Here is a 72,089-nt window from a genome sequence, read left to right as displayed (position 1 = left end):
TTGTTACATGAATCTGGCTTCCACATTGATTTTGCTTATAAGGAGGTTGCAAAAGGTGATCACATGACCCTGGGACATCATAAATGAGTCACTTGCCAAACATCTGAATTTTGATCATGGGACCACGGGGATGCTGTAATGGTTGTAAATGTGAAAAACAGTCATAAGTCACTTTTTTTTTTAGTGCTATTGTAATTTTGAATGGTCACTAAATGAGCTGTTGCAAATCAAGGGACTTCCTGTATTTAAATAACCTAGAATCTCTATTGTGAATGGGGTGCTAATTTTTTTCTATGTATGTATATATGGATGTATACATCAATACATTTGCTCCTTATAAAGAATACATCATATCTATTTATAAGATTCAAAAATATTGTCCTTTCTAAAGACAAAACAAACAAAAATGTTTATAAACAAGCATTGCTAAAATACTTTTAAATATTTATAATAAAATCTTTTAATGTAAGTGTTAAAGATTTTGGCATGTAAAATGATTATTAGAAAGATTCAAATCATATATTTCTATTTTTGAAACAGATGTCTTTTTTCTTTTTTAAAGTCACTTTCTTACTTTATATTCTTCTATTTCTTCTTCATCAGCTTCTCCCTCATCAGGATATCTACGTTTAAAATTTGGAGCAGATGTACCATAAGCAGCCCTAGAAATATGAATATTGAATGTATGTTAGTTTAAAACAAATTTCATAAGATGCTGAGAAAAGTTAATTTAAGATGTGCTGATCCTTGTTGTACTGCTTCTATCATCCTACTTTTTATAAAAGTATTGTAGGAAAACTGCCAACAGACTGGAGTTCGATCTTGAAAGGACTCAAAGATCTTTACATTCTTCTGAGGTTGGTAAAACGAAGACACAGATTGTTGGAGGCAATATGTAAGTAATGCTTCTACATTATAAACTGCCTGGAGAGTGCTGTAAAGCACTATGGGGGTGTTATATAAGCCTTAATGCTATTGCTATGAAAAGAATTCTTTTGGGATTCAGTAGCCTTTTAGCAAATAAAAAAGGATTGAAGAAAGGCAGTCCTTTCAAAGAACTCTCAGTCCTGAAAAAGGTTCTCCCTTATTTCACTAAGATTTCAAGATAATTGATTGTCATTCAGGAATTGAAATCATAACTCTGAAAAGAAATGACATTTTAAACTCTTTATATCATGTCTATATCTTTGGCTGGACAGTGGTTCAGTGGCTAAGACGCTGAGTTTGTTGAAAAGTTGGCAGTTCAGCGGTTCAAATCCCTTGCGCTGCTCCCATTACTTGTTCCAGCTTCTGCCAACCTAGCAGTTCGAAAGCACATATAAAATGCAAGTAGAAAAATAGGGACCACCTTTGGTGGGAAGGTAATAGCGTTCCGTGCGCCTTTGCCGTTTAGTCATACCGGCCACATGACCACGGAGATGTCTTTGGACAGCGCTGGCTCTTTGGCTTTGAAACGGAGATGAGCACCGCCCCCTAGAACCAGGAATGACTAGCACATATCTGTGAGGAGAACCTTTACCTTAATCTTTTCTTCTGTGTTGTTATCAGAAGTGGGTTTCAGCAGGTTCTGACCAGTTTTGGAGAACCGGTAGCGGAAATTTTGAGTAGTTTGGAGAACTGGTAGTAAAAATTCTGACTGGCCCTGCCCCCATCTATTCTCTGCCTCCCAAGTCTCAGCTGATCGGGAGGAAATGGGGATTTTGCAGTATCCTTTCCCTGCCATACCCACCAATCCACGCCCACCAAGCCACACCCATAGAACTGGTAGTAAAAAATTTTGAAACCCACGACTGGTTGTTATATATTAATGATATTAACTATTGTAATTCTCTTCTGAGTAACTTTTCATTGCATGTCTGATGATACCAACATAAAGCCTTATCACAGATATACTAAACATTTAGCTTAGATATACATAAAATAGGTTTATATTTTATTGAGGACCCAGATTGTTGGGAGCAATATGCTGACACTGTAAACCGGTTAGAGAGGGCTGTGAAGTGGTATATAAGTCTAAGTGCTATTGCTATATAAAATTATAAGATTCAGATCGCTATGCATTTACAAGAGACCCAAATTTACCAAATAAAGTAAATATTCAAATTCTAGGATAGAATCTGTTTTCAAACATTTGGTTGGAAATTGAAAACTCAATTTGGGTTAAAATAACAACAAGCAAAATTAACTAAAGTTTCTTAGCAGGAACTTCCAATTCTCTCTGCATGTTTATCATGTTTGCATGATAATAATAATAAAAAAAATCGCTTGATGCAAACCTGCATGTTTCTCTCGTTTCGGCAATTTCCCTTTGCTCATCCTTGCTGTTTAGCACTGCACCAATACTATCAGCATTTTCAGCTCCCAGCTAGAATATGGAGAAGAAAAGAAGGGTTCAGAAGATGATTACAGGAGCAATATTCTACTAACCATTAGCATTATATTATACTATTAGGGTTACTATATCCACGCAGCCCCAGTAGGTCTTTACATCAGGGGTCCCCAACCTTGGCAACTTTAAGCCTGGAGGACTTCAACTCCCAGAATTCCCCAGCCAGCAAAGCTTGTCTGGGGAATTCTGGGAGTTGAAGTCCTCCAGGCTTAAAGTTGCCAAGGTTGGAGACCTCTGCTTTACATCACAACTCTGCACCAATAGACCCCATTCCCCGCCCTTCTTTTAAACCTGAGCCACGGAACCCGCACGAGCGGCCTCTCTTCCCAAGGACGATCTCTCGGTCACCGGGCGTCAGGTACCTGCTGAGCCAGAAGTTGCCGGCGTAGTTTCTGCCGCTCCCTGATCTCCTGCAAGCGGCTGTTCATCCTCCTCCGCCAAAGCCGTCCGCTGAGAAGTCGCCGCCTCGCCGACGCTCATTTCACGCGACGCTTGCAGAATCGCCGACCGGAAACAAGAGGCGGAGATTTAGAAAACGTCATAACCCAGCGATGACGCCATTTCTGCGCTTTCTGGCAGAAGACTGAAGTTCTGCTTCCGCGTGTTTGGGGAAAGTAGCAATGCTTCCCAGGAAGTATGTACATATTGCAAATGGTTCTTGCAAATTAAGCTATTATGAACGATATTTTATTTATTAAAAGAGCATGCGTTCTTCGTTTTTCCAAGGCGAGGGTGGACTACATTGTAGCCTAGGCTAATACTGTATTCTCTGCGGCTGTATTCTATCAGCCTCTTAATCATTGTTTTCAAAAAAACTTGACTCTAAATATCTAGTAGTGTTAAATATACTGCTCAAAAAACTAAAGGGAACACAAGCAGAAGACATCCGAGATCTGAATGAATGAAATGGCCTTATTAAATACTTTGTTCTTTACATACAGTAGTTTATACACTGCTCAAACAACTAAAGGGAACACAAAACTACTGTATATAACGAACAAAGTACTTAATAAGGCTATTTCATTCATTCAGATCTCGGATGTCTTCTGCTTGTGTTCCCTTTAGTTTTTTGAGCAGTGTATTTATTTAAACACGAAAGGGAGGGGGGCGGATTGCACATTCTTAGCATACCGTACCGATGTTTTGTGCACGCCTGTTTTAAGTTTATTTCTGACGGTTGAGGCATTTGCATTGTTCCGTCATTCAGCTTGCAGTGAATAAATTTTTCATTTACATGTTGCAAAAATTAGGGGAAAAAAAAGAAGAGTAAACATATTGCGAAAAATAAAATATAGTGATACATCTCCGCATAAACTGTATGATTTATAACAATTTCAGCAAGCTTGTGCAAGAAAAAAAATACAATTTTGGAGGTCCTAAAAATGAATATTACCTTAAGCTTCTCTGTAGGTAATAGTTAGAATAAAGGAGATATTTGTTAGAAAGATTTAATAGCTTTAAAAGGAGAGCACAAGAAGGTACTTTAGAAGTAGAATTTGCAGGGTCCAAAGGAGGACACTGACAATCAAAAAGAAGGGCACACTTATTGGGCTATTAATATTTGCTACATTCATTGGTGAGGAAAGGATTACAAGTGAGTACCCAGGCACATAATGGAGCAACCACAACAAGAGGAATGGGCTAGTGCCAACTGATTGCCTAGCATGCTGGCTGCCAACTGGTTAAGAAGCAAAAGCCCCCAGCATTTAACCAATTACGGTGCTTTCAATATCTGATGGCAGCTCAAGACAGGAGGATACTAATCAACTAATTAAAATCACAGAGCTGAGTTTATTAACTTGCGGTTAGCACATATTAGGGAAGCACTGCATGTTGGAGAAAAGCTATTCAGTAATCTTGTTATATGCTTGAAAAACCAGGCAATATTTGATTTTATGGCTATGTCTGCCAGAGAGGACATAGAGACAAAAAAGGATATGTCCTCCTTTTGTTTGATAATCCTACTTAGGAGTCTTCAAAAATTAACTTCCATGAATTTGATGTGGGAGTTGACAATTTATATGTAAATAGTCTACACCAGGGGTGTCAAACTCGCGGCCCACAGGCTGGATGCATCATGTGCTGGCCTCGTCCCCACCCAGTTTAGTGAAGGGGAAAAAAGTCCTTGACGACATGAGTTTGACACCCAGGTCTACATCAAAGATACATCCTGCAAAATTTCAGAACTGGTATATAGTTTCCACTATTCTCAATAGTAGTATAAAGAGACAACCATTTGTTTTGTTTTTTGTAAGCAGAAAGTTTTGGTATCATAAATTTACAATTTTAGATTGTTTGTTCTGTTCTATCAACCTTATGATCTGCAACAGCTTGGTGCTGAAGTATATATAAATTTAAAGTGTGAATCTAAAAAGATATACAAGTGTTATCTGAGAATAGAGTATATTTGAGAAGTTAATACGTAGAATATTTGAGAAGTTAGTATGTACAAAACTATTACTGTATTTTTTGGTGTATATGACACACTCCCCCCCCCCCAAAAAAGTGGGTGGAGATGTCTGTGCGTCTTATACAGCGAATATTGCGAGGGGAGGAGGGTTGGTGCAGCACCGATCAGTTATTTATTTTATTTTTATTTTATTTCGAATTTATATACCGCACCTTCTCCCGAGGGACTCGGGGCGGTGTACAGCCAGATAAAAACATACAATACAAACATTAAAAACAATTAAAAGGATATATATTAATTTGGCCCCAATTTAAGATAACAAACCAATTAAAAAATTAAAAATATGTTAAAAAATATGTTAAGCCTGCCCGGCTTGCTGAAAAACGTACCATCAGTACGCTGATGATACTCAGCTGTACATTTCCACCCCAGACCATCCCAACGATGCCTTGGAAGTGATGTCCCAGTGCCTGGAGGCCGTGCGGGTCTGGATGGGGAGAAACAGGCTTCGACTCAACCCTTACAAGACCGAGTGGCTGTGGCTGCCGGCGTCCCGGTATAGCCAGCTGACACCATCGCTGGTTATTGGGGGCGAATCATTGGCCCCCACGGAGAGGGCCCGCAACTTGGGTGTCCTCCTGGACGCACGGCTGTCTTTAGAAGGGCATATGACGGCCGTGGCCAGGGGGGCTTTTTATCAGGTTCGCCTGATACGCCAGTTGCGCCCCTTTCTGGACCGGGACTCCCTACGCACGGTCACTCAAGCACTCGTCACCTCTCGTCTGGACTATTGTAACACTCTCTACATGGGGCTCCCCTTGGGGTACACCCGGAGGCTCCAACTGGTGCAGAATGCGGCCGCGCGGGGGATTATGGGAGCGACGGGGCGTTCCCATGTGACTCCTCTCCTGCGCGAGCTGCATTGGCTTCCAGTGGACTTCCGGGTGCGCTTCAAGGTGTTGGTGATCACCTTTAAAGCGCTCCATGGCTTAGGGCCGGGGTACTTACGGGACCGCCTTCTGCCACCAATAGCCTCCCACCGGCCGGTTCGCTCCCACAGAGAGGGTGCCGTCGGCCAGACAATGCCGGCTGGCGACCCCCAGGAGGAGAGCCTTCTCTGTGGTGGCACCTACCCTTTGGAACAATCTACCCCCAGAGATAAGAGTGATCTCCAACCTCCGGACTTTTCGTCGGGCCCTAAAAACTTACTTTTTTCAGTTAGCCGGTCTGTCTTGATTTTAGGGTTGGTTTTAAAATTTTGATACGGATTTTAAATTGACAAGTTTTAAATTACAGGCCAAATTTATTTAATTATTTTAAATCTATTTTTAATTGTAATGTTATGTATAAATGTTTTTATTTTGGCTGTCCACCGCCCTGAGTCCGAAAGGAGAAGGGTGGTATAAAAGTTTGAATAATAAATAAATAAATAAATAAATAAATAAATAAATAAATAAATAAATAAATAGAAAGTTTTAAGGACACAGCGGAAGGCACCGAGGTCTTGGATTCTCCTTATCTCTGGGGGCAGCTGATTCCAGAGGGTAGGTGCCCCCACAGAGAAGGCCCTCCCCCTGGGGGTCACCAGCCTACATTGTTTGGCTGATGGCACCCCGAGGAGGCCCTCTCTGTGGGAGCGCACAGGTCAGTGGGAGGTCATCGGTAGCAGCAGGCGGTCTCGAAGATAACTAGGTCCTATGCCATGGAGCGCTTTAAAGGTGGTAACCAACACCTTGAAGCGCACCTGGAAGACCACTGGGAGCCAGTGCAGCTCATGCAGGAGTGGTGTTATGTGGGAGCGCCAGGCGGCTCCCGTAATTACCCGCGCGGCCGCATTCTGGACCAGTTGGAGCCTCCGGGTGCTCCTCAAGGGGAGCCTCATGTAGAGAGCGTTGCAGTAGTCCAGGTGCGAGGTGACGAGGGCATGGGTGACTGTGCACAGGGAATCCCGATCAAGAAAGGGCCGCAACTGGTGAATCAGGCGAACCTGACAGAAGGTCCCCCTGGCTACAGCCGTCAGATGTTCCTCCAAGGACAGCTGCGTATCCAGGAGGACTCCCAGATTGCGTGCGGAAGCCAAAGAGTCGCCCCCGATAGTCAGTGATGGAGTCAACTGACTATATCGGGATGCCGGGAACAACAGCCACTCAGTCTTGGAAGGGTTGAGCTTGAGCACGTTCCTCCACATCTAGATCCGCAGAGGCTCCAGGCAATGGGACATCACTTCAAGGGCATCGTTGGGGTGGCCTTGGGTTCTAGAATGGGTCATGGCGGTGGTGGTGAACAGGTCACGGCGAACAGACTATGGCGGCAAACGGACTGCAGCAGCAAATGGGCCACAGCAAACAGGCCAGATGAATACCGGGAGGCAGAGGCAGATTTTTTTTTCTTGTTTTCCTCCCAAAAAGCTAGGTCCGAAAAATATGGTATATATATCACATTACAGAGCACTCTAATACTGGGTGCACATTAAATCTAGTTTACAAAGCTGAGACCCAAGGACTGGTCATCATCTGATGTGTTTTAGTATTGCTCCACAAAACCTGGGGTCACTGTATGTACAGCAGTGCTAGTATCTGAAGGTGATAAGGTGGTACAAAATTGTCCTGTGTGCCCTGGGTATTTATGTAGGAAAGGTAAAAAAGAGACTACTGCAAATGTTTTTATAGTACAGATACTGATGAAGGCCATGTTTCTATGTATTCAGAGTCTTGGGGACATTGTTGCTCCAAATGAAGCCTTCCTACAAGTGCCTTCAAGGACAGCTAAGGAAAGGGGCCTGACACAGTGCCACAGTAAAGGCCCTTTTCAATTTAGGTTCTTTCAGTTTAGTCAAGTATGGGAAGTAGGGTACCTGTTGGATTCATTGGCAAGAAAGTCTGGGGTCTTGGCTGCATCTGACTGGTGCTCTATGTCTATTATGTGCTGTTTAATAAGCATTTTGATCAGACCCCATGCTGAGTAGAAGACCTTGAGAGAACCCCAAGAATGAGATTTTAGTTGCCACTGCCTGTTTCCATGTAGACTGAAAATCTTCACTCCTAATTAATGGGGCAAAAATAAAATAGCTTGAATGTACAATTGAAGCCACCCTAGCATTCAATTTAATAGAGCCTGTCTCCGGTCTCAGGGTAGCACTTGAAAGAAACAATTAGTGACTTAAACAGCTGCTGTTAAAAATTTGGACTGTGCACATGCTCTAGTTATGCAAAATTGGGAAGGCCCCCCCACTGACTACAATAGATAACTAGTGTTAATGGCCCAGCTTCAAATAATTTGAGAGCTGTGAGTATGTAGTGGCCACTTATTCTGTCAAGGCATTTAAGGATGACAGATGAGCCCCTCAGCATTTTCAGCAATGTAGTCCATGAGTTTTCCTAATGATGCAAAAATAATGGACTACTCCCTGATAGTTGAAACATAAAACCTGCTCGATGTTGTGGCTATCTATTCGCCTGGAATGGCTGTAGGGGTTTTTGACAAATGCCATAGTTGTGTTAGTGCCTTGGGTGCTGTTTTAAGGCTAATAGGTATTCTTGAAAGTATTACTGCAATGTCTGCATAGAGTAGAACAGCAATACATCTTCAAGAAGATTTAGGGGAGTAAAAGTCCATGTACTGGAAATGACTCACTATGGAATTCATCACTTTGTATAATCAAAGGATTATACAATCCCCTGTTCTGAAGTACAAACAGTTATTTTAAAACACTAGTGTGACCTGAATTCCATTAGAAACATAATTCAAAATATAATATATACCAGCATTATACTGTTCTAGAAGTCTATGTTCAACTATTTCTATATACTTAAAATATCTGCCATAGTTTTATAGTAGTGTTTTATATGAGTGTCTACAGAATAACTGTATTTTAACTTATTTGGTAAGCATTCACATTAATGTGGAATTTCGCACCCTAACTCTAACCAACAAAAGCTAGCAATTTTTATTTTTACTTAAGTGAAATGGATCATTGCTTTCATTATTCTTAATCTCTTAACTTTAATTTTCAAACTGATTACAAAAATAAGGGCATTTGCAGGTAACTTATGGTATTTCACTTTTTTGTACAAATATGTACCTTTAGGGATTAACATTTCAGTTCAACTAATATTTAACTATAATGTTTTTGAAAGTACTAATTTTAGAGTTACTGCAGAATCAGTTCTTAAAAATTGCGTAACATTATTTATAATGCAAGAATGCCTTTTAATCAGGAATTCTAATGAAGACTAGCAGAATATGTTTTCAGCAAATATAAAATTATTTTTGCAAGTATAGAACAGCTTTTCTAAAATGAAAATGATTTGTTTACATAAAAGATGTAAAGATATAGCAAAAACAATAGCATTTTAAGTAAAATAAAATATGAAAAAATGAAGCTTTTTCAGAAATGAATATGTACAGTGATATTAGCAATAGCTAGACACATAAGTATTTGATTACTTATCTACAAGAAAATGCTTGATATTCCTGCTATGTGAAAAACTACTCTGGTTTTAAGTACTTTAGTTCAAGTTGTCCTTTCTTTTTTAATTCAAATGCATTTGACTTATGAAATAGAGCAAAGTTATCTCAAGACTGTTTTCAAAAAGTTGCCACATGCCACAGTCATGAAATAACACTTTTCTATTCCTTCAGGTTTTGCTGATTTTACTGGTCAACTCCTACTGTAATTAAGTTTGAACTAACTCAGAGATGGAGAAGCTGTGGCTCCAGGGATGCATGCAAATCCCAATCATTTTTTTTTATTTTTTTTTGTAGACATGTTAAAAATTTTCAGCATGGTTTTCTGCTTTTTCAGAATAGTGTAAACCCTATTGTAAGCTTAACACATATTACAAAATCAAAAACCTCTCTCCGACTAAAATATTCCTGACAGTCCTGATCAAACCCATCTGAGTGATTTTGTACTGGCCATTCTGTATCATCTTCCCCCTCACTGTGTTACTCTTTCTTCACAAAATAGGAGCTTTTAAGCTACTAAAAAATCTATTCTGTCGTTCTCCTTCTCCTTCCCCTACTCTTCCAAAATGTCTTCAAGAACCAGTATAAGGAGGCAGAAGAAAATGCTGAGGAAAAATGTAATCCTTTACTTCTGCTGTCAGTGACATAGATTCATGCTCCTGTTTGTGAGACCATTAAGATCAAAATCCCAAACACTGTAATGGAACTTTTCTATTTTCATATTTTTATACATACCGTTTTATGGTTTAATCCTTCCTCCATAACAGAAGTATTACTTTTTAACAATAAAAGTTTGAAACATCATATGGAGAATGTTCATCTCAAACTGCATCGCTTGTGCTCTTTGCTGTAATTTATAAGGTGGAAACACAATAGCAGTAATTTGAATCACTTCCTCTTAGATAGTCAAATTTTCCAATATATACTTTTTTATAAACCAATGGATGAGAGATTTTATATGGAAGTCTTCTTTGTTAGGACTATTGTTCATAACAATAGAAAATGTGAACTCAAGGCATTTCTCCTAACAAATCTGCACTGAATTATTTTTGGCACAGATAAACACTAACCCCCCCCAGCCATAAATAGACATGAAAATATTCTAATTTTCTTTTCTTAAAACTAACCAGATTTAATTTTACTTCCAAGAATAGAGCATATAAAGTTCAAAATTCTTTGAAAACAAACATACATACCATAGGCTTGTTGTTAATTTCTTGTATATTAGGAGAAAGTTTCATCATGTTTCCTGGAGCATATTTTCTGATAAATATCTAGGGTTGCAGTATAAGATTCCATTCCTAAATTATCTTAGTACGATTTAAACCAGTATAACATGTTTAGGATTGCACAATTATAATTGTAACTTTGAAGTTACTATATACCCTCTGGTTGGGGATTGTAAACACAAGATCTGGTCTCTTTCAGTAACTTTCATAGCAGCCTGACCTATACATATAGTGTTGCTGGGAAGAAAGAAAAAGCAATTCTCGATGGAGAATGGTAGAAAGAGATTCAGAAGGGTTCCAAAATTAACATTTATTTTCATCCTTTACACTAAATAATTGAGTGTTAAAGAGTGAAAATTTTATTTTGGGAAGAAAAACATTTTCCTTTTCTCTTGAAAATAGTGGGAAATGAGCTGAATTCAGTGGAAGTACTGAAACAAAATCTGTGAATGTGTCTTGTTGCTTGTCAAAAATATTTTTTAAAAAAACCATGCCCCTCTCTCACTTAAAGGTCTAAACTTAAAAACACTGGTGGGTAGAATTTATTTCAGAGTAAACATGCATTAAAGAAAAGTTCAGACACAGAGAAACTACTAAAACATTCTGTACCCAAAGCAAAAAGACTTTATGAGTTGTTTCCTATTAGATGTGATAGATTCTCTTTTGTATACTCTAAGCATTTCAGGACTTTCTATAATATCAGAGGATTTAGATCAGGGCTGTCAAACTTCTGGCCCATGGGCTGGATGCATCATGCACTGGCCACACCCATACTCAGTTTAGTGAAGGAAAAAGTCTCGATATGTCACGTGATGCTGCCGTGATGACGTGAGTTTGACACCTCTGATTTAGATGGTGGTAGATTAATTATATATCTCTCCCATGATTATTGCTAAATTGCTAAATATATAGCATACAGAACTCCTTACTGATTTGTGAACAATGATTTATGAACTGGTGAATTGAAGACAGTTCTGTTAAGAGTGGAGTGAAGAGTCAGTGAAAGGACAGGTTCTTTGTGATACCTCTACAGATATGAAGAGGACATGAAATCAAACAGAAGTGTTCCGGACAGTTGCTCCTCGTATTTCTTTCTTTTTCTTTTTTTTAAGTGATGAAATGGGACTTTTTGAAGATTTAACATTGAGGAAACCAGAAGAATATAAATTTTACAAGTAGAGGAGAACTCTTAAATTTCATTTATTAATACAAAATGAAAAAAAATATTTTAACATTGGACATATTGAAGGATGTTTGTGAACAATGAACTCAAAAGATAATTTTAAGGATGTCTGCTATTATAGACAGACTGAGTTTATTATGGAAGTTATTATGGAAGAAGAACAATTCTGCTCTATTGGACAGGACTGAGACTGAGTTGAAAGCAGATTTTAAAATTACAGGCTATAAGAATGAAATGGAAAAAAGATGCTATACTAGTTATACAAATGAAACCAGCTAATGTTTTAATTATTAAGGGAATATACAAATAATAAAAAAGTGATCTGACTAGCTTTCCTATATTGGATTTATAAAAGAGATTTCTTAAAGTTTTGAAGAACTTTGTAACAAAGGACAAAGAAAAAAAATGAAAAATTAAGTTCTAAGACATTATTTGAAGGGATTAAAGATAAAAATGTTTAAAAGTGAAAAAGAATATGAAGTTGGTTTATTTGATTAAGATTAAAATAGATAGGTTGTCTCTGGTAACCCTTAATGGTCTTTTGCTGATCAAGACTGAACAATGAAGTTTCAAATCTATTCTTATAGAGAATTCTTATCTACCGTGTTTCCCCGAAAATAAGACTCTGTCTTCTATTTTTTTGAACCCTGAAATAAGTGCTTGGCCTTATTGCCATGCAGTCAAAAGCCCGTTTGGGCTTATTATGAGGGGATGTCTTATTTTGGGGGAAACAGGGTATTTGTTTATAGATAAAAGGTATGGGAAGATCATTTATTTTAAGAGACTGTAATATGTTACTAAAATTGTTTATATTTGTGATGATAGGGGTAAATTATTTTGTATATTTTTTATTTACTATGTTGCTTGCTTTCTTTTCTATTTTTCTTGTACACTTTTACTTTTTTCATTTGCATTAGTTTTATCATTTTGATTGTAATGCTTAATAAAATTATTATTAAAAAAAGAATCTGGCATTTATCAGGATGGAAATTTGTTTTATGGCAAGTCTAATAAGAAAGGTTGTGTCTCTTCTCCCAGAGGTCTCTGGTTCTGTGGGTCTAGCCTTGCCTGTTTGCTACCATCTGTTACAGGAGGTGTTTCATCTGTCATCTTTTTTCTAATTCCTGTCTGTAAGAGACAGCTCCCAAAATTTGTACTTCCCTTCTGGTAGATAAAAGCGTAAAACTTTAGAAAATGAAAATTAATATAGTATAGCTTCAAACTTTTCTTCGTATATTGAGCAATCTCATTTAGTGATTACCAAAATCAAATTTTATTTTACAAAAGAAAAAAATACTAAGACCAAGAATACAAACATTCAAAAGGGGGGGGGGGAGGAACTGCAATGCTCCATTCAGACCACAAGATGGTGATGACCTATTACAATTGGTTCTTTCTATTAAAAAATAAATGGAGATGGACTGGAGAGTTTTGAAAGTATATCTGAATGAACATGAACAGCTTAAAAGATCTACATAAAAGTTCCTTGCAAGTTGTGAAAATTTCTTTATGGATGATGATAGCTTGCAAAGGCAGAAGAGATTCCATTTATGTCAACTGATCTTTGAAGTGGCTTTAAAGGAACATGGAATCATTGCTAAATGAAAAACAGAATTGTTTGATGAAGATTACAGTCTCATTTTTTTAAAAAAGAACTGTAAGAAGTACATTGTGTTCACTGACACTGGCTTTACTTAGAGCTATATGACCTATGTTAGGAGTCAGCAAGTTAAAGCACAAAAAGAGATTGCTTGGAAAATAAGAAAAATTGAACAATCATTATGTTTTAAACTTACAACAGTGATAGTTCATTTTTCACTTTTTTAACCCTCTGAATATTTAAAACAGTGATGGCTAACCTTTTTACCATTGCATGCCAAAAGCATGGGGAATGTGGGGGGGGGGGTCACGTGCATGTGTGCCCACACCCATAATCTATGCGGCCCGCCCCTGCACATGCGCGCGCATGACCCCTTCGCAGTGGGCCCAGTAGGCCTGTTTTTCACTCTCCCCAGGTTCCAGAGCCTTTCTAGGAGCCTGGGGAGGGCGAAAATGGCCTTCCTCACCCCTGGAGGCCAGAAATGGCCCGTTTCTGGGGGGGGGGTGGGGAAGGCTGTTTTCGCCCTCCCCAGGCCCTAGAAAGGCTCTGGAGCCTGGGGAGAGTGAAAAACGTGCCTTCCGGTCCCACCGGAAGTTGGCAAATGGGCCACTTCCGGCCTCTGGAGGGCCTCCGGGGTGGGTGGAGAAGGCCATTTTCACTCTCTCCAGGCTCCTAGAAAGGCTATGGAGCCTGGGGAAGAGTGAAAAATGGGCCTTCCCCACCCCTCAGGCCCTCCAGAGGCTGGAAACAGCCTGTCTCCTGACTTCCAGTGGGCCCAGAAGGCTCAAATATCAGCTGGAGCTGAGCTCGCGTGCCCACTGATATGGCTCCGCGTGCCACTTGTGGCATGTGTGCCATAGGTTCGTCATCACGGATTTAAAGTGTTCTGTGGCATTTGGCAATGCTAGTTTAAGTGAACTTTCTTCCCATATAATCCAGACACTAACATGTACATAATTATTTAACAGAATAACAGAGTTGGAAGGGACCTTGAAGGTCTTCTAGTCCAAATCCCTGCTCAAGATTGGACAAATGGTTAACCAATTTCTTCTTAAAAAAAACACCAGTGTTGGAGCACAACTTTTGGAGGCAAATCATTCCACTGACTAATTGTTCTAACAGTGAGGAGATGCTAGGTGCTAGGCAGGTTCTTTCTTTGATTAGTTTTCATCCATTGCTTCTTGTTCTACTTTCAGATGCTTTGAAGAAAAGGTTGATCCCCTTTTCTTTGTGGCAGCCCTTCAGATATTGGGACACTATCACGTCACCCTAGATCTTCTTTCACTACATATACCCAATTCCAGCAACCGTTCTTCATATGTTTTAGCCTCCAGTCCCCTAATCATCTTTGTTGCTCTTCTCTGCACTCTTTCTAGAGTCTCAACATCTTTTTTATATCGTGGTGACCAACACTGGATGCAATATTCCAAGTATGGTCAGCATAGTTGTTTCATTTTAAGTATTTGAAAACAAATGTGCTCTGCATGCACAAGAGGAAAATATTTTACCTACACGTGTCTGCAAAAACATACTCAGAAAAAGCATTTCTCATTATAAATTCAATGTACATACTTAGTATAGATTGCAATTTTTCCTCATGTGTAGCATTTTTGGTTCATAATTAGCTTTATAGATCAGTTATAATTTTGCATAAATGAATGTTAGCATGTGGGTGAAAGCATACAGTTATTGGTGCTCTGTTATCTGCTTGCAGATTTCAGTATATAACTACTGTAAATAACATCAGGGTGGGACTTGCTGCCTATTTATATGTATATAGTAAATTGTCCTGCCATTTTTGGTGCGCTATGATTTTTCTCCTTGAAGAGAAGAAAGGAAAGGAAGGGAATGGAGGTTGCATACCAGTAGATGTTCTTCAATCTTTAATGATTGCAATCTCTACTGACCTAGGGAAATGTACCTGACATGCCAATACTTGAATACTTGAACTATCACAAATCCTTAAAAGGAACTCAGATGGCTCCATCTACAGAAGAACCCATTCTTAGAACCTATTCTTATCTTTGGAATAACTACAGCATCTTCAGAGGTTTTTTTTAATTGTAAAATTATTCCTGACTTTGTGCACTAGCGGTATTGTGGACTAAAAACTGATATACTGGATTTACTTTCATTTTTTGGCACATCTGATTTTGTTAAGACAGTTTCATTTCCATATAGAAATCTGGAATAGTTGCACATTTTAAATATTTTAGAGTATAAATTCTTGAGATTTTGGGTATGATCTTCAAAATAAATTGGTAAATCAACTAATCAATCATGGTCTTATTCAGAAAATATGATACAGTAATTAAGGCACCAGGCTGGAACCTGGGAGACTGAGTTCTTTAGCACAAAGACAGCTTGGTGACATTAGGCCAATCACTCTGTCTCAGTCTAGGAAGGAGAAAATGGCACTTCTGAAAAATATTGCCAAGAAAACTGTAAGGACTTGTCCTGGCAGTCGCCAGGAGTAAATACTAACTTAAGGCGAACAAGCACATAAACAAATATTTGGAAGACTGCTGGCATGACCCGGATGCCGTTGGACATTATATTAATATTTTATGCAGTGAAAATAAAAGGTAATTAAATATTGATAATTCATGAATATGTATATGAAACAATCTGAATTAAAGATAACGGTCCTCAAGAAGTCAACTAGATTCTTCATGATATAAATGAGTTAACATCATGGTGATTTACTGTGCCTTCAGGGTTAAAACAGGAAAATCTGAGATTTCTAAGGCATCAGTTCTTGGTACAACATTAGGGACTATATGATCAAGGAACAAGAGAAAATTTGCAGCAGCATGTAAGGAAAGACACAGAAGAAACAACAAGGAACATTTACTGGGGCAGCCTTTTCTGCTGCAATGTCTTTCAAAAGTATGGAAGCAGACTAGTGGTGGGTTGCTACTGATTTGTCCTGAATTGGGCGAATCGGTAGGGAGGCTCCACCCACCCATCCGGATGTCTGCCCATGCACAGAAGCTTTGTGCATGCGCAGAAGTGTTGCACAAGCGCGCTCATGAGCGAACCGGTAGCGACAGGATTTGAAACCCACTACTGAGGCAGACAGTAGCAATAACCACTTTACCACAGTTAGAAAATATGTTTGAAAGTACAGGTAATCCTTGTTTAGTGACCACAATTGGGATGACAACTTGGTTGTTAAGCAAAAAAGTTGCTAAGTGAAATCATGATTGTGCTTATAATTTTACTTTAGCTTCCCTGTGCTTAATGGACCTATGAAGGTCATTAATTGTGATTAAAGTTATGTTTAATCTCTGTCATAACTGATCAGTTGCTAAAGAGACAGTTGCTAAATGAGAACTTCCTCTATGGAGAAAAAAAAAATTAAAAGCCTATATATGAATATTTAAATTTTTTGTAATTGTTGGTCCAGTGAAAGTAGCCACGAATAAAGCAAAAGCTATGAAACTCTTTGGAATTTCCCCACTTCAACCTACACACAGTACAAACATGCCCAGGCAACATCTTTCTGCTTTGTCCTCACAATGTAGCTTTCCTCTCACATACCCAGCTTATGAATCTATTAGGTATGTCACCCGTTACCCTGGAGGAAAGTCATGTGACCGGGAACAGAGTGAACAGAAGCAGGATCAAAGGGCTGTGCAGACAGCATATGTCAGGCCAGTTGTTTTCTGCTGATTCAGTCTTGGAGGAAAGATGGCACTATTTCATTAATTGCAGTAGCTTTGCTACTTAACTCCTCTTAGATCAAGTTGTCTATTGCTAGTTCCTGGAGACTGGATGGATGAACTTCCCCAACTTCATCCGTACCAGTGGTGGGTTGCCTGGTTCAGACTGGTTCTATAGAACCAGTAGTAAAACTGGCGGGAGGCTCCACCCACCGACCCCGATGTCATCAGGAAGCTTCTGTGCAGAAGCGCGCCTGTGTGGCCCCGTTGTGAACCAGTAGTAAAAGTAAGTAGAACCCACACCTGATCAGTACCCATATTTTATTGAATCATCTTTGTTCTGAGTCCCCAGGGCACACTAAACCCGATTCACCAGAAGGTGCCTCCAACATCCTTCACTGACTGGCTTTGTGGGTCAAGGTCTGTGAATGCAGCCACAGAAAGACAAAAGCAGAACAGTTCTTCTTTCAAAATCTTGGTTCGGCACAGTTTCTTATGAACGGGCCGGCGACTTGAGTCTTCCCTTGTTGGAGTGTAAGTGACAAGCACAACCACTTCATAAATGCATAGCACAACATAGGAGAACAAACCTATCAGGACAAGATTCTGCAGTCCATCTGCTTTTAAAAGACAAAGGCCACACTTTTGAAGACAGAAAAGTCCATATTTGAGACAGAGAGGACCGCTGGTTTGAAAGTGTCAAAGAGGCCATCTATGTCAAAATTGAACATCCCTGTCTCAACAGAGCGGGAGGGACAGACACCACATATCTCCAGTCTACAACACAGTTCTTTCAACAGTTCCAAGAAGAAACCCACACCCATTTGCACTACTCAGGTGACCCTGAGGAAACAGACAAGTGGCCTCAACAGCTCTCTAAAAAGAATGCAAAGGACCAGCTGTCTGCAAGGAATATAAATCCTTCCATTCCACAATATCCAGTCAGAGCAGAAGCAGCTTCTTGGATGAGAAGGGAAACGCCTTCAAAGAAAAACCAGAAAGTCGAGTTACCTCTTGAAAAAAAAAAAAAAAACACCTTTGGCACAAGCGACAAGTATCGCTCCTCAGACGCCCCGCTCGCAAAAACCCGCAGCGCTCTTAAGTCGGTTGCCGCGAAAAGGAAACTGGCGCGCGGTCCTCCGTACGCCCTCACTAAAAAAAAGCTCTCTGTGCAGCAGAGAATTAACCCTGCCGTGTGCCAAAAATGCAGCTTCTGAGGAACTGAAACACGCGCTGCTTCTGCCGGTTCGCGGCGCGCTATGGCTCCAATTCGAAGTTCGTGTGGCGCCAGTTGGTATCCCCGGAGGCCACGCAAATCCTCCCCTCGGGTTCTGTGTTTGTTGTCTTTCACCCTCCACAGTCCTCAGAAAGACCTCATTCCTGCTCCGCTGCGGGGCTCGGGGTGCCTAGTCAGTGAGCGTGTGCAATGCATTTGCTTCCCCTCTTAGGTACGCTCCGTAAACAAGCTTCCCAATATCCCAAAGGTGCTTTTTTTCAAGAGGCAACTGGACTTTCTGGTTTTTTCTTTGAAGACAGCTTCCGCTTCTTCCGCTTCTTGTGCGAATGAGAAACGAAACGTCTTCAAAGGAAAAATCAGAAAAGTCCAGTTGCCTCTGGACTTTGGGACAACCATGATATGGAGGACTGAGAATCTCCACAGACAAACTCTCCCCAATCGCATTTCCAAACCGCGTATGATTTTAAGAGGAACGGTAGGATGCCAGTTTCCCAGATACGGGTGAATGTGCGGGGTTTGGTGGTTTTTTTTCCCTCCCTGAGCTCAAAGAAGCGGTTACAGAGAAACAACAGCTGTGCCAGCCGAATTTCTACCGGTCTTGAGCGGCTGCGAAGAGCTCCTTCTCAACTGGGCTGCGAAAGAGAACGGAAAGAGCGGGGGAGAAAGGCAGCAAAAATCTAAGCCGAGCTCACCGGATAAACTCGCCCACAGTTCATTTAACCTAGTCCTAAAGCAGTCCGGAAAATCTGATTAAAAAGTACTCCCCCCCCCCCGCGTGTGTCGGCTTGCCCGGAGCACAAGCCTGGGTGTGATGGGGGAAGCGCTGCTTACGCCCCTGAAGCGCAGCCGCCTCAGGACGGAGAGCCCCGTGCGCTGAAAGCGAAGTGCGACCTCTTTTTCGGCTGGAGCGAAAAAGCCAGAGTCAAAAGAGGGTGGGGGGACGAGGGCTCTGCGATTGAGGAGAGTGTGGGGGTGAGTGCGAAGGCGGGGGCGAGGAGCTGCGTGTTCACCCGGCGGGAGGTGGGAAAGGTTTGGCGGGCGCCGCGCGCGGCTCCGCCCTCCGCCTTCCCGGCCGGGCTCCGCACTTGAGGGGCGATGGAGCAAACTGCGCGCGGCTGGCAGCATGTCTTTCGTCCGTCTCTTTCTGGGCGCGGCGCTTCTGCTTCTACTCGGGCCGCTTCCCGAAGCCGGCAGCTCCGCTTCTACGCCTTATTTGTCGGCCGCCTCTCGGGGCCCGGCGCCGCCGCCGCCGCCGCCGCGTTCCCCGCCTTTCCACCCTCACCAGTCCGCCGGCGGGGGCGGCTGCCCGAGAAACGGCGGGCGCTTCGTCAACGTGACGGAGTTCGGCGCGGGGTGTTTGCCATGGGTGGAGGTGCCCACTTTCCTGGACCGGACGCCGCAGGGCAAAGGGCTGCGCGGGCAGCGCAACTTTTGCAGAAACCCGGACGGCAGGAGCAGGCCCTGGTGCTTCTACCGAAACAACCGCGGCAGGGTTGACTGGGGCTACTGTGACTGCAGACAAGGTGAGGCGGGATCTCAGCGCCTGCTGTCATTTCTTGCCGGGTTCGGACGGGTGTTAACGCGCCCGTGTGAACTGCCCTTGCCCAAACGTATCTGGGCGCCGAAGGGACGCTCAGGCGAAGCGATATTTCACACGCTTCCCCTCCCCCTACTTTGTCCCTGATATATTTTACCGAATGTATTTTATACGGCGTGATCCATACCTATCAGGTTAGCGCGTCTAAAGTTAACGCTTGCAATTAATTCTGCAGACTTTATAAAAAAAAAATTAGAAATAAATGAAGCAAGAGAAATCACGCAGTCGCAAACCTACCCGTTAAGTGAGGACACCCTCTTAGTGTGCGTGACTGTTTTAAAGCCCCTATCTGATCATTGAGGTGAAAACAGCAATAGTCCATAGGAATGTTCTCCTTTTCATTTATAACACGTTGCAGGATTATGAGTTTTATCAGGAGCAGAATCATACTTCCTTGCCATCTTAATAGTGCAAGAATATGGTTAGAACACTTGGGTTAGAATAATTTAAACTTCAAGGAAAGATTTCCAGGATAGGACAGTAATTCCTTCAATTTTTTGCTTATTTCCTTTATGAATGTGAATGTGATTCTGTTTAATCTCGCTGGCTGTCATATGTATATTGGCTAATGAGCGAATATAAACATACAAAGCTCTGTTCATAGACTCTGAAATGTTCTTTGTGCTGATGAATTATGTACATCAGGGATAAAGAAACTGGCCTGCCAAATAATGTTTAACTATAACTCACAGTTTTCCCAGCCAGATTGGCATTAGTGAGAGATATCTGTAACTTGCTTTATCAGTATCCATAGAATTGGCCTCTGATTTAAAATATTTGACTATTACAGGCAGTGTTTGCTTGTTATACATTCTACTATCATGTATTTTGGTAAATATGAGTAACATTTTTGTCTATTTCATATGTCAGTTGTTTACTATTTTATAGTTCAGTGCTACTTGCATGTATGAAAATGTGTGAGTTTGCGTATAAAGTTTGCGTATATAAGTTTCAATGGCCCATTTCAAACTTAAGTGTTCACAGAATAAGGCTATACAGTTTAGTTATTTGGATATACATACAAATTTCCTCTCGGTATCAAGTAACTCTCTGTCCAGGGAATGATTAGAATCAGTCTCGCTCTCCTTCAGAAAGGCTGCTAGATTGTGAACCTTTAAAACATGCCACAAGATGCAAACTAGAGAATAGAGAACTGGTTGGTTCCTGCATAGTGGAAGAAGATACATATCTGGTAGTGACCAACACCCCCCTCCCAGTTGCTTCAGTTACATTTAGTCATTAGAATTGGGGGACAATTTTTTAAAAAAAGTATTTAATTACCTAGGGTCAAGAGTATATATCTTGTTTGAATCCAATTCTTCCAAAGATTATGTGATGCAATGTAGATCTGTTTAAAATTTCACAGCTTGAAGATGGGTTGAACATTAGCCATTCCACATAGACACAACCATATTTTTTAAACTGTGAAGCCTGGGATGGAGTAAAAATAACAGGTAACAGATTAACAAAGTTGGAAGGGACCTTATAGGCCATCTAGTCCAACCCTCCTCCTAAGCAGGAGACCCTACACCATTTCTGACAAACGGTAGTCCAATCTTTTCTTGAAAGTCTCAAGTGGTGAAGCTTCCGAAGGGAAGCTGTTCCATTGGTTGATTGTTCTCACTGTCAGAAAGTTCCTCCTTATTTCCAGGTTGAATCTTTTCTTGATCAGTTTCCATCTATTATTCTTTGTCTGGCCCTCAGATGCTTTGGAAAATGTGCTTTGTCTGGCCCTCAGGTGCTTTGACCCCTTCCTCTCTGTGGCAGCCCCTCAAATACTAGAACACTGCTATCATGTCTCCCCTGGTCCTTCTCTTCACTAGACTAGCCATGTCCAGTTCCTATAACAGTTTTTCATATGTTTTAGTCTCCAGTCCCCTAATCATCCTGGTTGCTTTCCTCTGCACTTTTTCTGGAGTCTCAACATCTTTTTTATAGTGTGGTGACCAAAATTGGATGCAGTATTCTATAGAGTGGTTTTATAGAGTGGTATTAGTACCTCACTTGATCTTGATTGTATCCCTCTGTTAATGCAATTTAGGATTGTATTGGCTTTTTTGGCTGCCGCTGCACACTGCTGGCTCATATTTAGTTGGTTGTTCACTACGATTCCTAGATCCCTCTCACAGTCACTGCTATTAAGCCTGGTTTCACTCAGTTTATATGCGTACTTTTGGTTTTTCTTACCTAAGTATAGGACTTTACTTTTCTCTACATTGAATTTCATTTTGTTAGATAGGGCCTTTGGGAAACCCCAAAATCTTTCTTCCTTTGGCCAGCAGGTTTGTTAGATCCCTTCTGTTCAAGATCAAGATGTCTAGTTGTGCCCACCTCTGTCATTTGCCACACTGTACATTTGTCTCCTAGGTCCTAATCAACACTTTGTTGATTAAAAACCTCATTCCAGATTTAGACTTTTATATGAGGTTCCATGCATCAAGAAATGTCTGAAAGATGTAAGTGACTATTTGCTTATTCCCCCATCCTCTTCTTGGCAGCATCTGGTTTCATTTGGTCTTTCAACAGCACCAACAAATCCTGAAATTATTGCTTGTTGAAACTTGTTTATTTATTATGGCTGGTACAATAAGATACCAGAGGGAGGATGAGTGAGCAGGAGGGACAACGGTTATTTGGTTTTAGTTATTATGGTCAGCTGGTGATCTGTTGCCATATAAAGCCAATTCTTTAAGCATTTAGAGTTCAACACAAATAGACTAGCTCTACATTTTGTCAGCTGAATTGTGTTCAGTGTCATCTCAATTATTTTTAATAAACTTGACCATTTCATTCTTTACAGGGTTGAAGAAAAGTGCGTCTCCATATGCATTTTGATATAAACCTGTAAGTCCATTGTACATCATAAATAAATGCTGTTATTGGTCTCATATCACTTATCTCTGATATTTACAAACACATTTCCAATAAAAGAGAATATATGTAGCTCAGTGTTAAACAATGGTGTCCTTGGTGCTTTCTGAGCTTCTTGTTTGCTTGCAGACCTATCCAATTAGGTAACATTATCAGTGCTAATTAGCATGGAGTTAACTTTCTGTTTATACATAGTAGCTTGCCTTGAAAGTTTTGGTAGGGATGTGGTTTTCTCCTTGGTAGTTCCTTGATTAGGGTATTGTTTTCTGCTTGTATATCTGGTGTTAATCCCTACTTTTCTGAGTGTTGACTACTGGAAAGGATGTGTTTTCTTTTTGTCTTCCCCCCCCCCTTGAGTGGTATGTAAATGTGGTTTATCACTCTGTTCTATTGAGGGCTGGTTTGTCTGAATGTCAAGCTTTTGGGATTTTCTAGTTTTCTGGATTTATATCTTGCCTTTATTATTTTAACTTGGAAAGGATGCTCAGTTTTCCACTTGAAATTATGGTTGAGTCTGTCTATGATCAACAAAAGTATGACCTGTGAACATTATGAAGATGCTATTTAAAATAAGGGTATAATTGAAATCTGTAATGCTTGGAGGTTTCTGTGTTTTAGAAGAAATGAATGTGTAGTAATTCTGATGTTTTCATTCTGGAGGGAATCAATAGCTATGTCATAAATAAACACCAATGGTTTCAGCATACTTAGAAAATATCAGAACCGACTGCAAGTTTCTTCTTGTACATCTTCTCTTTCCTATACATAATATCTCATCTTGCCTCATCCAGAACACTTGGCACTTAAGTGTTAACAGAATAAATCTCATTTATGCTAGTCTGAATTCCCCTTCCAGCTTTCATTGGAAAGTGTAATAAGAGCTTCCCCAAAAGGTAACAGAAGGCATCAGATGCTTCTATTTGGGGTTGATCCAAAGGAGCTCTTATTGCAAGGCTGAATATATATACTGCATGAATTGGCTCTTAATCACTTCAAGTTTCAGTTTGGGTGCAGTCCAGAGAAAGACACATGCAAATCAGATATATAGAAGCATGGTTACTTGAAGTAGCTTCTGTAGCAATTTCTTTCCACAAACACAACTCTTTATTCCAATATTCTGCTGAAAGAAAACTGAAGCAGAAGTCATTTCTTTTCTAAGCTAGTTCAGTCCCCTCCCATCCATTCTGTTCCTCTTCATTTTGTTTTTCATGGTTTTTTCCCATTTTGTGTGAATATTAACCAGATAAGTAAAAACTCCGTCAGATCTATGTAGGATTTTCACTGGGCTTCCTTTGTTTTGCATCAGCTCTTTTTCAGTATTTTTTTCAAACATAACTGCTGCTTGGTGAGCATGCATTTATATAGTACAATATTTTATTGGCTTATAATGTGTAATATAATTAAGGAATATGTGTTCACATATTCATAGAGTTGACATGTGTTCTATAATCAGTGGTTGCAGAATGAACATAATGCTGCAAGTAGCAACATAGCAGTAGAAGTGTGGGAGATAGCTTTGCAGTTTCATTTTAAAACTGGTAACTTCAATTATTCAAAACTATATTGCTTGGTCATTCGTGGCTATGTATCATGTAAGTAACAATAATAACAATTTTCACTATTGTTATGAATATTTCCTTCCAAATGGCATTTTATTTCTAGGCTGTGCATTTGCCAAAGAACATGATATTTTCTACTTTTTTTTTTCCAATCACCACAATTTAATGAGGTAGGCTGGGCTGAGCAACATCACTCAGTGAATTTCCATGATTAAGAACTTAAATTTTCTTGTCTCTCTTCTGCAGACTTTTTTTTTTTTGCCTTTGAAAAACAGAAACTATACATTTGAAACCATTCTCACAGACAAGAGGGATGTTCCTGGATTAGACATGATCACTACTGAGTTCAAAGAAAGAAAGTATCATGAAAATAGGAATGAGTGGATCAGAAAATCAAAGTGCTAATGTTAAATGGTCTCTTATGCTCAGGTGATACTGTGGATAGAAGTAAATGGTAAATATAGAACTTTGTTCAGTTTGATAAATATTTCACTGAGCAATTTCATTGTCCCTTCTGAAATCTGATGTTTCTAAATCATGTCAATATGTTACATATAGATTCTTTGCTTTAAAATGGTTGCACACATAGAAGTATGCTTTGCACTATTTACAAAAGGTGCAATTCCTTTAAAGAGTTGAAGGCAAGTGTAAATTGCAGCAGGCAGGGCTGTGAATGTACCATTCTGTATCTTGTGTACGGAACATGCAGCTGTCCCAGCTAAAAGTCATTTTGTGTGTAAGAAATTGCAGTCAAGGCAAAATTCAGGCCTTCAGGCACCAAAGTAACTTTTCCTCTTCAAGTCCAGTGCACTGTTGTAAAATTGAGTATATTTTAAAACTTATTTTGCCACAACTATACATTTAAAAAAGATAAAATGGAGCTGAAAATCAACTGAAAAATAATTAACATTTTGATAAGGATTCTTTTATTCACCTAACTTTCAGTATGGCATCAAGGGATTATATTATCCACAAATTATCTGTTATGAATAGAATGTACAATTGCATATGGTATACTTACATTCTTTACATAGTCAGGAAGGGAATGTAGTAAAAAGTATTCTGAAATTTCTTGTTTGCATAGTTAGGAACTTGTTAAATCAGTTTAATCTAATGACCTAAAATAATCTCTAAATCTTCATTGTACAAGCAAAGCCTAAGGGCTAGAATAAAGTAGTCTGGAATTTTTTGTGTTGCAACTTAATCATATTTGTATCTTTCTTCGAATTCTAAAAGTCAGCATGGCTTTTTAAAAAAACATATCAGATAGCACCAGTACTAGTCAACACAGCCAGCATTAATGATGAAAATAATGTCGTTGTCTAGTAACATCTGAAAGGCTACATCTTGCCTATATTTTATATAAAGGAAATACAACATTGGTCCATCTTTGAACTATAGGAAAATGCTGCTTCTAGAAACACCTTCTACCTCTAATTAGTATATTATGAGCAAAACAGAGCTAAAAGTTAAACGTGGCCATAGATTGATGGGTGTAGGACTTAAAAGAAAAAAAAGTACTAGTTTCGGATCAAAAAGAAAGCTAATGAAATGTACTAGCTATGAGATACTTGATGTTTTAGGTATAAAAAAATAATTCTATTGGTGCCAATTATGATAGCCCAAGGCTAGGAAGATCTTAATGAAAACCATAAGTCACATAAACTGTAGTTGTCCTGTTTCAGATCTCACACTCTCACACACAGTTGCTAGGTGAGGAAAACAATTTAATTAAGGTTGAGCAAATAATAGACAAGGGAAGAAATGTAAAGTTTCTTGGAAAGAAAGCTTGCCTGGGTGGTTTTGCTGTCAACAGAAGCACACAGAAAAGTAGTCAAAATCCATGCCAAAATTCAGAGAGATAACTCAGGTTTCTTAGCCAATCCAAGGTCAGAGTTTCATGAGCATGATTCACGAAAATAACACACCAGAGCAGGAAATTTAGAAAATCCAATTGAGGAACATGAGTCGGGGCTGCCTCTTAAAGCAGGCTACCACCAACTGTAGATTTACTTCCTTGCTTGGCAAGGAGCAGCACGGAGCATCTTTGCTCTTGCTTTGCTCTCCACTGTATTCACAGGAGAGCTTGGAACCCATACATCATAATCTGACTAGTTCAACTGTTCTAATAAGTGCCTGTGTTTGATCAGCCAGTTTGACTGCTGACTGGGCGTCTCCTGAGTCTGACATTTTATTTGTTCAATTGGAGCAGCTTCTTCAGAGTCATAGTCTAAGTCCTGGGCCATGACATTAGCCAATTATATGTGTCCAGGTTGTGCTATCATAAAAAGGGAGAAGGCTAAATGTCTTCAGCCTTTTTCTCAGTTCACTCTGATAATTTTTAACATTGATAAGAGATATATAAAGCTAAAACTTCTAAAGGGGGGCAGAGGTCGACCCCGAGGCCCCTTGTATGTGGGGTGCCGCAAGGATCGGTCCTCTCACCCCTTCTGTTCAACATTTATGTGAAGTCGCTGGGTGAGATCATCCATGGTTTTGGGGTGAAGTACCATCAGTACGCTGATGACACCCAGCTGTACATCTCCACCCCAGACCACCCCAGTGATGCCCTCAAAGTGATGTCCCGGTGCCTGGAGGCCGTACGGATCTGGATGGGGAGGAACAGACTCAGGCTTAACCCATCCAAGACCGAGTGGCTGTGGTTTCCGACGTCCCGATATAGTCAGTTGGCGCCATCACTGACTATTGGGGGCGAGTCGTTGGCCCCCACGGATGGGGTTCGCAACTTGGGTGTCCTCCTGGACTCACGGCTGTCTTTAGAAGAGCATATGACGGCCGTGGCCGGGAGGACTTTTTATCAGGTTCGCCTGATTCATCAGTTGTGTCCCTTTCTGGATCGGGACTCGTTACGCACAGTCACTCACGCCCTTGTCACCTCATGCCTGGACTACTGCAATGCTCTCTACATGGGGCTCCCCTTGAGGAGCACCCGGAGGCTCCAACTGGTCCAGAATGTCACGCGGGTGGTGATAGGAGCGATGTGGCGCTCCCATGAGACTCCCCTCCTACGTGAGCTGCACTGACTCCCAGTGGTCTTCCGGGTGTGCTTCAAGGTTCTGATTACCACCTTTAGAGCGCTCCATGGCTCAGGACCAGGGTACTTAAGAGACCGCCTTCTGCCACCAGTAGCCTCTCACTGACCAGTTCGCTCCCACAGAGGGGGGCTCCTCAGGGTGCCGTCAGCCAAACAATGTCGACTGGTGGCCCCCAGGGGGAGAGCCTTTTCTGTGGGGGCACCTGCCATCTGGAATGAGCTCCCCCCGGAGATACGGAGGATCCAAGACTTACGCACCTTCCGCCGCGTCCTAAAAACGTTTTTATTCCAACAGGCTGGTCTGGCCTAACTCCCTTTTAAATTGGGTTTTAAATGTTTTATATAAATTAGATGTTTTAAATTTGTTTCTTGAGCCCAAATTATTTAATCTATTTTTAATAGCTTTTAACTTTTGTATGGTTTTTGTATTTTTATCTTGGCTGTTCACCGCCCTGAGTCCTCCGGGAGTAGGGCGGTATACAAATATGATAAAATAAATAAATAAAGATGAGGTATTCATATTTTATCTGCCATACAATATTCTGAAAAATAATAGTTATGCCCATTCCAAATGAGACTGGTGGACAACACTGGCCTATGCTGGACAAAATCTTGACAAGAAAAGCATATTTAAAACACAAATTAAAAAATGTTAATTTAGAAAATATTCCATTATGTCAGACTGAAATATTAAGAACTTCTTACTTGAATGTACTGTATTTAGAGCTTTCCATATTTGACAATTGTTTATTCAGTAATATAAATCTTCCATTGTTAAGCACTTGTTTTCTTCATTCCAAGAATTTATAAATTCCATAAATTCACATGATCTGAGTAAAGTGGTGATTGCTTGTGGTCAGACATGAATAAATACATTGTTTTGCTAGTATCTGTTATGTATAATTTTGAGTCACTGAAAAAGTTTTGTAAACTGTTTTCTAATTCTTTGTAATCTAAGGGAAACAAATGAGAGGCAAACTAATCATACACAGTCAGACTTTAAAAATGTTTATTAGAAAGGAATAATTTTATGAAGTTGTTATTTCTTTGTCTGTACACCTTAATCACAACAATTACTAGACAGGGACTAGAGAGAAATGCCATCAAGATAACTCTGTTACTACTTGAAATCCCTAGGCTATAGTTTTCTGTACTTCAGTCCAGCTAATGGAAGCAATAAAGTAGCTAGATTATAAACAATACATTTTCTGTAATAAATCCATATTTCAATAGTGGTTAACCTAATTTATGGAAAAACTATATAATATTTTTATTCCATAAGACATTTAATAATTTTATTAAGTATTGTCTCTTGTAATTTTGTTATGCCGTTTTTATGTGTAAGTGACTGTAATGAATATTTTGAGCTTTTAAGAAGTAATTGATTCGCTAGGAAAGGTAGTGTTGTGCCTGTCAGATGTTTGTAATCTTAGAACTATCCTTGGCAGTCTCAGCTATTTCCTGCAGCTGATTTTACCTTTCTAAAAGGTTCTGCTTAATGAACAAAAAATAGAAATTGATATATAATAATGAAAAATACCATCATCTGTATTTTAGGATGCTTCTGGAGTTTTTGCTCTGTGCTATATTCTTGTGCTATATTCTTAGGAATATATCCATCTGCTCAAAAGAATGAAAGAAATAAGACGAAATTTTGAGTCTAGAAGGGTAATCAGTATAGGAGTGTCATCAGTTTGCTTTCTGATAAATTGGTATTTGATTGACCTACTCATCTTGGCATCCATTTGTGGAATAGGCAAATTTCATAATAATAATAATAATTTTTTGGGTAGTGCCTACAACAATGATGTGGTACTAACTGTTACTGCTCCCCAAATTTGGAAAAAAATCTGTCCATAATGAACACATTAACTCCAGTTGTATTAAAATATTTCTATTGGATAGATTGATTATAAAACATACCTTAAGTGATTGTATCATTCCAATGGTCTAACAAGGAAATGTTAAAAGTGCTTTTTTGAAATGGACTAGAACATGGGTGTCAAACTCGTTTGAGTCATCATGTGACTTATTGTGACATTTTTTGCCTTTGTGGAACTGGGGGACATGGCTTGTGCGTGACGCATCCAGCCCTTGAACCGCCAGTTTGACACCCCTGGACTAGAAAAATCTTGATGAACTTAACTTAACCTTTGATGCTCAAGCAGTTCTAATGACAAACCACTGGACCAGAAAAGGAACCTAGTTTGACCATATCAAAAAGTGACAAAAACCATTCTAGAGCAAGGGAATGGCTTAGATTGTTTATATACCTTGGTTCAAAATGCCTCTTTCAGATCATTCCAAAAATAAATGCCACACAGAAGCTATTACTTTCTAATGGAAAATATGGCATAATTTTTTCTTCGTAGTTTGTAATGATTATATTGCCATTATATAATCCCTGAAATAAATTTATCGTTTTTGACAAAAATAAACAGGATCAGTAAGACTTAAAGGTGACAGAAATGAATTTGAAGGTACAGTTGAAATATATCTAAATGGAATATGGGGAGCAATCTGCAGTGACCACTGGGATAATGCTGATGCTTCAGTGATATGTCAACAACTTGAACTTGGGTAAGTAAATTAATGTTGACTAAATAACATTATTCTTGGAAGTTTTTCATATCATTCGTAAATACAGTGGCAGTTAGTTCCAAATTTCTCATGTTACAGTGCCTGAAATATAGCTTGCTTCATTGTTTTAGATAAATGGATTAATGGATTACTTCTTTTCTAGAATGCTAATGACTAAAATTACACTGATTACTTTAAATTCATTAAAAGTAATCATTACTGTATTTTTAACAAAATAATATACTATATACTATTGTTACAAGGAAAGGTTAAAATGTGATTTAGTATTTCTTCAGAAACAGAATGTTAATTTGAACAGGTATGACCTTTTTTTTAAGTTAAAATTAGTCTGTGCAGTTCTACTAAAGATAATGAGTATGATTGCAAGCATGCTTTATAGTTTTTAATCTTCTTTTCTTTTTCTTTGGTAAAGGGGATAAACTGCTTAAATTTTAATCCTGAATGGCAAGGGAATATTTATCTAGATGAAAGTAGAAAATTAACATTTTCTGTATCTATTTGTTTTCATCAAATGGTATTCCAGATTTTTGGAGCCCAGTTCTGGTAAGATTTACAGAGAAGTATTGATTTGATGCAGTGAAATCCAGGATGCAGACTATTTCTGTGGCTATTCTATAGAAAGTACAATATTGTAAATTTCCTGCTATAATGAATTCAATAGGAACCTGGTCATATATGAAGTTCAACATTAATTAATTAATTAAATTTATTGGATGCCCATGTTACTATAGGGTAACCCTGGCAGCTTACAGTTACATCTAAGTTAAAACATAAAAAGTTAAAATCAAACATTAAATCCAAAGACACATGGGGAGGATCGAGGTGGAATGGGGGGGGGAGTGGGATCTTTTATTACTGAATCAACCACCTCCATTGTGCTGTTTCCCCACTGGGGCCTCAAGCTACGTCTTTAGGTTCTTATCAAAGGATAGGAGGGTTGGGGCAAGATGTTCCAGATGGCAGGAGTAACAGCAGAGAAGACCCTCCTACTGGACCCTGCCAGTGAAAATAATCAGGCTGACAGGGCCCGCAGTATATCTCCTCTGCCAGCACATGTGGTACAGGCCAATCCCAGTGGGGTGAGATGGCTCCTCAAGTAACCTGGACCCATTCCTTGAAGGGCTTTAAAGGTTTCACCAAGATCTTGAATTGTACCAGTAAGCAGACTGGTAACCAATCAGCATGAGCAGTGGTATTACAAGGGACATTTTTGGGGCCCCCAAATTACCCACGCTGCTGCACTCTGCACCAGGTGTAGCTTCTGAATGCTCTTTAAGGGTAGCTCCATGTAGAGCACATTATAGTAATCCAGCCTTGAGGTGACTTGGAACTGAATGACAAGGAATTCTGCATTTTGATGAAACAAATGCTTGAATTATCTTCAGAACTTTGTAAATATCCTTCCTTTTTTCTGGATCTTCATGCTGGCACATTTCTTTTTCATATTATCTACATCGCACTGATTTTATTTCCCTTTAAGATAGATTATGCTTAAAGCAAAAATATTGAAATGTTTATCTGGATCTTAGGGGTTAGGGAAAAGGTGCAATCATGCATGCCTGGCTAATATCCCACATGTGCAAATTTCTATTTAAGAAATAGTATGAATCCTGTACAAATTAATCTTCAACAGAATATTTTTTGGTCCACACATATGAAGTTAAATATGTTGTTCTATATGACGCACAGCAATATATACTTGCCATTTTCTGCATGGGTATGATTACCATGTAAGAATTTTGTAATTTAGTAAATAAAACTGTTCATATATAGATCCCATTTTAATTCATGTTACTAGTCAGAGATAAAATAAGGCAAAACAGTATAAACACAGTTCTGTAATTTTTCCTTTATTATCTTGAATAGCTTGTGTGTTATAAAGCCAAACTACTTATCTCAAGAATAATGCTAATTCTTGCCTTATCTGCATAGAGAATGTCTGTTTTAATCAAGAAGTCCAGTGCTTTGAGAACAAGAAAACTTAAGACCAAAGTGTATTATAAATCTTTGAAATGAAATAGAACAAAAAATCTCACAGGGGATATTAAATAAAATATGTTTAGACTTCTTAAGGACTATTGTTTAAAAGGAATGTGTCAATACTTGCCAAGCTCAGTCCAGATCCAATCTCTATGAAGATACTTCCTGTTACTGAAATTTAGCTACTGTCATCCACCTAAACTGTAACAGTTTTGTTACACAATCTTGTTAGTTTAACTTACGAATATTTTAAAGCCTTCCTCAATTATGTAGCAAATTTATTATTTTTTCCTCACATAATTTTTTTATATTTATATATTTAGTTACCATCATTTTTGAATAATTCTATTTAAATTTTTAGACAATTACTTAACATTAAAAACTGAATTAATTTGTAGCATTAAAAAAAAAGATAAACACTGTTATCCTAGTGTTATAGATGCTTACCAAAAAGCAAGTTTTGAAAAGTATACAACTGCTGGATGTAATAGGCAGATGCTTGTATGTATAGTATGTTATGAGGATAGGTCTACTGCTCTTGTATAATTCTCTAAATAGCAATAGCAGCAGCACTTAGACTTATACTGCTTTACAGTGCTTTACAGCCCCCTCTAAGCGGTTTACAGAGTCAGCATATTGCCCCCAACAATCTGGGTCCTCATTTTACCCACCTCGGAAGGATGGAAGGCTGAGTCAACCTTGAGCCGGTGAGATTTGAACTGCCAGACTGCAGCTAGCAATCAGCTGAAGTAGTTTGCAGTGCTGCACTCTAACTACTGCACCACCTTGGCTCTAAAGCAATTAGTTGTAGATTGTCACTGGGTCTATCCACCTTGCTGTGGTGATATCTCTTTTCTTCCATCTTTCTCTGTGTTAGAACCTACGCAGAGAAACCATAATGTATCCATTACGCATTAGAACCATAATGTATCCAAAGTAGGATAATTTGAGTGTAATCATTTGTGTCTTCAGTGAGAATTCTTGATTTGTTTGTTCAATAATACATTTGATTGTCTTCTCAGCTGTCAATGTTTTTCATAGTGGTCTTCACCAAACAGTTTTGGAGCTCACTAAAGAAATTACTGTTTGGTGAAATTCTGAAAACAATTTAGTTGCACTTTGATCCTGCATTTTGCATTGGTCCCATAGCTACTTGATGTTTCTCTGATATTTTGTGGATCAGGGAAAAACACATCATATGTAGCATGGAATAAAATACTAACAGAGTTTGTAATTATCTTGGCTTTCTTCTTCATTATCTGTATTTGTTGTTCTTTCCATAGGCAGAGAGGTACAGCAAGTCACACCCTATTTTCTGGATCAGGCCTTATTCCTGTACACTGGAGCAATGTGCATTGCCATGGCAATGAAGAAAACATCATGCTGTGTGAAAAAACTATTTGGCAAGGTCGAATGTGTCCCCAGAATATGGCAGCTGCTGTCACATGCAGCTTTTCCCATGGTAAAAGAAAAAAGAAACATCATTTAGTCTTACACCATGCAAACAGCAGTTTCATACAAGAAGATGCGATGGAGGATTACTTAGTAGAAAACTATTGATAATAAAATGATTAAGTCAGTCTTCTTGAGTATGGTGCCCTCTAGATATTTTGGGGTTAATAATTATGGAATTTTGGAGAATGCTACACCAGGAAAGTCTAAAATAAGTTAATTCTGAATGATACCATAGGTATCACTGCATACTAAAACACAGTTCTGCTACAGTGATATAAACAGTGATTCGGGGATCAGAAATTCTTACCTTGTCTGTGAATTGCATTCCAAGAGCAGTGAATTGAGAATTACTGTCTCTTGCCTCATATCTTTCTTCGCTCTTTAAAAAAAAAAAAAAACTTTTTACCTCAAGGAGAATTACCTCAAATTTTCTCCTTCAGACTGGTTTTGAAGACTTCCCATTGGATTTATGCAAAAGGTTAAGGAATAAGAACATTTTCTTTGGGAGTGGTCTTGTTTTTGAAATTCAAGGCAGGCTTCCTCTCCCAGTAATTTTTATACTTCAGTATTCAGTTTGATTTTGAGTGCCCACTCTATTAAAAATAATGGGCTTTATGTTTTGTATGGTTTTTACTTTTAATGTTTTCCCCGTCTGGAGAATTTTGTACTTTATTATTATTGTTACTGAAAAACTCCTCCTCTTATTGTGCAGATGTTGGTGCTTTTCACTTTCTGTCCATCAACATATTTGATTGCCTGCATTCCTCCCTCACATTTTTATCATGACATATTAGGGGGAAAATGTCTCACTAGTTGACATTGCTTAGGTACAGTGATTCAGTATATATCACAATGAATCTCCTAATTACCCATGGATTTCACTAAGAAAAATAAATTGTGATTACTACCGATTTTTCTTTTTTGATATCTAAAGGAAAGAAGTTCAAATCAGAATTCTATGGGATCTGTTAGAAACAAAACCTAGAACTTACAAAGAAGTAGGGTTTCCCACAGAATTCTGAATTTACTCACTATTATTCAATAGAAGGTGGAATTCTTGTGAAGCTGATTAAAGTATGAGATCATGTTTCCCTGAGCAGCTGCTAGAAAGGCATGCCTACTATTGGAGAGTGATGCCTTGATAGTCAAGGCATGTAATATGGTATGTATGTATATATATTTGCGTAGGCCTAAAATACTTGCTAGTGTGGTAATTTGTCACCTTTTGCAAAAGTGAATGCCATGCTTCTTCCTAGCTCCCAAATGGAGCATGTTTTGTCTGCTAGTTGATCATTAATATTTAAAATACCCAGTTCGACTTTTCATATTTTTCATATTTTTGTACAGAAGCTGCACAGAGATTAGGAATGTTATGGCTTTGCTTGTATTCCTTTCTTTTTTAATAAAATAATGCTACAAAGGCTCTTTTTAAAAAAGCTCCTTTTATGTGTATCTAGAGCTGGGAAAACATATTTCAAAATGGCTTCATTGTTCTTTTTAAGAGGGCTCCTTTAATAGAGTGGAATTAAAAGGTCACTTGAGGAGGGCTAGAGTGAAAGATAGAGCCCTATAGACAAGTTTATTCAGTGGTTTTTTATAACCTGTTAGCTATCTTAAAATCTTGCTTGTTCTCAGATGTAGCTAGCAATGAATTCCATCATATTAAAACAAGATCCCATTAGAGATTAGAGCTGCTCGCATGTGAGAAGAGGGAATTGCATGAAAATAGTTTGGTACATGGCAGTATTACTAATGCCTAAATTACATGTTCTTGTATATATTTTAATCCAACCTTTCCCTCTCAATTTATTGGGCTTGTCATTGGTCGTGGCAACTGGGAACACTATGTATTGCAGTCCCAACCCATTTGCATTCTAATTCTTGGCCAGCATTGAACACAGCTAGATAAGCTTGTCTGGGCAAGAGAATTTTATTTAAGATGTGATCAGTACAAGCCAGGAAGTAGGATCATTGCAGTAATAGTAATAGCAATAATACTTAGACTTATATACTGCCCCAAAGTGCTTTACAGCACTCTCTGGGCAGTTTACAATGTCAGGGTATGCCACCAACAATCTGGGTCTTCATTTTACTGACCTCAGAAGGATGGAAGGCTGAGTCAACCTTGAGCCCCGTTAGGAATGAACTTCAGACTCTGGGCAGAATTTGCCTAAAATACTGCATTTTAACCACTCACCATTAGGGCTCCCTAATGTAATAGTTATTAGATTGAGAAAAGCAACATGTTAATTAATTAATAACACCTTTTTCCTATTCTGTTCCATGATTTGGTAATGGAAACTGATTTTTCTCTTCATATTTTTATTTTCAGCCTCTGATTTTATTCCAATCCGGCTGGTGGATGGGAGGAGTACTTATGAAGGAAGAGTTGAAGTCTACCATGCTGGCCAATGGGGAACCATCTGTGATGACCAGTGGGATGATGCTGATGCTGAGGTAGTCTGCAGGCAGCTTGGCTTTGGGTTAGTTTGTACTAGATATGTTATTTTCATTCAAAAAACTAAAAGTATCCCAAATGCTTAAGAAACTTCAAAATGTTTGTTGTCCTTCATGGAATAGAGCTAATCAGTTTTGAAATCCAATAATATTATTTTTAAAAATAAACTTCCTGAAAATTTTGGAGGATTGGTTCTCAGTCTTCCATATCTTGACTCTCATCAGTCACTTTGTTAAATAATCTGCTTTCCCAAAAATAGAAACAAAAGGCAGGTTTTTTCTTTAGAAGGATGAATATATCTTTTCAGACATTTTGTTATAGTATTTGTTAGTTACAATATGTTTAAAGTAATAAAATGGTCAGTAACATTGATGACACTATTTCAAATTAAAGCTAATTAGAGGTCAAGTGTTACTTGCCACTTTGAGAATAGTTTTCCATATATCCAAATCAATAACTGCTTTCAAATAATAATAGAGAGAATTGACTATTGTAAAATGCCATGTTAGGTATTTTATTTTGGCTTTGAGAAGCTTCTATCCCCCGCCAGATAATTAGCTCCCTTGGCAAAACACACTTGGTGGGAGACTGGTGGCTCTGCACTTCCTCTTTGTTCCTCTCTCTTTCTATTGTGGATTTTCTACCTGATTTGAGGAGAAAAGTCAAACCCACTTTGTCTGCTTCTGTATACTTGGTACATATACCAAAGCTTCAGAAACACGGTTTTAGAAATGGGTCAGTAGTTTGGGAAATGCTTAAGTGGAAAAGGACTTTGCTTTCTTCTTTATGTAACATAAAGTGCTCAAATGGGAACCATTTTATTGTTTATTATTGAATATAGCAGAATATAATCAATTTGGTTATAAACTGTTTTAAAACAGTTACTGGACCACGAACATCATTTTTGTTACATAAGTATCCATAAGTGTCCATAAGTCATTCTTCTCCAAGTGGTGCTCTCCAAATTTATGAGATCATTGCTTTAAAAAATCCAAGCTAGTTATAGTCTCAGTAGATCTGGAGGCATTCGTATTAGAACCAGGGAAGTTCAGAAGCTCCTTGTGACTTGTATTTGTCCCAAAGGAACCTGAGCCTGAATTTACTGGAAGCTAATTTTCACAAAAAGGAAGAACAAACCAAAAACAAAAGAAACCTCCCCAACTCAACCCAATATAAACACAGATATAAAGTCCTGCACAATATCCAGATCTTTCATGCTGTCAGCAGAGGGTTGACCAATTCAGGTATTTCCTCCTCCTGAATAAAAATGTAGATTTACCTCTCTCTTTCAGTGTCTCTGCCTGCCTGCCTGCCTGCCTCTCTCTTCCCCCACCCCCTCTCACACATCTCTGCCAGAAGCTGCACTATAAAGAAAAAGGTTTAGAACAAAAGATTGAATAACTGCCAATTCAAATTAATTACTTATAAAATAAGGTACAGAATTTATAAAATTAATGTTTTTTGTTTACTGTGCTAGTCATTGACCAAATAAAAATTACTTGACAAGAACATTCCTACCCCAATGTTCAAATCATCATTCTCATTTAGATAAACTGTGGTGGAAAAGTCCCCCCCCCCAAATCTGGAGAAGATCCAAATCATTTCATAGCATGTTACAGTGAGTCACTTGGTTCTTGCACTCAGACAAGTCAGAGCAAGAGTTCCAAGGTCACACAGTTCCCATATAGGACATTCATCATAGACAGCTTGAACACGCATGTCCATTAGCAAAAAGTCCCAAATGCAGACAAAATTGCTTTACACTGATAAAGAAGCAAGATCATCACAAAGGTAGATGGAGGTTTCGCTTCATAGTGCGAAATCACTACTAGAAAGGAAACACAGAAGGCTTGAGCTAACTCCTGTTCCAGAAGCTGATAATGGAAGAAGAGAGAGATAAAGAGTCATGGTAGAATGTATCTTTGAATCATTCCTCCTCTCAAGCCATTGGTTGAACTCCTCAACCAATTAGTCACTATCAGGCACAGGCTGACACAAGAATTCCATTCCTAAGTATGCTATTAGACTCTAGAGCTCCACAATACAGAAAGTAGAAATAAACATACGTGTAATGCTATACTTGCATAAGTCAAATATGATTACATCATTGAATCATCCCGAGGTCTTATTTCCACACTAGATACTCACATGGAAACACATGAGTATACAAATATACACATTCGCCCTTTCCTCTTTGCAGTAGAAACAACAAAATGGGTGAAGAGCAAAAGATAGATGATAAGGGAAAAAAAAGACATGGTTCTAATTATGTCTTTCAGAGTGGGTTAATCTCACTCAGTAAGATTTCAAGCATGGTTAAGCTTAAAATTAATCCTAAAATTCTTTCAGTAGATGTATCAGTTTGGAATCAGCCAGCAACTAAATTACGCCCATTTATTTTCAAAAGTTTCTTCTATTCTGATCAGCTAATACATGGGTGTCAAACTCACGGCCCGTGGACCGGATGTGTCACATGCTGGCCACCCCCCCCCCCCATTTTAGCAAAGGGGAAAAAAGTTGCAATACATCACGTGACAACAATGTGTCCTCGCGAGTTGAGCTAATATATGACCCATTCAGTTAACACAAATTGTTGTGGTAACAGGAAATCATCTTTTTACCAATCAAATACTTGGGATGCCCCTGGTGGATAAAGTGACTAAGATTTATTTCATCACAGATTTTATAGGTCCTGAAGTGTTAAACATCTATTATTTCTTGCTAGTATTCATTTTTCTTGAATGATTTTTAGATAGCAATCTGAATACATTTTTGAAGGTGTCTGCCTTACCTCATGACCCTTGGGTCACTTGTCTAATTAAGGGTCTTGGCTTATGAAAACCTGACAGCATTATTTAAATGGTCTAATCTGAGTTTGTATTTGAAATTGCAACCCAGCAGTTGAAGAGTAAAAATACCAGTATAAAAGTAACCAATTTAAGATTTAATTTAAAAAAACAATTTATGGAAAGGCCACACCTGTAAATAGTATTGTCTTCATACAGTATAGGAAATATTAGTGGCATTAACATCAAAATATGTACAGTAAATTTGAAAAGTTTTGACGGGCCTCACTAGAAAACTAGTTCTACTTTCATTGTTTCCCAAAACTGTTGGAGAATGTTGATCTCAATTTTTTTCTTTCTGTTCTGTCTGATAGTTGTGCATTCTCTGTACTAACCTCGAGTATTGGTAATAAATAGGATAAGGTTAATAGGCTGCTTAAATCACTTTGCTTTAACTCTCAACATTGTTTTTAGTGGAAGCTGCTTTGTAGGCCTGCGAGAGAAAATATTTACATGTTAGGGAGAGGGGCTTTTTTTTTTTTTTTTTTTTTAAATTTGATTTATATGCCGCCCTTCTCCGGAGACTCAGGGTGGCTTACAATGCGTTAAGCAATAGCCTTCATTCTTTTGTATATTTTATACAAAGTCAGCTTATTGCCCCCACAAACTGGGTCCTCATTTCACCTACCTTAGAAAGGATGGAAAGCTGAGTCAACCTTGAGCCTTGGAGAGATTCGAACCAGCAGAAATTGCAGGCAGCTGTGTTAATAACAGGGTGCATTAAACCACTGCACTATCAAGGCTCTTTTTGAATCAGCTTTGAATCAGTCTTGACTTTAGTAGTGTGTTAAAAAGAATTTTCCAGGTCCCTTTCTCAGAATTGGGAGAAAGTCAGGCAAATAAGACACAAGGCAGGCTGCTGTAGAAAGAAGGTTGATCTGTTTATTTCCCCACAACAAAGAGGTTTGTTCTTGGTGGCAGCAATTAGATGGTACATCGGTCAAGTTTTTATAGGATTTTGAGCCCTTTATGGTAAATATGTGGAGTAGAGATTTGTGTGTGTCTCTGTGTGTGTGACTGCTGCTTCCATGTCTAGAGGAAACATTGTAATTCTTATTTTCTATACCTGTAAATTCTCTTTTTGTTATACATATGGATTTTGTAGTTGCCCCTTAGGGGTGTAGGAAATGTGGGCATAAGTGTTTTTGTCTTTTTAATTTGTTTCAGCTTGCGTGATCAGCTTCTGTCTATTTCAGTTCTTTGCATAATCCAGGCTAAAACCAGGGATGAGCAATTAAGGAAGGGGGTTTTCTTTTATTCTTATGGAGTATTTCTTATTCTTCTTTGGGAATTTATTTCTAATGAGGAATTTCCTTCCATTCTTGAGAGCTCACTTCCAGAAGTGTTTTGCCAATGCCTCTTTCCAAGGGCTGAGAGAGAAAGAATGGCCCAGCCCCAGAGTCATTTGGCTGGTTTAATTTGTTAGCTAAGGCAGAACTGAAAGTCATGTTTTTCTGGTTTCTAACCTAGTGCCTACACTACATCAAACTGGCTTTCTAAAATATTCAGCTAACGGGTTATAAACAAATTAATCGAATGAACGAATGAACAAACAAGCAATCAAGCATTACAAAGGAGAATATATATATAGCTACTACTTTGGGCTATTGGAAACACATGCAAATAATGTTAAAAAGAAAACACAGATTGAAGAATGGATGCTCGGAGATTAGTTTTTAACTAAATTGGTCTAGGTGTTTCCTTTGCAGTAATCTTAATGTGTGTGCATTCAAAATATGTATGCTACTCCTCCTTGCATTTATAATATTCATATCTCATGAGAACCAAAACTAAGTATTTCAAACTCTTCAATTCTGTGGATTTCAACCCAAGCTTATGTCCAAACAGAATGTCATAGACTGGGCTATGAGCTTTGGTTAACTCACTGAAGTTTCTGAATCTCCTTTCTAAGCCTTTCTTCTTAATTTGCTGCTCAGCACGTTACTCCAAATATTGGATGAGACTGGGAGTGGTTTCAGTGTTGTGAATGGATCTCTCGTAGAATCTAGGTGTGGAATGCAAGCTTAGTATAGATGCAAGCACTTGTATGGAATACAAATATCTTTTTGATCCCAATTGCAAACTGCAATTTGAATTGCAACTTAAATTTGCAGTTTCAAAAACATTCCACAAGTTGAAAGGAAGTTCCATTTGCCTTAAACTCATATTACTACTCATTTTTTAATAAAAAAATATGCAAAGCTGTAATGTAAAAAAGCATAGAACGATGCTTTGGCAAATAGACTCATTTTCTAAGAACTGAAATCTACCAAGAAAGGAGAGATAAGAGATATAGTAGCTGGGCATGGGATGACGTGAGAAAGAGATACTTAGCTATGTGGATCTTCTCAGTTAATCCAATTGCAGATTGTAAACTAAAACCTCTTGGCAATAACCTTCCTGCTTGTCATAGATTGTCTTTGGTATTACTATGCAATATGCTTTCCAGGATTCACAAACAGAGAACATGAAGTGCCCGTTCAAGTCTTCAAATAAAGTCTTATTTTATTTGAATTCCTAACCTCCAGGCATTTGAAATGCAGTCTCAGCACTGTAAGCCTAAATATAGCTATAAGAGAGCTTTTCATATAATTCTTTGCAGTATAATAACTCTTTTGCAAACCAATTTATTTCCTTGCCATTTTTGTTCCTCTTTTACTTACTGGGTAATGAATAAAAGAATTATCAAGGGATTAGGAACATTTTAAAAAAGTATTGTGCTTATTATGAATTGTGCTTGCTTAAAAATTCAGTGATGTGAATGATATTGTTATGAAACATATTTTAGAAAAGTGTATAAATTAGAAATGAAAAGTATGAATGGAGTGACACTTCTAGTTTTAAATAGCATCCCTCATGTATAATCTCTTACAAACCCTCAAGAAAGCTTCTTGGTAACTAGTTCAAAGAATATAGCTAGGGCAAAAAATGGATACAGCATTAAACATGGATTTGCATTTGATATATAATCATTTAATGTATATTTATGCTTTTGTGAATCTGAGTATGTATGGAAAAGAGTTTAATCCCCCCCCAGTAGCTTCAGCAATGAATAAAATAGAGTGACAGAAATCCAAACCTCCAATGGACAGCAACAAAGAATGAGTGTTTTGTGCCTTTTTGCTGCCATTTGATTTTTGCAGTCCTTAGTCTTGAAGCAATCCAGACTCACTAGATTGCTCTTTGTATTGAAAAAATAACAATGGTATAAATAGCACCTTAGGAGAACAATTATAACCGACAAAAAGGAAAGGGTTATATTTTACTTTCTACTTGCCATTCTCCTGATGATTATTAACCCCCAACCCTAACAGCTATTAAAACTGTATATTAAACATATGCATATTAAACCATATAAAACATATGGTTACATATGAACTATGTAACCATTTACATAGTTCCAACAAGTTTAACTGAAAATTCTGTTTTCCATGATTAGACTTAAAACCAGTTAGACAGCCATAAGAATTGGCTGGTGACTGGTATTGCATGTGGAGATTTGCACAGAACACAATGTGAAACAGAACAAGCATGAAGAATCACCTCCTGTAAACCAAATCCAGTCCACTGTCTTTATTTCTTCAAGGTCACTTTTTCCTTTGCTAAATTGAATTTTTAATCAGTTGAATGAATTGTTGAACACGGGCAGAGGGCTAGGGTTCATGGGAAGATGGTTCTAAGGTGGAACATAACGTGAAAACATAGTTGACTGCCTGAGTGACCAGTAAGTATGTACCTCAGCAACAGGCAGTTGAATGCCCACAATGTATCCCTGCTGGGATATGTCCCTGATATGTGTGTCTAAATGCCAATTTATCTCTTTGCTGATAAAGGCTATTTATTCCTGATGATGTCTTGGGTGACAAAAAAAGACAAATATTCCTGCATTTGATTGATTTCTTAAAGAAATCATGTCCTAAAACACTAGTCCATGCTTCTATCATTTCTTCTTGGTCAATTGTCAAGAGACTTTTAAATATTATTTATAAGTAACTATCATAGGAAAAGCATTCCTTTCTCACCCTAGTCTATAATATATTTCTCTTTCACTGGTTCTGTTTCTTCATAGCCGGCAGCCATCCTGATTATAAGATTCAGTTATAAATTCACACTGCTCTAGACAAAGAAACATTTTTTTAAAAAAATATTTTATTAGTCATGAAGGACACTGAGATTTATCTTGGGAAAATGTGTTGAAAATAAACCAGGATGCATAAATCATTTTAAATGTAAGCCTGGATTTTTCAATTGTATATACTATAACTGTCTGGCTTTGTATCCAAAATGGGCTCTTGTTTCAAATTTTACTCCCCCTTCCTTCTACTTATATTTCTATTTTCTTTTGAGGGTTTTCCCCCCCATATCTCTTGTGCCAGTTTATTTCATTTTGAAAACAAATAGCATTTCAATTTATATTTTTCTCTCCTGAGCTATTTTAATATGTTCATTTAAATAAAAAATAACAGGTTTTCTAGTTTAAGGATTATATATTGTATTTCCCAGATGAAATATATTTACTTAAAAGGCTATAGAAAATCAGCAGAAGGTCTCTTCATTGATGTATGGCCTTAATATCGTTTTGAATGGTAGGATTTGCACAAGTAGTATAGATCATTTACACAGTTAAATTGCAGAGTGCTTGTCTTGCCATCAGTTTTCCTCTGTTTATTATGTTTGGACAGTGGAATTGCCAAGTCATGGAGCCAGGCTTATTTTGGAGAGGGCTTGGGCCCTGTGCTACTGGATGAAGTACGTTGTACAGGAAATGAATTGTCTATAGAACAGTGCCTAAAGAGTTCCTGGCAAGAACACAATTGTGGCCATAAAGAAGATGCAGGGGTTTCATGCACACCTCTGGCAGGTATGCAACAAAGAAATCACTTTTCTGAACCAGAATCACTGCATGGGTTATGATTAATTGACACAAAGTGGTTGAATATTTTTTTGACATCTTTCAACAATAAAGAAGATAACATTTCTTGATGTAGACCAAAGGCCACATTCTGGCTTCCAGAATGTATTGGTCACATTTAAAAACAAGGGTGAAAGGAAATGCCTATGACTGATGAGGGAAGAACTTGCCATGCAACATAACTGCAGGGAAGACGAATGGAAGTTAAGTATCAACATCTATAAACAGCTGTGCAACTTCTGTTTATTTTCTCTTTAGTATATCCTGTATTTAACCTAAACATTTTCAAGTACCTGTTGATTTTTTTAAAAGGATGATTTGCTTCCCTAGAAGGTTTGCATGACTTGAAAATTGAAATGACTTAGTAATAGAGTAGTTCTGGTTCTGTGAACTATGAAGAATGTCAACAATTCAGAAAGTCCAGATTCCATATGAAGATGTTCCTGCCATTTATTCTAAAAATATTCTGGTTTTCCCTGACTGTTTTGTGTCTTATTTAACCCAATTACAGTCCTTAGGCAGTGTAGATTAGGGAGTGAAAGGACATTTGTTTGTGTGGGATTTAACAGAAAGGCACAAGTTAAGGATATAACTTATCCTCTCTTTTACTTTTGTCTATACAGTTTTGTCCCATAAATTACACTTTTTATACAACAACAACAATAATAGCAACAGCATGCAGAAGTGCTTGGGTAGACACAATACAAATAAAACCAATTCACTCCAATTTTATTAAAATATTTATAGCAGGAAATTCAATATCAGTGTTCCTCTAACATTCTGTTTTCCATTTAAATGATGCAAAAAGTTATTATCTAGCCTATAATTGTTCTATTTTGTAGTGCAGTTTCTTTTCTGCAATAGTTACATACTAAAATACACTCTTATTTTGAATGCCACAGATGGTGCAGTTCGACTAGTTGCTGGAAAAAGCAATCATGAGGGACGGCTGGAGGTGCTTTATAATGGACAATGGGGCACAGTCTGTGATGATGGATGGACTGAATGGAATACGCAGGTGGTTTGTCGACAACTGGGCTTTAAGTAAGCTCCATTTATGTGAACCTACTAATGATTATGCAGGGCAATGCTGATAACAGTTCAGTGAATTGCACCTGCTTTGCTTCTTTGCTTTCTAATCAAAATCTATTTGTTTAATACTGTGGCCTTGGAATGATACAACGAAGAAGAGCGAAAATTAATTTTTTAAAAATGCTAACCCTGGTTGGGAAAAAGGGCAAGAATTATTATCTTTATTTACTTATTTTTGCAGCATGAACTATAATTCAACTTGACTTTTCTGTATTGGGAATTGTAATTAACGAACAATTTGTTATGAGAATACTCAGATTCTAATATTAACACAGAAATTGAGACCATAATTGAGGAAATACAGAGCTGAGGACTGCTATGCCTGAACATTTGTAAGATCATATTATTTTTATGTAATTATTAATCAACTTTATATGGCAATCCATTTCACAGAAAGTGACTCTGGGTGGCCTACAGCAATCCAGTGAAACAGTAGAAAAATAAAACAGTCATCTAAAACCATTAAAAACCAATAAGGACAAAACTAAGAAAGAAATTAATAGGCAGAGGAATATTAACAATAAAGGAGCTACCTCAATAATTCACCCATCCCTTGGGGTTCCCAGGCCTGCTGGCATAACCAGGTCTTAATGATCTTCAAAATGATCATCCACAGTGATGAGGCTGAGTTTGCGGGGAAAAGATTCCACAGTGTGGGCACCATAGCAGAAAAGACCCATTGCCAAATGAAGCTTGGAACCCCTAACATGCCCATTCTATTGGATCTGGTGGACTGGGCAGATTGAATCAAAAAGAGACAAATAACTTCGAATAACCTGGTCCCATGCCATGTAAGTCTTTAAAGGTCAATACCAGCACCTTGACTTGAACCTGGAAATAAAATTCCTACAATCCAGACTTCATATTAAATATATTCCAAAATGTTGAACTCTCATTCACCCAGTCACTGTATTCATACATTGCTCTAAAGCATAATTTGATTTATTTCATTTTGGCTTAAAAGCATAGTGTGCAGTCCCAGCTATTTTCATTTGAAAGTCCTGGTTTATGGCTTTGCATGATGTATGATCCCAGCCAACTGCAGTTTATTCAATAGATTGTTGTTAGCAGTTTGACTTCTGGCTAGCTAAGGTCACTGATTTAATGCTTGTGTCTTATTAGACCCCGCAGAGAAAATTCACAGTGCAGAAGAAAGGAATGAGGAGAGAATATATATGGGGTTAATGTATTACATTTATGAACATAGTTTAAAGGAGTAGTTAAGCATTACATTTATAGAAGATATCAATAGTGAAATATGTCAGAATAATATATTGATTTTGAGCCTTAATAAATATAGCCATGGATTCTACCAACAAGCCTAATTTAAAAGTTGGGGCGGGGGGAAAAAAGAAAAAATATTTATTCAAAATACAATAGATTTCAATGAAATCAAGACTAATCATGGAATATATTTATAGTAAGTATTATAACTCTGTAAGTGCTAATGTCTATGTAAACAGGAATGGGAAAATTGTTTCAGAACATTTCTTAGAAGAAAATGCAAGACCCATCTGGCTGGATGACATTACCTGCTCTGGAAAAGAGCTTAACATTCTACAATGTTCTAAGGGGGACTGGGGACAACATGATTGCAGTCACCAGGAAGATATTAGTATAAATTGCTATCGAGACAATGACAGCCACAAAGCCTTGTTAGGTAAATTACCTTTTATTGTATTTATTTATTCATCATATATGTAGAGCTGCCCATCTCACAAGAAAGGAATTTTTTTTTACATGGACGTCTGGTTCCAAAACATTAAAGGGCGTTTTGTAATGGTTGCAAGGAGAGACTGGAAAATTAGTCTGAAAATCAGATATCCCCCAATTGTATTTAAATTATTGGCCTTGGAATTCTCATTCATCGCAGAGTTTCTTGTCCTATTGCATTTGGAGAGCACTAGTTGGAGAAGCAAATGATTAGCAAGTAGAGATCTCCATTTCTATTGCTGGATTTTCCAGTTAAACAAGAGAGTCCTTATCTAGTTCATTGGAGATATTATTTGATAAAATAATCCGGGGCAGAATGGATTCAACAGCCTGGGTTTGATAAAAAGAATATATGTTGTCCTTGCATTAGGAGGTATTAAAAAAATATTACATGCAAGCAAAAACAGCAGAATCTCCCTTCAAAATACGAAGCTCTAATCCTAACATGACTTCTGGACAGAACAATTACTCTATTAGAGAAACGTTTCCATAAAAATGTTTATTTTTAGTCTTTTTAAAAAGCTGGCAGTAATGGGACCTGACAAACTTCAATGGCCAGGCATTGCAATATATATTATCTTGATGACTTTAAGCAGTCATTGTAACTGAACCCAGCCTATGTCTCAGGGTAGTTATTTTGGGAAAAATGAGGAGAGAGTACTGTGTATTGGATATTGAACCCCTGAATGAAACATCTGATATGAATCAAATACAATACAGAGTAGGTTTTCTAGTTTATTTTAACTACCCTGAAATGTAGCAAAAGACTAGAATTTAAAAATGTACACAAACATTTTTAAACAGTTAGGGCAATTTAGTGTGAGCATCTCTTATCCTAACAAAACATCTGTTGGATATTTCTTTATCCCACAGCTAATATCTTCAAGCATATTGTTAAAGAATTAAGTCTACTATAAGATTAAAAACCTGAACTAAAGCTTCCAATTCATTTCCATAGCTGTGTTTCTTTGTCTGTTCCTGAATCTCTTCGCTGCTTTCTTTTTAAACTTTCTAATATCCCAAATGTGTTATTATCCAATAGCATGTCTATGTAGGAGAGACAAACTATATTTCTAGGAATGGAAAATTTAAACTCAGAATACAGGAATTCACATTTTGGTGCCAGTTTACATAAACACATGGATTTGTGTTGCAGTGTTCATAATACATAAAACTGAATCTGTCTGGAAATCAAAATGGCATGTTATCTTTTGGTTAAATAGATCCATATGGTAAAATTCCTTTTTCAGTACTGAGACTTTTACTACTTTTATAGTTTTCAAACAATATTCCAAGTAGTAAAAGTAAGTTCACTAAAAATGAACTTTTCTATATTTTATGCCCTGTGTGGTTTAACAAGAAATATGAACTTATATTTACATTATATAGCAAGATTTTCCTAAAGCGAGCCTTTTACTGATGTGCAAACAAATTAACAAAGTTTGCAGAAATCAGAGGATCATTTAATTTGATTTTTATTACAAATGTTTTAAATGAATTAAACCTTGACATATATTGTCACATTGTTTCTTCTTTTTCTGAATCAGGTTTTCTAGAAATAGCCCCATTAAACAGAATTCAGTTGGGTAAAAGTAAATAAAACATTTATAAGAGCAGAATTAAATTGAGACTATTCACCCACTACTTCACTCTTCCATAAAGGCTGGTCAGTTTTGCTCTGGCTTAACACTTATGAACTACATAAACAGTTACTTACTTATTAGAACTGATTAACATGGTCACTTTAATATGTTATGATTGCAAGTATATTTTTGCATTAAAAAGTTATGTATAACTATAACTGAGACCACATTCACTTCATGGTGCCATATGTTGTTTATATCAAGAACATAGTAATACTACACTATAAACAGTGTAGTAGCATCATGAACAGTCAGTAGAGACATTTTAATATTCCAGAAGTGAGGAGCTTGGACACTCAAAGATTATTGGAGTCCAAATATCAAATTGGTCAGCAGGATCATGATCAAAATTAGAAATAATGGTCAGGAGAGCTGAAATCCAGCAGCCTCTGAAATGTATTTACAGTCTCGGCTATATGTATTTATCAGAGAATACTCACTAGGAATCATTTTTAGTAGATGTGTATACAATTATAAAATATATGTAACAGGTTTCAGAGAAAAAGAAAACATTAAAAGGTGAGAACTGTATATCCTTGGAAACCCTGTAAATAGAAAAATCTTGGTTGTTTTGTTTGCTAATGTTCTGTTTAAAAAGTTGAATTTTTAATTTTCTAAATATAATAAAATCTTAGTAGTGGAAGTCTTTCCTATAATACTTCTGCTAGATTTTGGAGGAAAAGTATAGTATAGTTTAATACATTCATTATGTTTAATAGGTCCTTGTATAACGTTGATAACTTTGACTATTAAAGTTCTCTGAAAGAATAGTAAAGAAGTAATAAATTTCTGAAAGAGAAAATATAATGGAGCCCATTTTGTAAAATTCCCATTGAACGTTGAAAACCTTTGTGAGTGAATGTTCAAGGTCACTTATATGATGAGGCAAAGTGCTAAATAAAACAACTTCACCAAATCATAGATATGAAAGTTTCTGGTTAGAGTAAATGATCACAACATGCTCATATTTGCCTGACATCGTGATTAACTGGGAACAAAGTTTTGATATGTGTTATCTGAAAAATAAATTTTATCTGTGCAATTGCTGATCATATATTATGATTTTTTTTGTTTAGGTTTCCCAAGCCTTTACATTTAAAATGTTTTCTTTGTGCACTCTAGTTTGCAACCTTGATGTTTTTTTTTTTTTAAAAATGAACATTAATTCATTTGTCAGATTTTGTTCTGCCCCAGCTCCGGATCCCAAGGAGTGTGACACACACAAAGCTCCAAAAACTCCGTTTAATACAAAATACAGGCTTCCAGTGCAAATGTCCTTATCAGCCTGCTATGAATTACAGAGAATAAACAAAGTCCGCCAAGGGTTGGCAACCAGCCCAGAAACCAAGATGTACAAGAAACTCACTCTCAAAATGCTCTGTGTAGTAATTAAACATTGTTTCCAGCAGCGTGTGCTATCTGTGAGCGAACTTAAATAGGCTAAGGGAGTGGCCAATTAGCCCCAAGCCTTACTCTCGAGGACACCTCCTCCTGAGTAGCCACTCCTGCCTTTTGGCAGCCCTGCGTGCTCGAGCATTGAGAAGAGGCTCCTCCACTTCACTCTCTTCACTTGAAGGAGCCTCTGGAGGTTCTGAAGGCCCTGACTGAGTCTCTGCCTCTGGCACCACATCCTCTTTAGCCTCCTCGCTGTCCGACCCGAGCGCCGGCTGCACAGGCTGCTGGCGCGACACCACACCAGCCTCGTCGTCGTCAAGATCAGCCACAATCTGTGCAGGCCGCTAGCGGGCCACAACAGATTTCAAGTTTTTTTCCCACAGATTCAGAGAACATATTTTTTCCATATGGCTGTATAAATTGGAATGTTTATTCCTAGTTAACAACTTTCCTTGAATGTTTTGAGAGTGTTACTACTGGTGCTACTATGTCAATAGGTTTTAATCTATTCCCAGGGCCTCCTATCAGATTGATGGATGGTGAGAATAAGAAAGAGGGCCGAGTTGAGATCTATATTAATGGCCAATGGGGTACAATTTGTGATGATGGATGGTCTGATAAGGATGCAGCTGTGGTATGTCGACAATTAGGCTACAAGTAAGAGATCAGTTTTCAGAGATCAGAGTATAATCTATTATTTGTGCCACATTAATAGCTTAACATATTGATATTTTCATATATTAAGATAACGGCTGTGTTTCCCCTTTACTGTTTTGTCATTTTAATATTGTTTTAATAATAAGAAATAGAAATTGCTTAAATGTATGTATGTATGTCTACTCTGCCTATCATCAGCAATCCTTTTATCTCTCACCCATTTATGCCCTTCACATTTGTACATACATACATTTAGTATGTGTGTGTGTCCAGAATTAAATGAAGTTAGCAAGAACATCCATACACACAGAGGAACTTAATTACAGTTCGGTCAATTGGTATTCCCAAAGAGTGTGGTCCAAATGGCTTCTAATCTATCAATTTGTAATTTCTTTATCTGATATATTATGCATTAATTTCATGAAAATGTTATTTTAAAGGGATTGCTAAGGCAAGGTTTACACACCCACACACCATATCAATGTTATTTAACCCTCTGAATATTTTTATAAGCTCCTATAATAGATGGTTTGATAGAGAGATGGGCAGCATATAAATTAAATTAATAAATAATATTTCTTTGTGTTAAAGGTTCTTTCTACTAAGAAAGTAGAAAAGATACCTAAATTAAACAAGACAAAAACAATTATGCAAATAAACGTCTATTTTTTTTAAAACAGATTTCTTCCAAATTATGTTTTTTTTTTAAATTTTTAATTTGATTTATATGCCGCCTTTCTCCAGAGACTCAGGGCGGCTTACAATGCATTAAGCAAACATTATTGTTGCATTAAGCAACAATAATGTTGCTTGGTTTCTGTTGTTGATCTGTAAAATTAATTCCTTACTGTACTAATTTCACACTAATGATTTCTTAAATGTGATTGGGCTGACTCAAAACTGAATCCAACTTTCTTCCCAAAGTGTTTAATCATTTTTTAAAACAATAGCTTCTCCTGTTTCTAAAAGTGTCATTTAATTTCAAGACACTATTGTCAACATAGTATAATCTATGTTGAAATAAAACAAAAATATTTTATTTGCAGACTTTTTGTTGTATGTCCAGCTGGCTAAAGAAGAACCATTTATCGCTAGCAGGCAACAATAATTGCACATGGTTTTGCAATCACAGTTGAGTTTTAGACAAATTGAGCCAGATGGCCAGGATAGATAAATATTTTATGTAGAAGCTAACCCTGGTCACATAACCTGCTGAAAACTTTGCTTCTCAGTGCATTAGGCCTTTGAGGTAACTATGTTCAGACAATTGGAAAAGTGTGCCATGAGAAAAATGTTTATTTACAAGTAGGAAAAATTAGCCATATATGATCCAATAACAGAGACAGAAGAAATATACATAATGTCTAAACAGAATGTACTTCCTTCAGGGATGTTGTGTATATGATAATTCTATTCATGAAAATTCACATAGTTTACTAACCATAATTTTAAGAGTTAAAGATATATTGCAGAGTTTGTGATTTTGAAATTTTTGGGGAAATAGCGGAATGAGGCATATGGCCAAGTAAAAGATTTCTGTTGCATATTAACTAAGCCACATGAGAAACCAGGTGGAAGTTCAAGAAAATTAACTTTAAAAGATAGATTTTTGTATCATTTGTTTGTTGCTTATTGAAAAATATTGAAGCAATGAATGAAAGAAAGGAAAGTGGGGGACCTGTGAATCTATTTTGCTTATAGTAAGTATTTAAAAGTAACATAACCAATGCCTGTTCAGAATGAATAACCTCCCTTTAGAAAACTGAGTAATTGAAGCTTATAAATGCATAATAAAATGATTTACTTTAACACAAACACACACAAACTTTTACATTGATGCCTGTATTTCATCAACATCTTTTTAAAATCTATTTTATATACAAAATTTAAAAAAGAACTTGAACAGTTGTAGGGGAATTATACAGTTGTATTCAATTATACAATTCTTCAAATATCTGCAAACAGGTTAAATGTGAAGGGAGAATTTTCCAAACAAGAAAAGATCTGCTGTGTATCTGTCTTAGTCTATAAATGCAGATCATACAGATCAACACTTGTGGGCAATTTAGTTCTGGGCACTGGACTATTAGAATTTTACTTTTTTCTTTACTGCTTCTATAACACCAGTCTTAAATAAACATAGTTGACTAAATTGCATAAAATATCCATATTAGTAAAAATATTTGAATGATAAAACATTTTAGTGCCTAAAATGTTAACATTATAATACTTAGGTTACTAATTACTTTTACTTTCTATTTTACTGTGGCATCTTCATTTCCTTCACTGGTGTTAAGGCACAATAGAAGGGCTAAAGCCATGGGATGCTTAATTCCTTTTTATTTTAATAATGTACTTTGCATGCTGCAGCTATATGCTTAAAAGGTTTCTTTGAAAAATCCTCAATTAAAATGCTTTATACATTTATACAATCTGTCTCATGAGATGTGCTTAGTTTGTAAAAGATAGGTAGTATTATTTCATAATAGTACCTGAGAAACTAGTGATAAAGCAGGCCTTATTATCTTTCCAGTTATGCCACATATCCTTCTTTTACAAGTAGTATTACTGACTTGATATTATTGAATAAATAAATGAAAGGGAAAGTGCAAGGATTCGCTTCTTTCTCTTTCCCATTCATCTACCCTTATTAGATCAGAGTTTTGAGGTATGTAGTACAAACTGAGTCTTGAGATGGGACATATAGAAGATATATTTATTAATTATTATATCTGTCAGGTTTCTCCCTGATTTTGTCAGTTGAAGAATTCTGAAGTTTTGTTTGGGTTAGTATATAATATAGTTTGCTTTATTTCTGATGGATGGAAATAGCTGATTGCTCTCAGTGAAAATTGCCACTAATTTTGATAGTCTTAGATTATTTTTAAAATGAAGTTATTAGCAACAAAATTATTAAAAATTAACTATTAAGTAAAACTTTGTTTTATCACCCAAATAACAAAAGAAATCATTATATTATTCTCTAGTATTAAATCAATCTGGTGAAAAAATTATTTATAGAAACATTATATGGTTACCTATAGTCTTTGAAAATGATTAATATACTAAATAAAATAACCATTTGAAAAACAATGCTGTAATAAACTTTCTCCATCTAATGGACAGTGCTAGCAGAGACCGTGGAAGAAAATTACAATGTTTATTGATTCATGTGAAATAAGAATTCCGTATCTGTTGTTGCCATTATGATTTATTTTAAAAGTTGCTCAATTCTTTTCCCTCCAGAGGTTTATCACGAGCAAGGACTATGGCATACTTTGGGGAAGGAAAAGGTCCCATTCATGTGGATAATGTGAAATGCACAGGAAATGAAAGATCCCTTGCTGATTGCATTAAACAGGATATTGGTAAACATAATTGTCGTCACAGTGAAGATGCCGGTGTCATCTGTGACTACCTTATCAAGAAAGCATCCAGTAGTAAAGGTGAAATGAATATAAAGTTCAATAATTCTCTTTTCTGTAAATTGTAAAGAAATATCAGGGAGTATTTGGGTTGTTTTTAGGAGGGAATTGTTTGATCACTTTGCTTGCCATTTGAAGTACTCTTTGTATCTACTGGTTGGAAAATTTAACTTCTCTGCTTTGAGCCCTATTCAGATTCTCTTTCTTCTGTATGTGGTTTAAGAATATTGCACCGTCGCCAAAAAAGGATTATTGGTGGAAAAAACTCCTTAAGGTAAATTACAGATACAAATTTAAAATCACAAGGCCATGCTTCCCTTCCCCTGGCTCTGCTGCATTTGTGTAGCACCACACTATGTTTTCCCCTGCTTCCCTTCGCTTGTACATAGATTGCACCAGGCCTGCCTATGGCAGATTCCCATGGCATTTCATTGTTGCCTGGTTAAACGGCATGCTTTCCATGGAGTGCAGAAAATGTGTTGAAACCATCAGGATTTGAGCTCTGTTTCTCTACCCAGTTGAAAGAGTGCATCTCCCCCCTCAAGAGACAATTCTTTTCAGCCTGTCCCTAGAGATGAGAGACAATCCTCTCAGCAGGTAGCGGCACAGGACAATCTTTCTTGCTGGTTTCTGGTCCCACTGACTTTCTGGAGAAGTCAGCAGAGTAGGTTGTAAATGTCTAACATATGATTGCAGGGCACTCGGGAATAAGTCGTAAACGTGAACAGGTTGCAATGCTCCTAAATGACCACAAGTGTGTGTGGCTTTACATTTTGCAATGGCCAAAAGTGCTTATAAGCCATAAGAAATGTTTCTGAGGTGGCCATAACTTCGAATAGTTGTTAAACAACCAATTGAAACTCAAAGACTACATGCACATCAGTGATGGATGCACTGTTGGGAGACCAGAAGGATCAGGTTAGGGACAGATGATCCCAGAGAAAATCTATGTGATGTGTTGACACCAACTTGGTGATACAAAATCAATCAAATATAAAAGAAGAATCTAATTCATTAATAGAAGATGCACCTGGCTTATATGTGAAAATCTGAGTCTGTGGAGTCAGAACATACCATTGCTAAATACTAAATACTTAAAATTACTAGGCATCTTTTATAATAGCTAAAAATGAAATTTTTATATTTGGAAGAAACAGTCATGTATGTAGTGTCTTAATTTAATTTTGCAATGGTATGTTGGGTTGCAATTTCTCTAACACATGACTGCAGAGAGTCCCCAATTTTTGATAAAACATTAAGTGCTGTGGAAGAATTGCAGAGACAAAACAGATATGAAGTCTCTGTTGTGTAAGCAGAGTATTCAATAAAGTATTTTTGGTTTTTTAAAAATGCAAATCCTTCAGTACACCTTTGATAAAAACAAAAAGGTGGGGCACAGAGAAGAAGCTAAAATTAACAAGGTTTACCTTGAATATGATGACAGCTGTGCTTATCAATGTCTATTCTTATACATTATATTAATGATGATGGAAACCTGTATAGCTGTCACTTTTCTATGTGGATCGTTCTCAAATTCCTTTTGTGAACAATCACACTTGACTAATAAAGAATTCTATTATATTCTATTCTAAAAAAAATTAAATGAATATGTCATATATTAAAAATAATATTTTATTTGTTAAATTAGCAAGAGTTTTCTCATATGCCTCAGTATCTATCACTCATTATTTCCACAGATCTAAATCCTCAAATGTCCATAACATTGCAAACCTAATTTGCTAAAATGCTTTTTTCTTTTTCTTTCTTTTTCAATAAGTATGGATGCGTAGAAAGAATTCTTGGATAAATTCAGAATAAAGTGCTTGGACAAGTTTGTCCTGTTTGCCAAGAGATGCCCTACAACACTTATTTTTTTGCACTCAGACAAATACATAGACATATTTTTATTTTTAACTTTGGAACTTTCATACTAATGATATATATATATGTTCTCTAGGGGTGGTTGGCCCTGGCAAGTAGCATTGCGCATTAAATCATCCCATGGAGATGGAAGACTTCTATGTGGTGCCACTCTTATCAGCAGTTGCTGGGTGCTTACTGCAGCACATTGTTTTAAGAGGTATTGATGCAAAATTTACAGAGGAGTGTGTTATAGCATAATAATGCAGAAAGACAAAAGATAATAAAATATATGGATGATTCTGGATTTGCTCTGAAACTGTACTGTAAGAAACAGCTGCATTCTTAAAACACACACAATTTATTAGTATTTCACATTTTTTACATTGCTTCTGTAATCTGGAAGGCCTTCATTATTCTGAAAAGCTTGGATTGACTTAAATATATGAAAACGAAGGAATGGAAATTGAAAGGCAAATCAATAAGTTTGTCCTTAGATATAAATCAGCTTTCCCCATCTAGGCACTCTCTGGATGTCTTGGGAATACAACTCCCAGAATTTAATGGAAAACTTTTAAAGGAAGATGTGTAAAGGAAGGCCTAGCCTGGAATGAACAAATATATGATATACAAATCTATAACTAAGTCAGTGTATAGGATCAATTTGTAAACAAGCAGAAAAAAGAGAAGCACCCAAGCTTTCCCAAGCTATGTTACTTGTTCCTGAACCTGAAGGACAATATGTTGCTTAGTGCTGCAGTGGCTTTTATTTCTAAACATACATTTAAGTTTCCAAAAACTGAATATATATAGTCAAGCCATTGATGATCCCTTGCAAAATTATGCTTCCATTTAATCAGTTGGATCTAAGAACTGTTAGCAAAAGGCAAATGAACCTGACACTTTCTACATGTGACAAGCAGGTGTTAAAGAAATAATTGTATCGGATATACTGTATTGAATAATTGTCCAGCACAAATGGTCAGTTTTTGAGATCTTTCCCACATGATGCTGTAGTCTAGCCTATGTGTAAAATAATTTTATTTTATGGGAAGATGCTTTCTTTATGAAGAAATGTGGAACAAGTATTATGAAAAAAAATCTGTCCATTAAACAGCTGTAAACAGCCAATTTAATTTATTACACTGACATTGCTTTTTTGGTTAAATTCATGACTTCTTCATTAGTATGAGGATCTGTTTATGATATTTCAACATACCGTAATTAAAAAGGAAGATATTATTTAATATGGATTGCATATATTCATACTATACAAGGACATTTTTAAAATGTAAGTTATTGAAATGTTTGTTATTTTTACCTTTATTCCAAAAACTCAGAGAAAGAATATGTTTATGTGTGCTTTTCCCCCCCTTTACTGCTACAGGCATATCTCCCTTTTCAAAGTGTTAACATTCCACATGCTAATTCTACCTAGATAGTATCTCTCTACCATATTGCAGGATGGTCAGGCTGAAGCAATTTGAACATGCTAATATTTAGCAGAATATGTATTAGTTTCACATCCTTCATCTTAGTCACCAAATAACACAGAAGACATGTAATAGATCATGAGAGGCTTTTAATATCAAATTTAATTTGGGCCTGATCAGAGGGAATACTGAGAACAAATAATGAAAAGCTTTCCAAAATTAGGGCAAAAATCCAGAAATGAATGGCAATAAAGCCAAACAAGGAATCAGAAAATTAACCCAGTCTCCTTTCATATATTGCACCCCTGCTTTTTTCAGTGATCAATTGTCTTAGTCTATCATTGATACACTACAATATTTTCCTGAATAAGTAAATCGACAAGTATTATATTTTGATTCATTTAATTGAGTTGTCTTTACTCCTAGAATTTGTGTGAAGAACATACCGCATTTAGGCCATATTTTTGCCAAAACATTGAAAATTCAAAAATATTTATAAACATTTAAGCACTATTATATTTTACTGAGTTCCTGATTTGTAACTGAACTGGAAATCTAAAACTTTCTCGCTTGTTCATTTTCCAGTGTTCTTTCACCAGTGTTATAATAAAAGCAGAACCCTACATCAATTATTCCCCTTTCTTTTAGGTATGGCAACAATAGTCGAAACTATGTGGTACGTGTTGGAGACTACCACACATTGGTACCTGAGGAGTATGAAGAAGAAATTGGAGTACAAGAAATTGTGCAACACCCAGAATATAGGCCTGATAACAGTGACTATGACATTGCACTAGTGAGATTGCAAGGGCCTCACAAACAGTGTACTCGCTTTAGTGCTCATGTTTTACCTGCCTGTTTGCCATTCAGGCGGGAGAGGCCGCAGAAAGCTTCTAATTGTTACATCACTGGTTGGGGTGATACAGGTAAGATCATGGTTTTTGTTTTTTTTACTTTTAATTGCTTAGTGCAGAAGGTCAGTGGTCAGCTAGTGATCTCGGTGATCCATGAGAATATTTTGGTGGTCCGCAGAAAAATTATTTGCATTTTTTATATTGCAGTAAATACTATTTATTTTTTTAAAAAATTCATATTAGTGGTCCACGGGATTTAAAATTATGAATTTAGTGGTCCCTGAGGTCCAAAAGGTTGGTGACCCCTGTACTAGGTTATATGCTAAGTACAATTTATTTACTTATTTATTTATTATTTATTTATTTATTATTCATATTTCTATGCCTCCCACTCTCCGAGGACTCTGGGCGGCTTACACCAAAGACAGTATACTAAATAGCATATTGCCCCCAACAATCTGGGTCCTCATTTTATCCACCTCGGAAGGATGGAAGGCTGAGTCAACCTTGAGCCGATGAGATTTGATCCACTGATCTGCTGAACTAGCAGTCAGCTGAAGTAGCTGCAGTACTGCACTCTAACCCCTGCACCACCTCGGCTCAATAAATATATAACATTTCTGGTACCCTGGAAAAAAGTGATTTAAAGGAGGCAGGGCAGGAGAGTGGTTGTTCTGCTAAATCACATTTTTATCAGTGTGTCCTACCTAGCCTAGCCCCCTACTAAAGCCAGGTATGAGATCCTTCCTTGTACGAAATCAAACTTTGTACAGGATCTCCTGGAATCTGTAACATCTAGCAATCCTAGGCAGCAAGGCAGTATAAGAAATATAGTTTTTGAAAACTTAAAATGGAAGACAATAGTTATAAATTGGTTCATCCAAAGTCTTCATGGGTGAGTTGCTAAACTACTTTGTTCTGCTGCCATTTCTTCATTGTTGCTGTCTCAAATAATTCTGATGTCAGGGTTCCAAGTAATAGATCCATTGCAAGGAAAAACTTCGAGGATAACTTTATTGGAAATATCAAATTGGCACATATCTGATAAAACCCAACTCTGAGGGGCCCCTTGGTTTTCACCTAATTAAAAGTTTTTCTCTCAACCCTAACCAGTCAGTCACATGATCCAATCAAGTCAGCGTCCGCTGGTCTGGTGACATCACTCTTTCCTCTGGCCAGGTGTGAGGTTCCTTGGTTCCCAAGAAAGTATTTTGACTACATAACTCCAGGTATCTCTAATTCCCCCTCCCTATCCCTCACTCCAGTGTGGCAACACTGAAGCTCCAAGATGGCTTCGGCCAGGTCAGCTTCAGGGTTGACATCCATAGGATAACTAAAAATTTATTACAGATAATCCTTGCTTAACAATCATTTGTTCAGCAACTGTTTGAAATTATGACAGTGCTGATTTAATGGTAGTTTCACCAGATTCTTGAAGTTACTGCTGTTGCAGCATCCCAATGGTCAATTCTTAGCAGCCTTCCTGCATTTACTACTACAAGAGAACCAACTCCATCCACCTATTGACAGCTTCAATTTTGCTTTTTTGGCCGCTTCTGCAGTCCCTGCCATCCCCAGCTGACCATCATCTTCTTCCTCCTGAGTTGATGAGACACATTTAATCTTGCACTTTGCAAGGCAGCTGCTAACAGGCCGCTTTCCCAAGGCCACATGGGCCCCTTGTCCGATTTGAAAGACTTGTGAAAGGGGGAACAGCAGGGCCAGTGTAGTTCAGGGCAGACAAAAGGGCAGAGATGGAAGGGGGATAAGCAGGTGGAGTGAGTTGCAGAGGAGGCAGTCCCTTGCCTTGCAAGCTCAGAGCTGGGAAGGACAAAGTTGGAATGGTTTGGATCGGAACGAGTCCTCACTTAATGACAGTTGGGATTTGGTTAATGAAGAACTGGTAAGATTGTAGTTGCTAAGCAATGTGTTCATATAACACCACACTTTATGACATTGCATAGTGATAGAAATTCCAGTCTGAATTACTGTCATTAATCAATGATTTCCTGTATGGTCAAACTGAAACCTGGCTAGCTTAAAATTACTTATTTTTCTCTATCACCTCTGCTTCATTGCATTCTGCCACAAAGTTAAACATCATTATATATTTTGAAACTTCTTTATAATCCATGAATTCTTCAAATTAACACTTGAAATGGAACATTTCCATTGAACACTGAATCAGAAACTTGAATCACCTCACCCTCAATTGCAGAATTCCAACTCAAACTGAATCAGAATCGAAGTAGCCTACATAAGAAACTGCAAATGGAAATATTTCCTAAATTGTGAAGATACCCGTACCTACTCACAAGGCATGCTAAGTTTGAATACAAGACTATAAAAGTACAACTTCCTATGAAGTTTATTTGTTATTGTAGCAAATAAGGAACACCAGAAAAACTTCATCTTTCAAGCCATTTTTAAATGTTCAGTAAACATTGATTTGTTTTTGCAGGATTGTATGTTACTATGTTCTTGATATAAACAAAGACCTTACTGAATGACTGATATCTGATCTGTTTTGCTAATATTTCAGTTATTTGATAAAACAAAGTTTTAAGAATTTGCTTAATACTCGGTATTTTAATTTCAATATTTTCCCATCAGGTAGAGCCTATTCAAGAACATTACAACAAGCTGCTATTCCCCTTATTCCTAAAAGAATTTGTGAAGAACGGTATCACACAAAATTCACAGGGAGAATGCTTTGTGCTGGTAGCCTCCATGGACAAAAACAGATAGACAGCTGTCAGGGAGACAGTGGTGGACCATTAATGTGTGAACGGCCAGGAAATATTTGGGTTGTGTATGGTGTGACTTCCTGGGGGTATGGGTGTGGAGTCAAAGACTCTCCAGGTGTCTATACCAAAGTTTCCTTTTTTATACCTTGGATAAAAAGCATAACCAAACTATGAATGTCCCTTGTTGCACTAGGAAAATAACATTTTTTTCATGGATGTAAAACTTTTTGGACATTGAAATAGTTCATCCTAGAAGTAATTTTGATCGAACATGTAATCTACCAAGACAAAACAGTACTGATTACAGCTGCACAAATCAGCTCATTCTATATAGAAGATCCTCTCATGTAGTATTTTTATCTTTTTGTATTGTGACAAATTTTCTACAATGCATTGTATCCTCTACTAGTTTCAAATAATGATTTTTTAACTGACTTTATACTGTGTTTTATCTTTATGGTGAAGTTATCCTGCCCTCATTTCATTGTACATGAAACAATTGAATAAAATATCTTGTAAAATGTCAAGATTGTGTATTTTATGTATTAAATTATGGTTTTTAATGCAATGGGTAAACAGTCTTAAATATGTCCTTTTTGACAATTCATTTTAAAGTATCTACTAAAATTTTATTATCATATAGCACTTTATTTTTATGCTGTCATCCTATAGCTTTCCATAACTTGTTCTCTGCTGTTGGAATAAAAATCCTAGACTTTTCAGCCACTCTTTCTAGTTATTTCTCAATATGCTAACAAATACATGGTTAAATTTTATTAAGTGGCATTCCACTACCTCAACTTTTTGCAATAGTTGTAAATTACTTGGCCAATTTTTAATGACCAGAACTATGCCCAAATTAAATGTTATCAGGTATTTAACATATCTACAAATTAATTTTAGAAAGTACATTTAACCTTGCAGTTCATGGATTCTTTTCATTATTTTGTGCAAGTATGATTAATTTGTCAAATATTGTCTAAACTAAATAAGGCCTTAAAAAAAACTAGACAGCAAAAAGTAATTTCTGCTCCTAAAGTAGGAAGTACTTCAATAAGTACATGATAATATTATGAAAGTTTGCCATCCATATGCTGCATTGTTAGGAAAAAGCTGTTAATAGTTTTGACTTACGGTAAATACCCCAAATGATAGTTTATACTACTACTGAATGTAATATACCAGAGGGATTTCAAAACCATATTTCAATTTTTTTCTATTTGCTGACAGAATTGTTTGTTTATATTATTTGGTTAAGATATAAAATATTCAATGTAATGAAATGTGCTATTTATGGATTTTTTGAGTTCTTTCTGTCAGTTTTCTGTAGAAACTGAGTTTTCTGTATCTCAATATTACTGAATTATCTTGATATATGCAACAAGGAAATCAGCGCAATGGTAGGGATAGTTTTTCAGTAGATGTTCATGAAAATAGTTGAGACAATTTGTGAACTTAACTAAGTCAGAATTTATGTATTTATAAGACATACATAATAAAACCAAGGACATATTTCTTTTAACAGTTTAACTATTCTATCACACAGCTTTTATATACAGAAATCTATTCATAGTAGAAGACAATTTATAATTAATTTTTCAGTTTTACTTAATACCAAAATCTGGTCTTAGATAACGATTCAAATTTTTTTTTGTCTTGAAATGTATCAATATTGATAAGCAGAAAACGGTGACTATAGCATGCATTTTGATTTAAGGGACTTTTCCTATCTTTTTCATTGAGAAACATTAGGCATAGAATAAAATAAAATAACTTTATTGTCACTTTGAATGTACACTAATTGGCATACATTATAAAATGAAATTTCATTGCATACAGCTCTCAAAGGGCCACCACCTCCAATATACACTACATAAACATGACAAAATAAATTAAATAAATAAAAGTATATGAATCTTGCCAGTTTACCAGATGGATGGCATAGGGAACAATGCTGTTACAGAAACTGCTACAGAAATACTTTGAAACCTCCTCCCAAAGGGGAGCTACCAAAACAGATTGTAAAATGGGTCTGTGGGGTCTCAAATTCTTTGAGCTCTAAGCACATAGTGCTTATAAGCAGTATCCTGAATAACAGGAAGCAAGCTTCCTATAATTTTTTCAGCTGTCCTTACCACTCTCTGAATGGACTCTGAATCTGAGGCACTGCTGCCATCAAACCAGTGATGCAGTTTATCAAAATGCTCTCAATAGCTCTGTAAAAAATAGGCAGGATAAAAGGAAAAAGATGTGTTCTCATCTGACACAGGAAATGCTGATGCTGGTTAACACACTTCACTAAGGATGACATATGAAGACCATTTCAGATTGGGTCAGGGTAACCTGTTTTCTGCTTGTCAGATAAAAATATGGGCAGACAAAGCTTCAATTTAATACCCTCTAAATATTTAGAAAAAATAAAATATTAATCTCTTTCCTTAATGAGTTTGTATATTACAGTAATATTTCTAGCATTAATGAAGTGTAATCTTTGAAAAACTCAATTTGTTTAATTTCACTGAAAAAATACCATGGTTTTTTTGGCAACAAACCTAAGTGCTTCCTCATCTACTTCTGGCATTTATTTTGGATTTCCTGTCTTTTTCTCATTCTCTAATTTTTCACAATTAGCCAGTGTTGGCTAGATGCTGCCAAATGGAGCTTCCATATTAATACATTGTGATAAAGAATGTAACAATGCAAAGAAATTTACAGCTTCTCAGTTTACTTATGCCATCAGTAGCTTTCCTTTGTTTTCAGCTATTTGAAAACATCTGAGACTTTTCTAATTCATTAAGACTTGCAAAATTTTGGCTCAACATTAAATCTTCTTTTTATCTCCCCTACAAGGAGACTCTGGGGTGAAAATTAATTTTTGCAATTTTTTTCAGTTCTAAAAATATATGTTTTCTACCAAGAATTCAAATGTCTGGAATACTTCTCTGCTTATATTTAGCAAGCCTTTGTCTCTCATTGTCTTGCCGCTTTTGCCTTGACTAGTTTTTCTGCTCAGGCACATCTGGCAAACCAATCTTGTGTGATCCAAAAGAACCAATCTTGTCTCTCTGACCTTTAATGAAAGCAAGTTCCTTCAATGGTATCTTCATCTCTTTAGGGCAAGTACAGTTAATGTGAGCTTCTTTATAGTCAGCAAGGCAGCCAAATTCGGCACACACAACAATTTGACACTTGCAGTTGAGGATGTCAAACAGTTGTCAAGTTTTACAATGAAAGTCTCTTTAACATCTAGCTTTCCCCTACCAAGAGATATATTTTTGGCTCGATCCCAGCTTTCTCGAATCTTGTTCAAGATTGTCACTCGTGAATTTACAATAGGGGTCACAAAAGAACTGTTTGCTTGTTCCCACTTTTCAAGCACTTTTGAATATATGTCTCTTGCAAGACTGGCTGCTGGGTAGTTTCTAGCATCATCACTACTTTGTTCTCTTAACAGTAGGCCATATCTGAGAATGTCTCGCAGTGTTGGGAGTTCAGACGGCAACAAGTCTCCGCCAGTCCCAATTAGGTTGCTCATATGAGTGAATGTTCCCAGTCTTGTTCTTTTTTTAGATGCCATTACAGATCAGTTATCACACTCATAGGAAACAAGGACAGCAGTATTAACTCACAAAATAACGTTAACAAAAAGAGAAAGCAGCTGAACCTGTGAAATGAAACAAATAAAATGTTAAAAAGTTATTATATTTATGTAGTTATTTACCAAGAACATCTAAATTATATTAAAGTAACAAAAATACCTTTACAAATTGAAAGTTGAAAATTTTGACATGCCCTAAAAAAATCTGGGAGGCATCAAACCCATACATACCTTTAGCAAAATTATTACTTTCTCTTCACAAGTCCCTCATAACATGATCTATTGGAATAGTGGATTTTATTTTCTGCATACAGTTCCCAGAAAGATCAAGACAACTTTACAGGTTCACCTGGGAGGTCCCACTACCTATCTAGGAGAAAAGGTTTAGGAATAATTCTCCACTCTTTGCCCACACTGAACAAACCTATTCAGATTAGATGAGAAATGAAACCACTCTAAAGGATATATATGGGGTCCCCCCCCAACTTTACTTTGCTATTTAGATTTCTTCATTGTCTACCAATGATATACTCAATGTGCATCAGTGGTTGTGGTAGACTTGATCTAACAGGTAATCCTCAATTTACAACAGTTCATTTAGTGATCATTCAAAGTTACACCATCACTGAAAAAAGTGACTTATGATCATTTTTCACACTTCTGATTATTGTAGCATCCCCATGGTGACGTGATCAAAATTTGGACAGTTGGCAACCAACTCACATTTAAGATGGTTGCAGTATCCTGGGATCATGTGGTCATCTTTTGCAACCTTCTGACAAGCAGAATCAATGGATAAACAGACTTGCTTAACTGCAATGATTCACTTAACAATTGTGGCAAGAAAGGTCGTAAAATGGAGCAAAACTCACTTAACAAATGTCTTGCTTAACAATATAAATTTTGGGGTCAATTGTGGTCATAGGTCAAGTACCACCTGTAAAGTAATAACAGGTTGTCCAAGAAGTCTAACTGATACTAGTTAGACTAGTTTGGGTGCACTGAACCCAAATACCAATTTAGCTATATTTTTTTACATCCTGATTAATAGTGTAATCAAGGCTGAAACAGTTCCAGTAATTTCAATGTTGTCATCCATTTATTTGTAACATTTATATAACAGCGCATCTTGTAACAAAATCATATAGAATCTTGTTCTTATGGCTCTAGGTTACTCTGTTATTCTTGAGAGTACCCTAGAGCCAAAGAACAGATTGCTGAACAAATCAAGTCAGCTCCCTTGATAAATCTATTATGCTGGGAAAAGCAAAAAACAAACAAAAAACCACTCAAACATAAGATTAATGCTGCCTAACTGGGCTCTGATACATTCCTTTAACTATATACAGCAAGCTCTTATTTCTAGGAATCATTACTGGGAATCCCTCATACAAATTGGTATCTTCAGAATCAGAGCAGCATGTATACCTATCCCGCACAACGGGGGAAAAAAATCACTTTTACAGTGATGTAATCTGTTTAATTTACATAGATTAAAATTATTTTTCATAAATTCATACGGTTTAATGGTATTTTCACCACCACTTTTCAACTTTAAAAGAACAGAAAAGGCAGCTTTGTAAGGTATTTGCAACGACCATCTCCCGTCTCTCCAGAGGCAACCTCTCATGCAGGCCACCACGTCGTTTCCAAAGCGCGTGAACACACAAAGCGAAGCTGCACAGGATGACACGCAAGAATGTGACTTGCCCAAGTCAGAGTCTCCCGCCAATGAAATGAGGGGAGCTATGCCAAAAAGCAAGGCGCCGGTTGCTCTGCCATGAGTAGGAAGGGAGGCTGCCACTCTGGCAGGTCCCATGGAAGCATGGCGTCCCGAGACACGCGCCCGCAAAAGCGGAGGGGGGGGAGCGGAGACTCCCGCTCTTCACAACTTACGGGGAAACGTGCGGCCTTCGCCGCTTCCTGAGGAACCGGACCGTTAATCTGCTTTGCCAGAGGCTCCTCCCAATTCCTTCACCGTCCTCCGGCCCCCCGTCTCCGCTCTCTCGTGACCGTCCTCAGGGGCCTCTCCATTCTTCACTTTACCCTTCCTCATCCGTCCGTTGGCAAGGGGTTCTTCATAATCGCCCGCCATTTTACCAAGGATCTCGCCGCCTTCTCCCACTCCAACCCGCTTTCCTCGCTGAAGCTCAACCTCAGAAATTCAAGAACCGGCAGGGCGCATGCGCCGCAACAGTTCAGCTTCCCCCCCCTTAGTAACAACTCTAAAAAGTTCCAGCAAATGGCTGGTATGTTACTACGGCGCGCGCCACTTATTCAAATGCTGAAACTAACAACCTTACCAGTGTAAAACTTACTCCTCCTGGGCCTTCATCCCCCCAACAGCAACCACATGCCACACTCTTCCTACGATCGAAAAGAACGCGCCAACCGCTGTCCTCGCCCTTTTATCCTTGAAGAGAAGCCACGCCCATCAAGGGGCGCGGCGGAAAGAGGGCGGTGCTGCAGGTGCTTGCTAGCGTTCTAACTGCGACCACGTGACTTGCTCCAACTACCATTCTATGGGTCCCCTTTGCGGTACGGCAGTTGGTTTCTGCTCTTTCTTTCCCAAAACTGGTAATCCTTGGTTTAGTAGCCTGCCATTTTTCCTCTTATTTATTGTACTTTTGCGAATCCTCCTGGTATTCCTTTTCTCTCTCCTTCTCAGCTTTACATACGCTCCTAACTAATTTAAATGATCCACAACACTGCTTCAAATTCGTTATTTCAAATGTTTAACAATTGAATTTAAAGCTTTTGATCACAAGAGGAAGTTGGCTTCATACACAAATAAAGTTATCACTTGGCCTTGATTTTCATTCTGTAATGTTTATAAATTTGCCAGGAATGAGATATTAAATAATCAAATTTTGACAATTATTGAATTTAAAAAGTGATTCAAAGTATTTCATATTTTTTATTATATTTATTAATTTAAACCACTTACATTTTTAGCTTTGTTATATTTCACATTAATATACAATAAAAATATATTGCAACGTGTAAATAAAATATTCAGTGTTGTATAGTGACTGACCACTAAGGGGCATTAACAATTACACAGTTTTTTACTTAGTTTTTGCTACCACTAGCCATTATGGATTTTTGAAGTCAAATTTTGTCTCATCATATTTCTGCCTTTATTTCAGCCTTTATTGCAGTACAGCCTCTGGATTCTTTGCAGTTATAATTGAAATGCCTTCAGTAATGACATTAAGTTTCATTTTTTTATAAATGTCCAAGACATATTTCTAGGAGTAAGAAGATCCTGATTACCACAGTTGTACTATTCTGCTGATTGACTGTGCCTAAGATTAGTACTATGTTGAGAAAAGGCAGTTATGTTCTCAGGCACCTCCTCATCAACAATAAACATTTAGGTATATTTACTTCTAAAGGAGAAATTTATCATGCAGAAGGATGAGCAAGATTACACCCACTGGCCTTTCCTATAGTTCAGTTGCCCAAGAACCCTTAACCAATTATATGAACCAGAAAAGTACATACATGAAAACATGATGCATAACATTGAAAAAAACGTAGTTTTAAAAAAATCTTCATATGAAAGCTCTTAATTTAAATCCTGAATTTAACAGGTTAAGCTCTTTTATATAGATTATAAAGTTGAGAACTCTAGAATCTCAAGGATTTACAGGTAATCCTTGATTTACAACCATTTGTTTAGAGACTGTTTAAAGTTGCAGTGGCACTGAAAAAAGTGATTTATGACAAGTCCTCATATGTATGACCATAGTAGTATTTCCACATGATCAAAATTTGGGTGCTTGACAACCGGCATGTATTTACAATGGTTGCAATGTCCCAGGGACCTTGTGATTTCCATTTGCAATGTTTTTTTTTTTTGGTTTGATTTATATGCCGCCCTTCTCCGGAGACTCAGGGCGACTTACAATGCGTTAAGCAATAGCCTTCATATATTAATTGCATATACTTAAAGCTGATAAAATGCTGGTTTTTGACAAGCAAAATTAATGAGGAAGTTTAACCTTAACCTTAACCCTTGTGATTGCTTAACCACTTAGTGATTCACTTAACTGCAGTGATTCACTTAAGAATTGTAGCAAAAAGGGTTAAAAATAATTGAACAGCCATCTCGCGTAGTAATAACAATTGTGGTCCCAACTGTGGCTATAAGTCAAGGGCTACCTGTACAGATTTGGGACAGATGAAATGTTGTCCCTAGAAGGATCCATGACTTATGTGAATGAAGGGCATTCTTCTCATAAAGATTATAATAGTGCTGGGATTAATTGCCACAGGTTTACCATCCACTGAAAACATAGTCTTAGTATTTCACCAATAAGTCTTTACTATAATAATGAATGCATGTAAACAGACTTGCTGTTAAGTGGATGTTCTTTTGTATAAACTCAGAAAAATTCATGGATCCTGTGCATTAGGTCCTCTCAAGGGAAAGGCTGAGGACAACTTTTCCCCCTTTTCCTCAGAGAAAGAGAAGCGTAAATTCTCATGCATAAGGGCTCCTAAAATGGCACTTTTGCATCCATAGTCTGTCAATCTTACATTGCAAAAAATTGTTTATAATTTTACTTTTTAAGCTCAGATCTGTTGAAGTTAGTGGTTTGATGGAGTATTTTGGGAGAATATATTGAGATGAGTGTTTATAAAGGAAGTATATGACTAGTTAGCAATTTATATCCAAGATCATTAAAAAGACAGAGATATATTATTGTTTACTGAAATTGGTAGCCGACCCATTTGAGAACAAAATATTATTAATTTGGTACAGCTTTAATCAAATAAATAGAATCGGCTATACATAAACATTAATGATTTAGTGGGATTAACTGACATATATTTAACTGTTATTTCACTAAGTATAGTGTTATAAAGTATCTAACATATTTTTTGGAGTATAAGACGCTCCGGAGTATAAGACGCACCTTATTTTGGGGGGAAGAAAATAAGAAAAAAAAATTCTGCTTGAGAGGTGGGTGGGCGGGGCTACATTTGGTATATAAGACGTACCCAAATTTTCATCCTCTTTTAGGTGGGAAAAAAATGTGTCTTATACTCCGAAAAATACGGTAAGTATTTCATATTAAAATCTGATTTTTTTAAAAAATGGTTTAAAGTTTTAAAAAGAATCAAAAGTATTAAAGGCTATGGAAACTGATTCAAATCACAACATCTACTCGTCCCAAGAAATGGGTTAAATATAATGAGAGTGAGTATATTTAAAACATTTTCAACATATTTTACACTTGCACAGATGAAAAACACACCATCTGATTTGCATGAATATTTTGTGTCTTGTAATAAAGTCACAGAATGAGTAGATGATTCCTAAGACTATATGTAGATTCTTAAAGGTATAGTGAAGTTAACATAGGGTGCCAAATATCTATCTGCTTCTTGCAATATCACTGTGAAAATGTGAATTCATTTTCTCTAGGGAATTTTGAGAGTTGCAGTTCTCTATCAAGATCTCATAGAGAAAATTTGAATTTTCCCCCCAGATTTCTTTAGAGTTAACTCCTTTACAGAATACAGAATAACAGAATTGGAAGAGACCTTAGAGATCTTCTAGTCCAACCCCCTGCTCAAGCAGGACACCTTACAACATTCTGGATAAATGGCTATCTAATCTCTTCATAAAAATGTCCAGTGATGGAGCACTCACAACTTCTGGAAGCAAGCCTCCTTTGTTCTAAGTTGGATCTCTCCTTGATAAATTTCTCTCCATTACTTTTTATCCTGCCCTCAGGTACTTTGGAGAATAGGTTGACCCCCTCTTCTCTATGACAGCCTCTCAAATATTGGAAGAGTGCTATAATGTCACTGCTAGTTTTTCTCTTAGACTAGTCATACCTAGTTCCTGCAGTCATTCATCATATGACATAGCCTCCAGAACCCTAATCATCTTCATTGCTCTTCTCTGCACTCTTAAATTCAACACATTTTTTTGAGTTGGGTGAACAAAACTGGATGCAGTATTCCAAATGTGGTATTATAAAGTGGTAATACCGGTAGGATCTAATAAACAGCTGACTGGGTTAGCAAGCCCCAGGATCCTGTCCACTTTTTGAGGATGGATAATACATATAGTTTTGTACATGGCTCAGACCCACTCTCCAAGGGAGATGGCTGGTTAAAAAATACAAAAAATAAAGAAATAAAATAAAAACATGCAAACAGAGATTATAGATATTTTCCCCCTTGGTACAAGAAGATAGGCACAATACAATGCTTCACAATCCCCTTATTTCTATTTTTATTTATTTCAGTTTGCTTGGTATATTATCTATGAAAGGTTAAAAATATTAGTTTATCTGATGCCTACTAAAGTTACCAATCCATTACTCTAGAGTGTGCCAAAAAAACAGGATATAATAAGTATAAATAGATACGTTTCATTTAAATTGTTATATAGTATAAAGAGGACAGCAATTCTGTGTTAGTGCAAATACAGATTAGATATATCAGCAGTTTATTGAGTTGCAAATAAATTCTAGTAAAAGCAATCTAACTGTCGAAGAAGCAAATTTGCTAATCATTAGGAAAGCAATTCAGAACTAAATTGTTGATATAACAACATACTTATATTAATCTATGGTTAAGATTACATTTGGAGTGTTGTGTAATGTTCTGATGGGAAAGATATCAAAATACGAGGAACCAAAATTAGGAGACTGAGTTTACAGCATATGAATGATTTTTTTAGCTTAAAACAAAGGAGGAGGCATAAAAAGGTATATAAAACTATGCACATCATAGATACCAGGAGATAGTTTTTCTTCTCAACTCACACTTGTACAATTAAGTCATTTTTTGGAACTAAATGTGGGGGGATTCAGGACCAGGATAAGGAAATCCGTCCCTCCCCCCCATGGTGCATAACAGTAGAATGGTGGTAATGGCCACAAACTTGGATTGTTTTTAAAAAGAGATTGTAGAGGGTCATTGAGAATGAGGTTATCAGTGGCTACTTATATTATTGGCTGTTTACCATCTCTTGAATCACAAGCCATATGCATTCTATTCTGATTTCTGAGAACTAACAATGGAAGGGATTTGTCATCTTCCAATCCAGATGGAAGATGGCCATTATGTGACACAAAATCTTCCCCTATGGTATATCTAGCAAAACTTTTTTGTGTTGTTATGCTCTTAAACTTTTCTTGACCCCTCCCAGGTAGCAGCTAGAGTAATAAAAGGAAGTTTATATTAGCAAATGAAGAGAAAAATATTGAGGAACAAAGACCTAGTTATTTGCTGATGTTATGTTATCGAAATAATGCTGTGCTCTCCAAAATAAAATTTCTTTGCTGAAATGTCCTGTTGATTTTATGTTGAAAAGAGGATCGAATGTGGCTTCTCATCTCAAACAACTCTGCTACCTACAATTGAAGAATAAACCTCCTACTCATTGCTTAGAAGTGTTCTTTCTCTAATGAAAAAAATTAATATTTTTCTTGGCAATCCTTAGTCTTCATCTGGTATTTTTAAATGGAATAGCTTCCCTCATATTTTGCTTACCAAGTTTTTTTTCTCTCTTTCACATGACCCCCTCCCCTCCACCTTCCTACCCCAACATTTTTTATGCTGACTACCAAGAATGTTGGGAGTTTCACAGCAGCTGCATATTTGAAAAATAATATGGTGGAGATTTAAGTAAAAAAAAATCATTCATAGCTTTTGTATCTGGTAGAACTAATGTAGGCAAAGTGGTCTTATATGGCAACAATAGGCTTTCAGTTTTAACATTACAGAAGTGACACCTAGGATTTTTTTCATCCCATTACCTATTTGCTTTTCATTGAAAATGATTCTAATAAATTAAATGGCTGTGCATTTGCATACATAACCAATGTGTTTCTATGTGGGTGTGTGAATGCAACAACAGATATGGATGAACAATTCTGTCCACCCTGTAATCCTAATCCAATCCAATTCATCTGCATAAAGCTTTTGGTGCAAAGCACTTACATCTTGGTAGGGTAAATTCTTTACACTGCATAAGAGACTTATATTGTTTTTCATTACAATATAAGTCTCTTAACCTGCACAAGGTCTAACTCTGTATAGTTGCCTATACAGATTTAGCACTAACCAATCAGTTTTGCAAGAAGAAGATCCCTAATTAAAGCTTTGGGATTCCACTCTGGAATTTAAA

The 72,089-nt window shown here is 37.1% G+C and overlaps 2 protein-coding genes and 1 non-coding gene across 4 annotated transcripts in view; 1 reads left to right on the top strand and 2 right to left on the bottom strand.

The window, feature by feature from the left end:
- METTL14 (methyltransferase 14, N6-adenosine-methyltransferase non-catalytic subunit) overlaps window positions 1-2,844 on the bottom strand; it is a 17,698-nt gene extending 14,854 nt beyond the window's left edge. For both annotated transcript variants that reach the window (XM_070948402.1, XM_070948403.1), the window contains exons 1-3: window positions 2,752-2,844; window positions 2,277-2,365; window positions 575-662 (exon numbers count right to left, since the gene is read on the bottom strand). In XM_070948402.1, the coding sequence (XP_070804503.1) occupies window positions 575-662; window positions 2,277-2,365; window positions 2,752-2,817 (243 nt within the window). In that variant the 5' untranslated portion in view covers window positions 2,818-2,844. The remainder of the gene's footprint in view (window positions 1-574; window positions 663-2,276; window positions 2,366-2,751) is intronic.
- Window positions 2,845-19,303: 16,459 nt separating this feature from the next.
- On the top strand, window positions 19,304-60,673 carry PRSS12 (serine protease 12). Its single transcript, XM_070948110.1, has 13 exons — window positions 19,304-19,703; window positions 29,704-29,842; window positions 33,127-33,305; window positions 35,631-35,781; window positions 43,285-43,463; window positions 44,417-44,558; window positions 46,070-46,266; window positions 49,873-50,014; window positions 53,261-53,460; window positions 53,635-53,713; window positions 55,397-55,519; window positions 57,381-57,658; window positions 60,200-60,673. Exons 1-13 carry the CDS (start codon window positions 19,304-19,306, stop codon window positions 60,505-60,507), a joined length of 2,517 nt encoding a protein of 838 aa, XP_070804211.1. The 3' UTR covers window positions 60,508-60,673.
- A 4,955-nt stretch (window positions 60,674-65,628) lies between these two features.
- Window positions 65,629-65,762, bottom strand: LOC139320790 (small nucleolar RNA SNORA24). The gene has a single exon (XR_011600733.1). It is a non-coding gene; the product is annotated as a small nucleolar RNA SNORA24 (small nucleolar RNA).
- Window positions 65,763-72,089: the final 6,327 nt, after the last annotated feature.

The sequence above is a fragment of the Pituophis catenifer genome, unplaced genomic scaffold (assembly GCF_029215685.1).
Source record: "Pituophis catenifer annectens isolate HBS135680 unplaced genomic scaffold, rPitCat1.0.hap2 SCAF_8, whole genome shotgun sequence".
NCBI lineage: Eukaryota > Metazoa > Chordata > Lepidosauria > Squamata > Colubridae > Pituophis > Pituophis catenifer.
The sequence above is the reverse complement of the archived record's forward strand: the minus strand, read 5'-3'. Positions and strand labels throughout refer to the sequence as shown.

Coding starts and splice junctions, on each gene's coding strand:
- PRSS12 (XM_070948110.1), top strand. CDS start 19,304: ATGTCTTTCGTCCGTCTCTTTCTGGGCGCGGCGCTTCTGCTTCTACTC. Junction 43,464..44,416: donor TTCATGCACACCTCTGGCAG/GTATGCAACAAA, acceptor TGAATGCCACAG/ATGGTGCAGTTCGACTAGTT. Junction 53,461..53,634: donor GAAAGCATCCAGTAGTAAAG/GTGAAATGAATA, acceptor AGCCCTATTCAG/ATTCTCTTTCTTCTGTATGT.